We start from the raw sequence: 72,089 nt of genomic DNA, 5'->3' as shown, positions 1-72,089 counted from the left end.
TTGCAGACCTAGACACTTGCCGCCTAAAAATGATTTTTGCTTGTTCACATGGGTGCATACCTTATGTATGAATGCCTTGATTCATTTATAAACCTTACACGAATCGCGGCCGTGAAATTTGCCTCATTTTTTTTTTCGTCTGGCTTTACTCAGATTAGCCAATGTCAAGTTTGTATTTATTTTCAAGTTAGTGAAACTATACAAGTATGGACTCCGTCTGCGCCGGCACCCGCCGACATACGCGTGGCGCCCCTTTAGAGCGCTTCCCACTCAGTTCCACCACCAAAAAACACCAACTAACACAAAATCCAACCACTCTTAACAAAAACAACACTCTAAAAAGGCACAACACGCGCGCCAGCAAACGCCAACACAGACGAAGTCCGCCTCATTATTTAAGCTGAACTAAATAGACATGCCTAAATCCTATCTATCCTTTTCTGCATTTCTGCTGGGAGTATTATGAATTGTGGTGGTATAAGAAAAAGTTATTGATAAAATGATCATTTTGACTACTTTTAGTTGCACCCTGTATCCTGTGCTTTTTCTAATAGAAATAAAATGGAATGCGTAATTTTCTTTAACAACAATTTTATAAGAAGTTACCATGATCGCCCACCGCAGCCTGTTCCCCCGTGCCAACTAAAACTTCAACGCTTCCTTCGTCGAGATGTATGGCTCTCAAGGCATGGTTGTTGGTGTCACACACCACTAGCACTGTACTTGTCAACCAGCAGATACCTTGCGGCGAATTGAATTGCGCCTCGTTTACTTCTGCAATAGAAATAGCCTTTTATCTGGTGTCATATTATAATTGGCATTCATTCAAAAAAGCCGTGAGGTGTCGTGGGGGCACTCGACAGAAGCGTAAGAGTACTGTTCTCTGTCTCGCTCACTCATATGGGCAACAATACACGCTGCCCAACCAATGAGATGCGTTTCATCGCCGCATTCGTTACCTTGTTACGCTTTTTTCCATTACAAGCGTCCGTTAAGATTCAAGCAACAAGCTTAGAGCAACCGCCGAGATTTTTGCTGGTTCATCTCGGTAGGAAAGGCATTTGGAACCAGTGGTAGATGCTTCTGACGATTCAAAAGAACTTCTTAGCAAACACTTAACTACTAACGGTGATAAAATGCACTTTGTTGGCTGGGCTATGCGTATTGCTGCCCTTACTTAGTACGCAAGTACAAGATTGTATATACAGCGTGTAAGAAGCTTCACTTCTGTTGGAAGGGTAAACTTACTGCCATCTTTAAATCCAGGTTCGGTGCCGCCGATGATACGCAGAACGATCCCAGAGCAATCCGTCAGCAGCACGCGATGGTGGCCCGTGTCCGATATAGCCAGAAACGGCTCCTCGCCGCGACCTCGGTAGAATGGGTTCAATGCCAACTACAAATTTAAATATTTTAAATTTTTTATGTTAGTGTTTTACCCACACTCAAGGAAACTAGCTGATACCCGCGACTTCGTTCGCGTGGATGTAGGTTTTTTAAAATTCCCGTGGGAACACTTTGATTTTCCGGGATAAAAAGTAGCCTATGTGCTAATCCAGGGTATAATCTATCTCCATTCTTTTCAGCCCAATCCGTCCAGTAGTTTTTGCGTGAAGGAGTAACAAACATACACACACACACACACATACAAACTTTCTCCTTTATAATATTAGTGCGATGAAAAATTGCGGCAACGGCAGGATTCAAACCTGCATCTTCTGGAAATCGTGCCCGATGCCTGGACCATTCGGCCACAGTCCGCTTCGCTACCGGAAAAATTGTTCACAAAAATGTTTGGATTAAAATCTATAGACCGCACGTCTTATACTTTGCTTAGACTTAGGTAAGTTTCAGTTAAGGGGCATGAGACCGGCTTACCCGCGAAATTCAAATTTAATTTGGTTTTTCGAAATTTGTAAACTAATACGACAACGTAGGCTTATGGCATTCTGATTCCGACAGTGGCAGTATCATCCTCACAGGTTTATATAAAAATCTTTACTTGAAAAGGTCCAGTTTAAGAAATTAATTAAAGTATCGACTATTCTCACAAATTAGTGTTTATGCCAGCGGTATAACAATGTCTCGTTTTAACAGAGTCTTAGGTCTGAGCAAGTAAAGTGCGCTCTATAAGCTCTCAGCCTTAATGTCACTAAATACGTTTTGTTTGTTTTGAGCTGATATAAATAATTATTAAATACATATAAAAAAAAGCGGAACCAGCAGAAACAGGCAATATCCTTAAAGTGTACGTAAAACACTAACATAAAAAAATTATAAATAGTCATTTTCATTACAAAAATTTAAGCAATAGTATAATGGATAGAATTTAATATGATGTTCTTAAAGATTCACTTAAGATTCTTCTTAAGTGTTGATTCTTTAAGATTTACTTTTAATAATACTAGTGATGTCCACGATTTCGTCTGCATGGATTTAGCTTTTAAAAAATCCTGTGGAGATTATGATTTTTCTGGGTAAAAAGTATTCTACGTCCATCTCCAATTTATAAACTATTCCTAACTAAACTTATTACAATTTAAATAATCTTTCAAAACAGTACGTATGAAACCAATTGAAAAGTATGCTGACTTAAATGGCAACTCTAATTCCAAATTAAAACAACACAAACCTTACTAGGGAAATAAAGTAGGTCTTTATCTTTAGCTTTCACATGTGTGTTGAGTGAGATGGGCAGCGGTGTAAGAGAGATGCGCGACACAAAGTAACGCATCGTCGCTCCAACGTACAAGATTAACTCGTCTTTATGCCCCTCGCCAGTTATTACGAACAGTGGCTTGTTTCCTGGACCTGAAAGTTATAGAAGACTAGATACATATTAGTCTGCGTGTTGGCGCCTAAGTTAAACAAATTCTGATACATTCTGTACATATTATGTGACTACTTACATACATATTTTCTTTAATTACTAAAATATTGCGATTTTAATCATCTTTATCTTAGTTTAAAATATTTGGTAATTGTCATTTGGCGTAAACAATTGATCGGTTGGCGATCCGGATAATTGCGAATCCAAATGACTGAGGTCCAGATAATCGAGTCTCTATGCTGTATGTGGATTGTCATCATCATGATTGACCCATTGTCAGCTCTGAGCACAGGTGTCAGTAGGGGTTGGCCTTATCTGCCAATCTATTTATTGGCAGACTGAAACCTGGATTGTACTGGACTAGACCTCGATTGTAATTGGTGGAAAAGATATTGTACCTAATATGAGTAGAGTAGGCCAACATCTAATTCTTAGTGCCTCCCACATAGCACTGTCAGCATCATTGACCACGGGGTGGTGTATACCATACCTCTGCACAGCAGACAGTATATTACCAGAATTTTTTTCATTGTTGTATTTGGCACAGTGGACACCAATCTACAACAAAATAAGTTTTAGATATTTGGATTTGAAGAATCGTTTGACTACAAAAATAATGTATAAGTAATGTGGAGAATATTTCTTTGTGCCATTAACTTGTTTTACAGAAGTTGTATTAAAAAAAACAAGCACACCCTAAGTACATGTAATAATAATTATTTTAATATATTATCACTGTTTTTTAAAGTAAATATGAAAGGGTATCTGTTGGTAGCTTAGGCCTGACTGCACCAGAGGTATAATATTTTTCACTGCAAAACTGTATAAATTTCGCAAGCTCAATGACAGCTTTCTCTGGTGCTACAAATGTGACCTGCTTGCTCACTTGCTTTTTGCTTGCTATTTGTACATAAAAAAAGCTTGCATCCTAATGGCATTAAACTCAAGATTGCTGTTCTGTTTTTCTGTTCCTTTCGCTTAAAGATAAAGTGAAATAACATACCACAACCAGTCCACCATCAGATTTATGTATCTTCTCTAAATGAGCCAAGTCCGAAAGAATATGATAACAGTTAATACAGCAGTATGTCCAAAAGTCCAACACCACAACTTTTTCAAAGCACTGCTGAACCAAAAAATAGGCTCAGAGACATTCACCCATTCCAAATCTATAAAAAGAAAATGTTATACTTTTAACAGACTTCAAAATTAGGAGGAGGTTCTTTTTTTCTGGTTTCTTGCTGGTTATTCTTGGTAGGAATGACATTCTGAACCAGTAGATGCATTTGATGAGTAAAAAGTAGTTTGTAAAAGTTTAATTGAAAAATCTGTCTAACCGTATGGCCCAGGAACGGAAATTTGGAACTCTGAAACTAGTCAATCATACTCTGATGGGGATTTGGCTGGCTTATACAAAATTTTTATACTTCAAGAGTAACTTATCAATAGTTTTATAAAAGATGAAAATATAGAAGAAAACTTGCATTTCTCAGGAGATATATGCTTTTACATGTTTAGTCCCAATAATGGGACTGGGTGTCAGTAGTGTCCCAATACTGACCCTTGCCCAGTATTGGGACACTAATAGAATGTTGTATTGTACTTATATCTAATTGTATTGAAGTGTTAGGAAAATAGTACTTTTTTTAAAGTCTTCTACTGGCGGAACCACTGCCCAAACTGTCTTTATATGATTTGTTATTAGAGTATCTCGTTCAACTTCATTGCTTACAGCTGCCATGGCTTCGGTTAAATCCATACAGGCCTTGGTCACATAATCTAAATAACTCGAATCCATTTTTGTAATCAATGTTATTCGCTGTGCTACAGACACTTTAATTCAAGTGTATGCATTACTCTCAAAATGAGACAGCTTCAATATTTGCTTTTAAAATTTAAAAAAAAAAGCAATGAAAACTGAAAACAGTGAATGACAGTGAATACATAGAGACACAGATCACTCATAGAGATAGTATCTTTTTTTTTTTCTTTAAATCTGGCTTTACTCTGATTAGCCAATGTCAAGTTTGTGATATTTTCAAGTTATTGAATTTATACAAGTATGGACTCCGTCTGCGCCGGCGCCCGCCGACATACGCACGGCGCCCCTTTGGAGCGCTTCCCAGTCAGTTCCACCACCAAAAAACACCAACTAACACAAAAACCAGCCACTCTTAACAAAAAAATAACACTCCAAACAAGCACAGCACGCGCGCCAGCAAACGCCATCACAGACATAAATAAAATATAGTTGTTGTTGTTGTTGTTGTTTATTTTAGTGGCTTTTTGTTGTGCCACACAGCACAATTCACTTCGCCAAAGACGCGTTGTTTGGAGAAAACACAAAGGAGGTTGAACGGTTTATTTACATCCAAGTCTTTTCTGGACAATCCCAGTCCGATTTGTGGTAACTGGACTAGATGGGTTATGATGTTAGTAAATAACCTACAACAACACAAAAAAAATATTATGTACATGTACTTACATAAATAATAATATATACAAAATATTTTAAACTTAATAGATTAACAAATTTACAATTTTATTTTGTTAGACTTAATATATTTACACAAAAATTTTACATAGGGACTAAACACAAACATTAAGAGACATTCAACACTTAGGGGACGAGGGATCTTAGGAGGGAGAACATCATAAAGTTTATATACAAGTCTTGGACAGGAGAAGAGGATATGGGAGGGTGACCCTTCATCCAAACCGCATTCGCACAAAGAGTGATCTCTAATTCTCAGTTTGGCCAAATGGACTGGAGTGCAAGAGTGCCCAATACGTAACCGGGTGATAGTTGAAGCAACCCAACGAACCATATTTTGATGAAAGAAGAACCACGGTCTTCGAGGAATTTCAGATTGCAAAGAAGCATAATATTTACCTTTAACCGATTTTGATTCAATCCACAATGTGTTCCAAGAATTAATAAGGTCAGTTTTTGCAAGAGCACGCAGATCCTGGGAGTGATTCTTAAAATATGTTAGAGAACCTGATTCAGTGGCGAGCTTTGCATAGGAGTCTGCACTCTCATTACCTTTTATACCAGAGTGACCTGGGATCCATGCCAATGTAACAGAGAGACCTTTTTGATGACAGGAGTATAGAGTTTCTTTGATTTTAAAGATGATGGAGATCAGAGCTTTACTACGGAAGGGATTTCCTTTAAGTGCTTGCAGGCAACTTAAAGAGTCGGTCAGTATAATTGACTGTTGTACGTTATGGGACTCTATAAAAGGGTAGCTTCTAATATAGCAATAGACTCTCCTGTAAATACCGATGTTTCAGGGGGGCATTTGTATTGAAGGACTATCTTGTATTTTGAAATCCAGCAGGCAGCACCAACACAACCATTGTTGGATAACTTGGAGGCATCTGTATATATTGCTAAGGAATCGGACCAGTTGTTTTGAAGTATTTCATTAAATTTTGCATTTGCCTCACTTGTGTCTTTATGAAGACCTAGACTGGCAATCGGTGGGTTATATGTTAACCCTGCAAATGAGGAGGAGAACAAGGGGAGTTTGGGAGAAGAGTAGAGTGGATGTGGCAGTTGAGTATATTTGACAAAACTTTTTAAAAGGCATGGACGGGTATGATTTGGCCTTAAGACGGAGGAAAGCTTATGAAGCTTGTCCAATAAAGGATGGGAAGAGAGTTGTAATACTTTACAGATAAAGCGATCACTGAGATATTGAGCCCGTAGAAGTCTAGGAGGGTCAACACATTCAACTTGCAATACATTGGTGGGAGAAGATTTCATGGCCCCAAGAATGAGCCTTAGGCATTTATATTGAATTTTATTTAATTTTTCTGAAGCCGACTTATTTATAGGGTCTAAAATAAATAATCCATAGTCCATATGACTACGGATTATGGCGTTATATAATAACTTTTGGGTGTAAGGGTGGGCACCCCACCATACCCCTGACAAGGCTCGCAGGATATTAATATTGCTTTCACATTTACGGGTAACATAGTCAGAGTGAGCTACACCGTTCAGCCTGGAGTCTAGAACCACGCCAAGAAATTTGGTTTTGCATGCAAGAGAAATGTGTTGATCCTCAAAGATAACATTGGGTATTGGAATTTGTCTTCTTCTTGTGAAGATGACTGCCTTGCACTTATCGATTGACAGTGTAAGCCCATGATCTGACAACCACTGGCCTAGATAATACAAAGCAGAGTTCAAACAGGTAGAAATTTCGTCCATGGAGTTGGAGCTGGCGTACAGAGCTATGTCATCTGCATATTGCAGGATGTTACAAAAACTTTCAACAGACATTTCAAGATCATAGGTGTAAATATTGTAGAGCAGTGGGCTCAGAACAGAACCTTGAGGGAGACCTTTCCAGACCATTCTGGGGGGAAGATTTAGGGATTTAGTTCTCACCAGAATGGTTCTAGATGAGAGAAGATTGCATATTATTTGAGTTAATCTCGGTGGGATGCTTAGCTGTTGCAGTTTCTGCCTGAGTACCGGGAGAAGAACGTTATCATATGCTGCTGCAATATCCAGGAATACACCCACAAGGTACTCTCCTTTAGCTAGGGCTATTCGAATGTCTGTTGAAAGAACTCCAAGGCTGTCCATTGTACCAAGGCCCTTTCTAAAACCAAATTGAGACTTGGCAATTAAGCCTCTGCTTTCTCTTATCCATTCCAAGCGGTTTTTAATCAAGTGCTCCATAATTTTGGCCAAAGTTGAAGATAGGGCAATCGGGCGGTAAGCGTTTGGGTCAGAAGGATCTTTACCAGGTTTCCTAATGGGGATTATTACTTGCGTTTTCCAAGGTCCCGGGATGATTCCTGATTCTAGAAACCTGTTTATCATGTTAAGAAAGCAGTGTTTCGCTTTATTGTTAAGTTTTACAATAAAGGAATATGGGATACCATCTTCCCCTGGAGTTGAGTCTTTAAGGTCCGAGAGAACACACTGCAACTCCAAGAAACTGAATGGGGCATCCATAATGTCTGAGGAAGTAAGTGGAGTTAGATGAGGACAGGAATGTTCGCATGGAACAAATGGTGGAGCAAGTTTGTCAGCAAAAGCATCTAACCAAACAGATGCGTTATTGGAAGTTGGGTCACTAGAGGAGACAGATTACCGGTATCTTTTCATTCTATCCCATACCAAGGTAGATGGGGATCGGGGATCCAGAGACTCGCAGAAAGTAATCCAACCTCGCTTTTTCTTTTTTGATACCAATCTCTTAACTTTGGCATCAGTGCGCTGGTATTCCAAAAAGTTTTCACGGGACATTAACATCGTGTAGGAAATTTCTGCATCTTTACGTTTTTTTATTAGGTTGGTGCATTCCTCATCCCACCAGGGAGGAGATGCCATAAAATCACGTTTAGTAGTTTTGAGTGGTATATGGAGGTCGGCTGAATCTTTCAAAATTTTGACAAAGTTATCGTAGTAAAGGACTGTACTGTCTTCATCTGATAAGTTATCAATAAGAAGGTCAACTGATTCCGCAAAAGCAGACCAGTTGGCCTTGTTAAGTTTGTGTTTAAGAAGGGGATTAGGATTAAATTGTGGAATGGATTTTTGTGCTATGTTGAGTAAAATAGGGAAGTGGTCACTACCGTGGGTACTTGGGAGGGTTTTCCAGGAGGTAAGAGAAGCCAAAGAGGGAGAGCAAAGAGATAGATCGACAGCAGTTTTAGGATTTTGATAAGGATACACTCTTCTTGTTGGAGAGCCATCGTTAAGAATGCAAATATTTAATTCATCAAAAACATCCAGCAAGAGAGTGGAAAATCCGTCACAGGAATGGGAACCCCAGGACGTGTGATGGGAGTTAAAATCACCCATCACTAGTACCGGGGGGGGGAAGAGAGGAGAGAATAGATTTTAATTCAGGGATAAGAGAGGAATGAGGATGTGGAATATAGAGTGAAAGAAAGGAGACATCAAGGGCTCTCACAGCAACAGCATTGAGCTGATGAGAGTGAGGCGGGAGGGAAATAGAAGTGTATGCAAGGGAGCGCCTAACAAGAATAGCACTACCTGCATATCCGTCATCCCTGTCATCCCTCAGGCAGGCAAAGCCTGACACCCTGAAACGAGAGTCCGGCAGGAGCCATGTCTCAGAGATGGCAGCGACAGCGGGCTTATGTTTATTAAGAAGATGAATGAGTTCATGTTTTTTTCGTCGTATACTTTGGCTATTCCATTGGAGTATCTCCAGGGAGGCCATTATTTAAGACAGAAGCGATTTTGATGATAATTTCAGCGACGTTGGACGGTGGGGGGTTTTGGTTTATCTTTTCAAGAATATTGGTGAGGGATTTGGTGAGGAGAGATATATTATTATCATTGGGCGGTTGAGCATAAGAGTGATCACGTTCTGCATTCAGAGCGCAACCATTAGGTGTGGAAGAAGGAAAGTTGTGGATGATGTCCTGATGGGCTTGCCTATCGTACCCCTTTGCAGGTTGGGGTCTGGGGCGAGGGGAGCGGATGACAGTTTGTTTGTAAGATTTGGACGGGGCTTGTGTAGGACGAGGTCTGACAGGATTAAAAATGGGAGAGTATGCAGGAGCGGTAAACATTTCTTTAGCCATATCGGCATATGAGCGGCGAACGGGAGGGAAGCGGGAGGAAGCATCTTGATAGGATAAATTTTCATCGGACATGACAAGTTTTATAGATTGCTGCCGAGAGTGTTCAGGGCAGCTCTTATTTGTAGCCATGTGTTTACCACCGCAGAGTAAGCAAGTTGCATTCTCAATAAGTACTTCACAAGTTTCACCTGAATGAGGCTGGGAGCATTTAAAGCAACGAGGTTTTGATCTGCATTGAGTTTTTATGTGACCAAACCGGCAGCAATTTATACATTGGATGGTGGGGAGACGGTAGGTTTCCACGGGAAGAGATGTATGATAGGAGAAAATTCTAGGAGGGAGAGTTTGTCCTCTAAATGTTAAAACAACGGATTGGGTTGGAACCCAGGTCATAACATTGTCTAATATGTTCTTGCGATTTAAGCGTCGGGCTTTAAGGATCTCCCCGCAGCCTACAGGGAGCTCCACAGATTCAATAAACTCGTCCAGATGCCAGTCTACAGGTACACCTCGGACTAATCCCATGCGAGTGATGTTAAATGTGGGTATATATGCAATGTGCTTGGATATGGTAAGTATAGGGTTTTCTAAGAATTCATTAGCCGCTTGACCATTTGCAAATTCAACTGAAACTTTGTTTCTACCAACATTCTTCACGCCGTCGTTAAGAACTGACCTTATTTTGTTCTTGTGAAGGAACTGGCCGAATTTGATCGCTCTCATAGAAGCGCCGGCTGAAGGGTCGGACACTTCACGGGATACGTACACTACGAAAGGACCTTTATCATCTTTTGTATATTTTTTTGGGGAGTCTGAGAGTGAAGGATGGAGGTAAACGGATTGCATTGAAGGGGCTGTCGAGCTTGGCTCTATTACAGTTTTTTTAGTGGACGATGGAACTTGATCGTTATCAATTATCGGGATTGGTCGTTTAGTACCACGATGGGTTGATTCTGAGTCCATAGATATGGACTGCGGGCTCTCAATGGGGTCTGACATGACGGTTACATTTTCACCCGGATCAGGAGGTTTAGGCGGAGGATCGACCTCCATACTCGGTTTTCTCCCTTCACCAACACTTAATCTAAATACTCACGTCCAGACACCAACTAATAAATTGACACAACAGTTAAAAATAAGCAAAACCTCACTAACACGTGTTTTCAACAACACAAACGCGAGCAAAGTCCTAAAATATAGTTTCCCTAACTTGTAAATAACTACAAACTTGACATTGGCTATTATGTGTAAAGCGAGACGTGAGAGAATAAAAAAAAAAAAAAACTATGAAGTCTGTGGTCGTAGTCGTGGTCTTCTTTGTTGTTCTTTGTTGACAACTTGACATGTTTACAAAACAATTTTAAATTTGTTACGCACAGGGCCGGCTATCCTATGGTATTTCAAATATGCTTAGGTACATTGCAAGTACATGTCTTCTATCTCACATAATTAGTATGGTTAGACATTAAGCTTCTCGCTTCACTACCACAGCTATATTTTACGCACACGATTGAAATTTTTTATTACTATATGTATTATAGTTATATGGAATGGTCGCACGAGGAGTGTGACCAGCTAAGGGTTTTACCCTAAAGTTGGAAGAAAAACGAGCTTAGATTTTTATAGAGAAAAGTATATTTTATTGGAGTTGGAGTCAGTCAGTGCCTAGTTTTCATTCGAACCGACCGTGTTTTACCGCAATAACAGCGAAAACTGCTGACGCCGCGATCCGACCGCGCCCGCGCCGCCCGCGCCGGTCGTACGTGAGGCACAATGACCTAGTTCCGCGTTTCGTCGCGTCAGGTTTATTGTAATAGCAAATAATATAATCAACGCTATACTACTCGGTTCCTCCAACTATGGCCGATACAAAAATAGAATTAAGAACGGAAACTGAGCATTTGCTTTTTAAAGCATTTTCAGAAAAAAAAGCAGAAAATGAGAAACTTCAAATTACAATTAAAAAAATGGAGCAGCAAATTTTGGAGCTTCAAAAACAAATAAAGCTTTTATCTAATAAGAATAACGACCCGATGGATACTACCGAAAACAAGGAAAGTTCTGATCCATCCGTTCAATATCATACGGACGAAGAAGAACTTGCGCAAGAAACAGAATGGATAAGAGTAAAGAGTAGGAAAAAGAGGAAACTAAGCACGTCACCCATTCTGTCGCAGAGTAGAGAATTCGAAACATCAAATACAGAAACGCGTAAAAATGAAAAGAAGAAAACTAAGAAAGTACCACTACCCCCACCTATAATGGTGTCCGGCGTGGAAAACTATCAAACCTTTTTTGATTTACTCTCTGGAAATCTTCCCGAAGCCTCATCAGATTTTACATTAAAAATGATGAACGCAAAGAATGTCAAAATAAACGCTAAAAATGAGGATGCCTACCGAAACTTAACAAAAGTTTTATCTCAAAATCAGTTTTCGTGGCATTCCTATGAGAATAAACAAGAAAGACCTATTCGTGTCATGGCTAAAAAATTGCCTGCCTCATGCCAACCCAAAAGAATAATTGAAGACCTCCAAAGCAAAGGGTACAAAATAGAAAATGCAGTTAACAAACTAAGATGGCAGAATAAAGAGCCGCTTAATATGTTTACTCTAACATTTAATAATGTAGAAGATATAAATAAAATTTACGACATCAAATACATCCTAGGGTGTAAAGTTGAAATTCATCCTATAAAAACATCAAAACTGGTACCACAGTGCAAAAAATGTCAAGCCTATGGCCACACGCAGAAATACTGCGCCAGGGAGGCTAGGTGTGTAAAATGTACAGGAAAACATCTGACACGAGACTGCTCCAAGCCAGCAGAAGAAAAACCAAAATGCTTACACTGCGGTGAAGCGCACCCCGCTAACTATCGAGGTTGTATGGTTGCCAAAGAAATGCAGATTCTAAAAAATAAGAATCTTAAAAAATCATCTACATCTTATCCTCAGCGTTCATCGAAACCTGAGAAATCTACTGATACTCATGTAAATAAGACTAAGGAAGACACGAACAAAAGTGAACACCAAACTTATGCCCAAAAAGTTTCTAAAAATTTGCCAAGCAATCAACTGCCCCAAATAAAAGTTGAAAGCAAACTGGATGAAATTCTTAAATACATGTCCTCATTCGACGAGCGATTGAAAAAACTTGAGTGTGGTGCTAATAAGGCTACCAATAAGCTGAAAAAATGAATAATATGCTTAAAATATTTGCATGGAACTCAAACGGACTACTACAACATCAACAAGAGCTACAAGTAGTCCTAGATACACAAAAGATTGATATCTGTCTAATATCTGAGACACATTTTACCAAGCAATCATTTATTAAATTTAACGGTTATAAAGTGTACCACGCCATACACCCAAATAACACAGCAAGAGGCGGCAGTGCCGTCATAATTAAAGAAAATTTGTTTCATTATCAAGAATACAAATTTGAGGAGCAAGAAATTCAGGCAGTAACTGTAAAGGTCAAAACTGCAAGATACGAATTTTCTGTAGTAGCCATATATAGCCCTCCAAGGCATTCAATATCAAAAGAATATTATGTCAGCTTCCTCGAGAAAATTGGAAATAGATTTATTATTGGAGGCGACTTTAATGCGAAAAATACTTATTGGGGTTCTAGATTGACTACTACAAAAGGTAGAGAACTCTTAAGTGCTATTAAAGATCAAAAATGCGACGTAATAAGTACAGGTAAGCCTACTTACTGGCCAACAGATGCGATGAAAATTCCAGACCTAATTGATTTCTTTATTTATAAAAACATATCATCAAAATACCTAGACATTGATGAAATGTTCGACATGAATTCAGACCATTCTCCTATCCTCTTAACGCTAAGTGATATAATCATATATAAAGAACCATATCCTGTACTTGTAAACAAAAATACAGACTGGGACAGCTTCAAAATAGATCTGACTAATAATATTAACTTAAATGTGCCGCTTAAAAACTCGGAACAACTAAACGAAGAAGTAAGAAAGTTTGTGTTAGATATTCAGCTGACTGCTTGGAATAATACACCAAAGCTTAGAAAAAAGCCCCAAGGACTGGTTGCTTATCCCAAAAATATCCTTGAACTCATCATTAAAAAGAGAAAACAGAGAAAAAAGTGGCACCATTCGAGATCTCCCCTTGATAAAAGGGTGTTGAATAACTTGACTAAGGCTCTAAAGAAACAAATAGTAGCGTTTTACCTGAAAATAAAACGCATATTAAAATACTTACCTCACTGGAAGCTTTATATTGAGAGTAGCATTTCCGTTTCTGTCGATTTCACGCCAGTTTTCGTACTTTTATTGATGTCATATCCGGTTTTGTGGCGCCACCTGGCGGGGTCGCGCTCAAAGTTTTCGTAAATTGCTCAGCGCGGCCATGGCTTCATTGGCTCAATATCACCAGGCAGGAATTACTGAAAGCTTCCAGTGAGGTAAGTATTTTAATATGCGTTTTATTTTCAGGTAAAACGCTACTATTAAATAACTTGACCGTAACTGGAAGCTTTATATTGAGACCCTGTTTGTTTTCGCCTGGTGACGCCACATAAAAGATATTAGAATTCTACGCCAATGTGATAACATTTGTACCATAATGAGTACTTATATGATATTATGTTCTTTTTCATAAACAAAATTTTGTTTATTTGAATACAAAATCAATAAAGAAAAGAATTTTAACTATCAGTCATAGAACTGAAGAATAGTTAGTTGAGCGATACCACCTGGACTAAGTACATTGCCTTCAATCACTTTACATTTAGAAAAATTTTGAATTGTATTAGCTGATTGCTAATTTTCATGGGCCATCTCATCATAAGAATGATTTTCCCTGAGTTGAGTGTATGCTACTAAAAGTAGCAGATATGCTTGCTTCTTTCAAAAAGGTTTTTACCCAGTCTGCTATACCTACTGTACGAGAGGCACGTTTAATCCGTTAACCATTATAAAATATAGAGCATTATATTTTGTAGCATATCATACTCTGTCGTTCAATAATTAATTACCAATTACACATATAAATCCAAAAAGAGGGTAAAGATACCCGTTATGACTATTCCTATTACAAGCAATTTCTGATTGGTTGTCTATTTCAGATTTTGAGCCGAATTTAGGGCAAATGTCAGATTTTAATTTTATAATCATCAATTTTTATTAAATACACATCATTCGTTCTAAGGCACGATTTTGATGCAATATGAAGTTATCTGAATAGTAAGCAGTAATAAAAACGCAGATATTACAAATGATTAGTTAAGTAATAAGTTATTATTAGCACCCCAAACGGGTGGATTTCAAATCTCTCTGAAGAAATCGATTTTAAAACATGCTTGGACATGAATACATAATTGAGTAAATTTGATTTTATCTATACTAATAAGTAAAATTGGAGTGTCTGTCTGTAATTTCGAAATAACTACCTCATATTAAGCTCATATGGTTATTTGAACGATACCATAACTGAATCACACGTTTTTAAAATTTTTGTCTGTCTGTCTGTCTGTCTGTTTGAAAAGGCTAATCTTTGGAACGGCTGAACCAATTTTGACGGGACTTTCACAGGAAAGTAGAGGATTGACCAGGGCGTAAAATAGGCTATTTTTTTAACCGACTTTCAAAAAGGGAGTTGTGTTTTTCTACCTATGTACACCGAAATCTCCGAGATTTCTGAACCGATTTGCGTCATTTCTTTTTTAATCGATAGAGGAACTTTGCGACATTGTTTCATAAAAAATTTGGAGTCCAACTCCTCAATCCTGATGCTGCAGGGGATCTGACCAATCCACGCGGGCGAAGCTGCGGGCATCAGCTAGTTCATTAATATAGCACATATAAAACGCGCATTAACAAACATTACTTGACTTTTATTTCATACATCCAATAACAGATCCAATTACAGATTCGTGTAAGAGGAATGAAAATTCTAAATTTTGTCATTTATATTATGTGCCAAAACTGGTGCTAATTGTGATACTTTAGGTTCGTATCAATATTTTTCTTTAAAGACCATGATGATCAACGTTTTCAAGCTTATTCAATAGTATCAAGATAGATTTCCGCTTGAAATTAAGCAGTGATTTACTGCTTAGGTTTTATGTGTCTAATGTATAGGACCACTCATTATTTCTAGACTTCTTAAGACAATGACAGACCCATTGCGAGTCAATGAGGCTGTGTTTTATATAAACGGTCGAGGCCCGCCAAACACTTTCGATCGGAGTAAATTATATAACTAAATCAACTATTCAAAAATATTCCTTTTGACCAATTGAGATGGGTCAAGAGTCAAGACGAAGGATTGAAAATAATGGCGTAAACCAACTATGCCAATGGAAACTTTCATGAGATACAGCATCGTGAAACAGGACTTGATGGTCCATCAAATCTAAGAGTGCATAGTTGTGTACTTCGAATGCTTTCTCCGAGGTGAATAGATCGACCTCCAGGATTACCCACTTTGCAAATATTATTTCCACACAAGCTCGTATTGCCACTCTGGGAGGTTGGCTATGACATTAGATACAAATTATTTACATGATTACTATACATACCGGATATAATATTGTATGCTATGGTGTATTTGTCAAGCCATAATTCCAGTATCTGGAATGTTTTATTCAATAAGGATAGATGAAGATTGTTTTTTAATGCTCCCAAGCCTGATCCAAAGCATCCGTTACTAGAACATGAACTAGTGGAGGTAGCTAATATTTCTCCTTTAGCCCTTATAATTTATTTATCGCATCTGCCAGCTTGGAGTGCAGCGTGGAGATCGCCACTTGATGGATAGACGACATTTAACGAGTCGTAGGGATCCGCTGGATTCATGCAGTGTAATCACGTGGCATGTGGTAGTCTCTTTATGAGACCTATGTCCAGCTGTGGACGTCTAACGAATGATAATAGTGATCTACCAGTATTGGATAGATCTTGGATTATCCAGCGGTCATTGGTTTGTTAACTAGCGTTTCTCTAACTGTTCTTACATCCAACAGCCCTCTTTGGAGGCATTTTCTAGGGTCTCCAATAGTTAGACTCACTCTTTCGTGGTCAAAGAACCAATTCTCAAATTTTATATACCAAAAACAGTAAGTTCGACTGTAGTAGATATTAACTTAATGCATGTAAAAAATGTACATGTATTAAGTCTCTTGTACATTTAGCATGTACTTGCCTTAACTTGCTATGACAAGTCGATTAAGTAAAATAGGACTCATATTTCCCATTCTCTTAATATCACCCATAGACACCGTGGTTAGTCCGAACGGCAGGTAGTTTATCATCTAGTCTATCTAACTTTCCCGTATGGCCTCAATAAGAAGCACTGACACAAGACTGTTTCACTACATGAAAACAGACTTTGCATGTTTATCAAAATGAAATGTTCTGCCATAACATACATAGTTGTTTCGTACTCTAAGACGTGATCTTGGTCGGGATGACACTTCGGAGTTCGGTACCAGAAACAAGGTGAAAAGGAAGCTTGGCGTGCGGTGCAAGCTTCATGATTCATTTTACGCACTATTGCATACAGTTCCTTGGGAAAAGCAATAGGTGGCTTTTTAAATGTTGGTATGCGATACCATTGAAATAACCTTTGTATAACCTCTGGTGCCTCTATTTTCTTTCATTGCGAAAGACAGTGCACTAAATAACCTGCTTGGAACGAGGTCGGTTTAGTTTCTCTGATTTGTCTTGGAGAATTCGGGTGCAAATAATCATGCTGTGGCTTACTTACCTTTTTGGACCTCCAGTCCTGATTGAGGAACGATAAGAACTTTTTAGATGACCTTTGTAGATATTACCAGTATGTTCGTTTCCACCCCGCGAGGGTGTATGATATAGATCATGTTGGCATCCACCCCGCGAGGGTGGATGATATTGATCATACTGGTATTCACACCGTGAGGGTGTATGAGATTGCTCAAACTAGCATCCACCCCGCGAGGGTGGATGATATTGAGCATACTGGTATCCACCCCGCGAGGGTGTTATAATATTGCTCATGTTAGGATCAACCCTGCGAAGGTTAAATGATATTGATCATACTGGTATCCAACCCACGAGAGTGGATAATATTGATCATTGAATAGGCTCAATGCACGGCAAAGGTAGTCATGGCAGCTCTATGTATTGAAATGGTAACATTTGAAATGCATTGCCCCTACGAGGGGCGGGTGACCATTTTTCAGAAAAGCAATGTGCATGTCGAGTAGTTCCACGCGATGGAACGGCAACAATTATAATTTTCTGTGCTTGTGAAGCGGCGAACGCGTTCAATGTGTTTTCTATTTATTGCTGGGTCAAATAAATTTATCTTATCTTTATTCAAATACACTTTTGAAATTGCTTTTGAATCATCAAAATAATTTACCTTAGTGTATGCAAAATAGTTCCACGCGATGGAACGGTAACATTTTCAATGCCTTGCCCCCGCGAGAGGCAGCGGACTAATAATAATTGCTTAGCTTTTGACTGAATAAATGTGTTCTTTTCGACCCAAAAAATATTAACAAACTCCACTCGTTTTTTCCCATATGGATGTAACCAAAAGACCCACCTGGCTCGTGATAATTTCGCAGCGCATCGCAATACCTTCTATGCTGTAGCTACCCACTAATTGTGGAAAGACCCGACGAAGTCTGATTATTGATTTTAGTCAATATTTTAGTTAATTTAATATTATTATTTAAGTTTCAGTTAAATAGTAAAAATTCTTTTCAGTTAATTTATATACGAATAAAAATAAAGTCAAGAAAGCACAATTTTTAGGAAAACCTAGGCTTATTTTTGTTTATGCAGTATGTGATAGCTGCCATAAGCTTTATCTGCTAGAAATTGCAAGGTATCATACTTTTTTACCTCTTTGTTTGTTACTAGGTCTATGAACCTTGAGTTTTATCAAAGACTTTTTAATGTACTGTGTAGGTACACGTAAAAACCAAGCTGCGCTAGCTAAACTTGAAAAACCTGGAAACTGGTTAATTAATGGTTAGAACCTGTTGAAAGTAAAATCTAAACACGAACTTTGTTATTTGATTTCATCCTGATGATCGTCAGGTGTGATATTTTTATTTTTATAAAGGTTACCTGTAATTTCACTACTATTCGATGTAACAATTTGAATTAACAATAACAATAACTAGAAAAGACATATCATAATCTTAAAAGAATTTCTCGTATAAATCCGAGAGGATTCATTTCAAAATGCAATCGGGGTCATAACTATCGTCATGTACCCTCTCAATAAAATGAGCATATTGTAACAGACTTAAAAGGTAAATTTAAGCTAATAATATTAATTTCAAATATTTGAAATTCATTTCTAATAATCGGTTTCTAATTGTTACATCGTCTCAAGTACGAAAAGTTTTTAATAACTACCTTCTGGCAAATAAATATAAAGTACTGTGATCCGAACGGACAAACCGTTAAAAATATTGATCACGTACATATTACTATATTTTACATTTTACATAATGTAATATAAATTAAAAATAAGTACTTACTGCGAATTATTCACCAAATTCACTTTATAAAGTACCACACAATAAAATAAAATAAAATATCTTGCAACGTTTCGTGTTGACTGATTGCAAGTTGCTTCGACGGCAAACAAAACGCCAATGAAGCCATGGCCGCGCTGAGCAATTTACGAAAACTTTGAGCGCGACCCCGCCAGGTGGCGCCACAAAACCGGATATGACATCAATAAAAGTACGAAAACTGGCATGAAATCGACGGAAACGGAAATGCTACTCTCAATATAAAGCTTCCAGTTACGGTCAAGTTATTTAATAAAAACTTTAACAATTCGTCAACCTACAGTTATCTTCAAAGCCTTACAAGCGAACGGAGCACCGACTATTCACTTTGGAAAGCCACTAGGAATTTAAAAAGACCATGTTTGCATATTCCTCCAATCAAGGAAGAAAATGGAATGTGGGCAAGAAATAGTGAGCAAAAAGCTAAAAGATTTGCAGAATATCTAGAAAAAATATTTCAACCAAACGAAGGAGAACACACTGACTTTACTACAATCGAAACAAGTCAAGAAAACACTCCCATTAAACTAGTCACACCTAAAGAAATACTTAATATAATTAATAAACTGAACCTGAAAAAAGCTCCAGGATATGATCTAATTACTACAGAAATCTTGCGAAACCTTCCAAAAAAAGGAATCGTTAAATTAACGACGCTGATTAATGCAGCGTTTAGAATGAAGCACGTCCCTGACTTGTGGAAAGTTGCAGAAGTAATTATGATCGCCAAACCAGGAAAACCACCAAATGAGGTTACATCATACAGACCAATTTCTCTGCTACCAATTATCTCTAAACTTTTTGAAAAGCTACTACTCAGCAGATTAAAACCTATATTAGATGAAAAAAATCTGATTCCCGACCACCAGTTCGGATTCAGGGAAAAGCACTCGACAATCGATCAAGTTCACAAAACAACGAATATAATTGAAAGAACACTAGAAGAAAAGAAAGTTTGTTCATCCGTATTTCTCGATGTAGCACAAGCCTTTGATAAAGTCTGGCATGAAGGTCTTGTTCACAAACTTAAAGTATTACTCCCTCAACCATTCGCAAACATACTTGAATCTTATATATCTGATAGAGTATTTAGAGTGAGGCAAGAGGAAGCCTACTCCAAACTCAAGGAGATCAAAGCTGGAGTACCCCAAGGAAGCGTTCTAGGACCTGTCCTGTATCTCCTGTATACCTGTGATCTTCCACAACCTGATCATAATACCATCGCTACTTTTGCCGATGACACTGCCATCATAGCTGTGGGTAATACTCACCAGGAGGCGGCGGGAAAAGTACAATCAGCATTAAATGAACTCCACAAATGGACGAAAAAATGGCGAATAAAATTGAACGATTCCAAGTCTACCCATATCGATTTTACAAATAAAAAATCGAACTATCACCCTATCTATATTGACCAACAAAAGATACCTTATGCTAATACGGCAAAATATCTTGGAATGACTCTTGACAGCAAGCTACGCTGGAAAGCTCATGTCAAGAAGAAAAAAGAAAACCTAGAGATAAGGTACAAAAAATTGTACTGGCTCATAGGTAGAAACTCTTCACTATCAACACAAAATAAGAAACTCTTGTATAAACAGGTCCTAATGCCAGTGTGGACTTATGGTATCCAGTTGTGGGGCTGTACCAGAAAAAGCAACATTCAAATAATACAGCGATTCCAAAATAAAGTACTCAGGGGTATCATCAATGCACCCTGGTACGTCAGAAATGAAGACATTCATCGCGATCTTCAAATGGACTTCGTGGACTCGGTTATTAGCAAACATGCTAAATCCCACGAACGCAGGCTCCATCAACATGTGAACGTCGAGGCTATCCAGCTCCTCGACAACACAGACCTAAAGCGTAGACTTAAAAGGACTAAGCCTTTTGAGCTAGTGCAGTTACAGTGTTAGTGCAGTTTAAAGAACACAAGAAAGAACAAAGTGAAAATTTAGTGCTAGTGCAATATAATGAACACAAGAACAAAGTGTCATAAAATAATAACTAACGATAAACTAAGAAATATGTCAATGGACTGACTCTTAGATATAAGTACTTTTATAAGCTTAGGTTAACATAATATTACTTATTAGCTTTACTCGTAGGCTAGATTGTAATTCTAATAAAGTACTGCTGTCAGTACTTTATGGTTATATAAAAAAAAAAAAAAAATTGGAGTTAACTTTAAATTTCATGTTGCCAAAATTAAAGGATTTTAAGAATCATAGAGCAAATTTAAGTAAAATAATATATTTAGGTTTGAAATTACAGTGATATAACATGATAACCATTTTTTGAATAAAGTAATATAAAACAGAGTAGCAGTAACATACAAAATATAAAAATGTTCAATGTCGTTCATTGGATTTCTCATTTCAATAGGTACGATTAAAAATCAGAATTTGGGGGAAATAAAATCAAATGTCGACAACACTGTTAATAAAACAAAAATGGCGTAACGTAGAAATAAAATACGAAAACTTTTTGGCCAATTTAAATCACTGTTTCATATGTTTTTCTTAGAAATTTATCGTCTTTTTTTCTTAAATTGAGTATACTTGTTTTGTATACTAGTGTAAAGAATCAGTGAGCGCTAATAACCATAACCGCGATTGAGAAATGTATTCCTTGGTTTGGACTTGCATTTTGCGTTTTCACGAAGATCAAAGGAAAGGTGGCCCACATCTAGCGAATGCCGAAGATGCACCAAACATCTTCTGGGGGTTCTGGGGACTTCTGGGGGTGTTCTTACTGTGAAGGCGATAAGAGCATGTAAAACAACCTCCAAGTGCAAGCTGCTGGAAAAACTACCTCAGGAGAGTGGCTGGACGAGAACGACTGGATGGAAAAGGCTAAAGGGACTCTCATACATGCATGCAGTATCATAACTATATAAGACTGCAATTACGGAGGTGGAAAGCATAGTTTTGTTATCACAGAGTAAGTATTACTAGATGATGCCCGCGACTTTGTTCGCGTGACTTAGATTTTTTAAATCCCATGGGAACTCTTTCATTTTCTGGGATAAAATTAGTATCCTATGTCTCCTCCAGGATGCAAGCTATTTCAGTGCCAAATAGATGATGCCTGTGATTTCATCCACGTGGAATTAGATTTTTAAGAACTCTTTCATTTCATGGAACAAGAAATAGCCTGCATCCATCTCCAAGATGCAAGCTATCACCACAAAATTTCGTCAAAATTGGTTAAATGGATAGGCTGTGAAAAGTTACAGTTACACTTTCACGTTCATAATATTGGTATGGATTAATTTCAGATGAATTTCTTCATTAAACATGCCAAATCCAAATATATCCACTATACCAAATAAACAGGGATATTCTCACTGATGAGTGGCTAAAAATGTTCATTATGTTGTGCATTGTGAAGTGTGAACTCTTTAATACATTTCAAAGCTTCCTATAAAATAAACACTTTGATACTCATGACTTTGTTTCGGTTTTTCAAAATTCCTATCTATGAGATGGATACTCTTTAATTTTCTAGGATAAAAAGCATGGCTCTTAAAATGCCTATCTGTGTCTCCAGATGCAAGCTGTTTCTCTGTGGGATTTCTCCAAAACTGGTTCTTTTGTTGAGCTAAAAAAAGAAAATTTACTCTATTAATGAATGATAATATAATTTACCATTTACTTTATGTTTCTGCCTTAACTTTCCAGAATAAGGAGTTGATCATCTGAATTGGTGTTTACACTGGGAACACAGTGAAATCCTGCACCTGAGGTGCTGTGTGAGAAGCAACAAAACTGATAAAGAAACATGTTGGAACTATACCACGCATTCCTATGAACAAATTGAGGCAAGTAAAACAGTGGTTTATTAAATATCATACCATATATCTATACATATAAAAATCACTGACTGACTGATTTACCAATGCACAGCTCAAACTACTTGACGGATGGGGCTGAAATTTGGTATGCAAATAGTCATTATGGTAGACGTAGCTAAGAAGGGATTTTTGAAAATTCAACCCATAAGGGGGTAAAATAGGGGTTTGAAATTTGTATAGTCCACACGGAAGGTGGAGAACCGTGTTTGGTGGCCCACTCTTGGAAAGGCCTATGTCCAGCAGTGAACGCATACAGGCTGATGGAATTGAATGTCATAGACTAAGGATTAAATACACAAACTTGACTGATTTCTGTTTTTATACAATGTGCAGACTATTATAATAATAATAATAATAATAATCCTTTATTTGCATAATGTGTGTTACAAGATGTTGGTAATTATTACATAGTTCAAACACATTAGCCGTATCGGCGTACAAATATTTTGAATGTTAATTATAAATGAAGTGATAAAATCATTATTTCATAAATGTAGATTTGCATGCAGTTTATATGACATGCATTAATTTATTATTATTAGATACACTTGGATACAAATTGAACTAGATTTTAACAAAAAAAATAAAACAAATCAGATCAGATATTAAAGTTAAAACAGATAAGTAAACACATAATGAAGATAGTGTCAAATAATTAAAATGCCCGATTAAAAAATGAAAAAGCCAGTCATGAACATGGATCAATGTCATGAACTCATTAATAAATAAAATGTCGTAAAGATGTCAATCAAATCAAAATTGTTTTTTATCATGTTGGAAATATTCTTCTAAAGAATAGAAATTTTTTCCTTGCAGCCATTTTTTCAACTTTTGCGTAAATTGTTTTATTGGAAGTGATTTTATGTTTGATGGCAATTTATTAAAGATTTTAACTGCCATGTCGTAGCAGTTTTTGTTAAATAATATTGTCTTTGGTGCTCTTGTAAGAATTAGTTTATTAGGATATCTTAAAGATCGAGTTTGAGTTGTTTCGCACATGGTCTTGAAAATATGTTTGTTCAATTTGACAAATTTTGAAATTTCTAAAATGTACAAGCATGGCAGTGGCAATACTTTGAGCTTTAAAAATACCGGTTTGCATGAATCGTAGGGTGCCATGCTTAGAATTGCTCTAAGGCATTTTTTTTGGACAATGAATACCTTATTAACGTTTGGTGAATTTCCCCAAATAATAAGTCCATAGAAACATAACCATAAACAAAACATAAACACAACCAACAAAACAACAAACAAACAAAGAAAGAAACATATCCATGGTACGCTGTAAGAGCTGTTTGAATACTAGCTGTAAGACTTAATCTGCGTAGTACATACACGAATCTGTTTAATCTATTACATATGTTACTGACATGGCTTTTCCAAGAGCAATGTTGGTCAATTTGTATACCTAGAAATTTGCATTCTTCTACTTCATTGATCTTTTCCCCTTTGTAGTTAATATTAAGATTAGCACGTTTTTTATTATAATTCCTAAATTGAATGAAGTTTGTTTTATTAATATTGATATGTAAATTATTGCTTTCTAACCATTCTATTATTAATTTTATAGTATTGTTAATGTCAGATTCAAATGTACAAATGTCATTATTATTGCATGTCAAAATTATAGATATATCGTCAGCGAAAAGTGTCATATTATGATTGGTAATGTCAGGTAAATCGTTAATATAAAACAGGAAGAGTAAAGGCCCTAGTACCGTACCTTGTGGTACTCCGTATTTATTAGTTTCGAAAGTCGATTTAATATTAACTAAGTCATTATTTTCATTTATATTTTCAATTGCAACACATTGTTTCCTGTCTGTTAAGAATGATTCAATCCATTTTAATGCTGGCCCTCTGATTCCAAAATTATCAAGTTTGTGTAATAGGATTTTGTGTGAGACGAAATCGAAAGCCTTAGTCATATCAATAAAAATGGCAACCGTAAGTTTCTTTGCGTCTATATTTTTAATTATTTGGTCAACTAAGTTAAAGCATGCTTGAGTTGTCGATTTTTTAGATTGAAAGCTGTATTGTTCTGTTCTAAAAATTTCTAATTTATTTGCAAACTCTGTTACGCGTTTGTACATGGCTTTTTCAAATATTTTAGACATAACTGACACCAGTGTTATGGGGCGATAGTTGCATATTTGGTCTCTATCACCTTTTTTATACAGTGGTTTAACAATAGATAGTTTTAACAAATTTGGAAAAGACCCTTGATAAAATGATTGATTTATTAGGTGTGTAAGTATTGGTGCTAGTTCCTGTTTGCAATATTTCAGTATTTTTGTTTTTATATCATCTGGCCCTACGGCATTAGTATTGTTTAGTGACGCTATGATTTGTTCAACTTCTTTCACCGCATAAGGCTTTAGAAATATGGTGCTGAGTATAGTTTTTTTGTTAGTATTGTTACATTTCGGATTTTCCTTGTTCGTAAGGTTTATATAGTAAGTATTGAAAATTTGAGCCATGTCGCGTGGATTAGTTATATTTTGCCCGTTAATAGTTATCTCTTTAATGTGATCTTTGGTTATATTTTTATTGGCACACTCTGCAATGATGTCCCATGATGCTTTACACTTGTTTTTAGCATTTGTTATATGTTTATAGTTATTATTTTTTTCAGCCAATCTAAAACATCGTCTTAACATTTGTGAGTAATGTGAGTAACCGTCCCTAGTAGTCTTGGTTTTATTTTTGTAATATTTGTTCTGTAATATCCTTTTTGTTTTGCAGCTAATTTCAAGTCCTTTGGTTATCCATTTTGGACCAGATGATTCATTTGATATTTTTATTCGCATCACTGGGAAACATAAATAATATAGTAATGTAAACATACTATAGAAGTCATCAAAACCCGCGTTAAAGTTATCGTTGCTATATACTTCTGAAAAGGATATGCTTTGCAAATATTTGCGGAATTTTTCAATGTTATCCTTACTGTAATCCCTATTATATAAAAAGTAATGTTTTATAGAGTTTTCTTTATTATTTACTGGTACAGTAAGCATCTGTGCAGTGTCGTGATCAGATAGCCCTAAATGTAATAGTTCACCAAAGGCATTAGGTAAATTGCTTATTATGTTATCGATGCATGTATTTTTTCGCGTAGGTTTGTCAATGTGGACTGTTAGATTATAATTTTTTGTTATGTCAAGTAAGCGACTCGTATCCTTATTATTATTTAAGATATTTATGTTCAGGTCACCTGTAAGATTTATTTTCTTGTTCTTAATTTTTGTTACTAAAGTATGCAAGGCATTATCTAGAATATCTAAGAATGAGAAGACATTAGAGTTAGGTGTTCTGTACAAACAAATAATAGTCACGTTATAGCTAGGGAGATCGATACCGCAACATTCAAAAATTCCATCCGAAATATAATCTTTCAATATGTTTAATGGCTTAAAATGTATGCCTTTTTTTTGTCAAAATGCAGACACCGCCACGTTTTTGTTTTTTTGCTCTACAATATATAGACGCTAGGTTGTATTCACTTATACTTATGTTTAATTCGCTTCCTACCTCAACAAAAGTTTCGCTCAAACAAATTATATCAGGTTGTTTACTATCTTCCCGTAATTGAGTAATCGCAACTTCTAGAGCATTTTTTTTGCTACAAATACTTGCAATATTTTGATGAAAAACTCTAAAGTATTTGTTTTTTTTAGTCTCGAAAAAATTTTTTACCATTACCTGCATTGAGCTTTGAACTTGAAGGAGTGGAAGAAATATGTTTGTGTTGAATTTTAGGTTTATTTGTTTTGGCATCATTGCTCACAGTATTTTTTTTAACTATGGGGAAGTAATATGGTATTGTGCCAATTTTAGGGCCTAACTCCCGTTTTGACTGCGTTTCATAATTATTATTGCCATTAATTTTTTTTTGTCTAATCGTATGTGGGGATTGTTTCATGAAACTTAAGTATTTTGAGTCATAGTAGATCTGATCAAGAACAGAACTGACTTTTTTACATAATTGGTATACATTATTCTGAAACTGTTCATTGTAATCCACAAAATAACTCGTTTAAATAAATATTACTATATACACTTAGAATTATAATAGGACACTTAAATTGAGCAGATTTGAGAAAAGCAGACAACTCCGTCATTATTTTTATAGGGTTAGAATCATGTTGCCCGACACATAAGATTATTTTATCCTCCTGTGTAACTGGAAAAAGATTCAATGTTTTTATGATTTCTTCAGTGCTCGCACCTGGCTTAATAAATGAATTGATTTGAATTTGTTCATAGGTGTTATTTACTCTAATTTTCCTGAGTGCCTCCGACATACCTATGCATTGACTGCCACCCACAATATATGCAGTTTTTTTGGAGGGTACATTATAGTTCTCCTGATGAATAGTTGGCTCAATTTTGTCAATATTTGGGGTTTCTAACGGGTTTTGCAACTGTATATTCTCACATGCATTAGATTGGTAACTTTCTGCTTGTGCTTCCCTCTCCATAAAGCTAGATTTTTTATTTGATGAGTGCTGAGTACAAGATTTCACCTTCTTATGCTTCTTACCGCTAAGAGGAGTTTTTAGTTGCGGGGAAATTGGACTCTTACATAATGATTTTAGGCAGTTTACTTGTAGACATAAGTCAGAAATTTGTTTTTTTAAGTCCCCGTTTTCCAAAATTACATTTTCTAGTTCAGTTTGCGTACTTTCTAGCAATGATGATAAGTTAATAACTTTTTCCGTCATTTCTTGAATTTTGTTTGATTCCATAGTCGATAGATCCAGACTTTTATGTCCATAATCAGACAGGAGTGAACAGTAAGATATATTAGTAGTTTCGCTGTCTAAAGATTCACATGATCGTGACTTAAAAAGTTTTTTTGGTCTCATAGTAACGTTATTTATCTCATCCATGGTTGAACAGAATAAAATTACAAAATATATTCAAAACAAACAAAAACGAAAAGTCATTCAGATCAGGTAAGGCATTGCCATCTCTTGCAGAATTCCTGAACTACTTCGTGTAGTATATGTATCAGGGATAATAATATAATATTATGTATTTTATATTAAAAATTACTGGCGATATTTCAATATTCAATGCAGGTCACTTCTTTTAAGAGAAAATTTCGATCTGAGTACGATTTATTTACTTCAGTACTGACGAAACTATTATGATCAATAGTACAATAGCGCCATCTCTTGTAGATGTATAGCTTTATTGACATCCAACGGTCACTTTATAATATGTTATTTTATTTCCACATTAAATAACTTTAACAGGTAATATGTCGTATATCATTTACATAAATTATCACAAGCGATATGATTTTAATGTTTTTAAATCACTTCCGTCAAGAAATTATGTATTATGTATTCGTTTTTCACCGTCAAAATTTACGTCACTTTTTTAGTGATATCTCAATAATCACTTATTAGTTTCTTTTAATAACACTCACACTGTTGATTTATAGTAATATGAATAGTTTCCGCGTATTTTTTTATATAAATTATAATGTTTTACTTTTTTTTGAAAAATCCGCTCTCGATCAATGTATACTTCGGTGCGCCATCTAGCGCGATCCATTGTCATACACCTCATATTAAGAATCTGTACTACTTATTTTACATTCACTATACAAGCTTACACCCATCATTTTGTCTGTAGTAAAACAATAATGGCTTTATTTAGACTTTATTTAATTTTCCAGTATATATAGTATGGTATCCATCTTCAGGATGCAAGCTATCTTTCTGATAAACATCTAAATTGGTTTTATTGTTAAGCTATGAAAAAGTGACATGCACAGGTAGCTAATTAAATAACTTGACCGTAACTGGAAGCTTTATATTGAGAGTAGCATTTCCGTTTCCGTCGATTTCATGCCAGTTTTCGTACTTTTATTGATGTCATATCCGGTTTTGTGGCGCCACCTGGCGGGGTCGCGCTTAAAGTTTTCGTAAATTGCTCAGCGCGGCCATGGCTTCATTGGCGTTTTGTTTGCCGTCGAAGCAACTTGCAATCAGTCAACGCGAAACGTTGCAAGATATTTTATTTTATTTTGTTGTGTGTGTGTATACTTTATAAAGTGAATTTGGTGAATAATTCGCAGTAAGTACTTATTTTTAATTTATATTACATTATGTAAAATGTAAAATATAATAATATGTACGTGATCAATATTTTTAACGGTTTGTCCGTTCGGATCACAGTACTTTATATTTATTTGCCAGAAGGTAGTTATTAAAAACTTTTCGTACTTGAGACGATGTAACAATTAGAAACCGATTATTAGGAATGAATTTCAAATATTTGAAATTAATATTATAGTTAAAATTTACCTTTTAAGTCTGTTACAATATGCTCATTTTATTGAGAGGGTACATGACGATAGTTATGACCCCGATTGCATTTTGAAATGAATCCTCTCGGATTTATACGAGAAATTCTTTTAAGATTATGATATGTCTTTTCTAGTTATTGTTATTGTTAATTCAAATTGTTACATCGAATAGTAATGAAATTACAGGTAACCTTTATAAAAATAAAAATATCACACCTGACGATCATCAGGATGAAATCGAATAACAAAGTTCGTGTTTAGATTTTACTTTCAACAGGTTCTAACCATTAATTAACCAGGTTCCAGGTTTTTCAGGTTTAGCTAGCGCATCTTGGTTTTTACGTGTACCTACACAGTGCATTAAAAAGTCTTTGATAAAACTCAAGGTTCATAGACCTAGAAACAAACAAAGAGGTAAAAAAGTATGATACCTTGCAATTTCTAGCAGATAAAGCTTATGCAGCTATCACATACTGCGTAAACAAAAATAAGCCTAGGTTTTCCTAAAAATTGTGCTTTCTTGACTTTATTTTTATTCGTATATAAATTAACTGAAAATCAATATTAACTTAAATAATAATATTAAATTAACTAAAATATTGACTGAAATCAATAATCAGACTTCGTCGGGTCTTTCCACAATTAGTGGGTAGCTACAGCATAGAAGGTATTGCGATGCGCTGCGAAATTATCACGAGCCAGGTGGGTCTTTTGGTTACATCCATATGGGAAAAAACAAGTGGAGTTTGTTAATATTTTTTGGGTCGAAAAGAACACATTTATTCAGTCAAAAGCTAAGCAATTATTATTAGTCCGCTGCCTCTCGCGGGGGCAAGGCATTGAAAATGTTACCGTTCCATCGCGTGGAACTATTTTGCATACACTATGGTAAATTATTTTGACGATTCAAAAGCAATTGCAAAAGTGTATTTGAATAAAGATAAGATAAATTTATTTGACCCAGCAATAAATAGAAAACACATTGAACGCGTTCGCCGCTTCACAAGCACAGAAAATTATAATTGTTGCCGTTCCATCGCGTGGAACTACTCGACATGCACATTGCTTTTCTGAAAAATGGTCACCCGCCCCTCGTAGGGGCCATGCATTTCAAATGTTACCATTTCAATACATAGAGCTGCCATGACTACCTTTGCCGTGCATTGAGCCTATTCAATGATCAATATTATCCACTCTCGTGGGTTGGATACCAGTATGATCAATATCATTCAACCTTCGCAGGGTTGATCCTAACATGAGCAATATTATAACACCCTCGCGGGGTGGATACCAGTATGCTCAATATCATCCACCCTCGCGGGGTGGATGCTAGTTTGAGCAATCTCATACACCCTCACGGTGTGAATACCAGTATGATCAATATCATCCACCCTCGCGGGGTGGATGCGAACATGATCTATATCATACACCCTCGCGGGGTGGAAACGAACATACCGGTAATATCTACAAAGGTCATCCAAAAAGTTCTTATCGTTCCTCAATCAGGACTGTAGGTCCAATAAGGTAAGTAAGCCACAGCATGATTATTTGCACCCGAATTCTCCAAGACAAATCAGAGAAACTAAACCGACCTCGTTCCAAGCAGGTTATTTAGTGCACTGTCTTTCGCAATGAAAGAAAATAGAGGCACCAGAGGTTATACAAAGGTTATTTCAATGGTATCGCATACCAACATTTAAAAAGCCACCTATTGCTTTTCCCAAGGAACTGTATGCAATAGTGCGTAAAATGAATCATGAAGCTTGCACCGCACGCCAAGCTTCCTTTTCACCTTGTTTCTGGTACCGAACTCCGAAGTGTCATCCCGACCAAGATCACGTCTTAGAGTACGAAACAACTATGTATGTTATGGCAGAACATTTCATTTTGATAAACATGCAAAGTCTGTTTTCATGTAGTGAAACAGTCTTGTGTCAGTGCTTCTTATTGAGGCCATACGGGAAAGTTAGATAGACTAGATGATAACCTACCTGCCGTTCGGACTAACCACGGTGTCTATGGGTGATATTAAGAGAATGGTGAAACCCACCAAAAACATTTCATGTAAAATGTTGCCAAGACTCACAAGTTCATAATGCTTTCACTGTTAAAAAGTTATGAGATCTCTAGTAGAGCCAAGCCCCTAGCTGAGCTTAGAATTGTGCTGGCCATGGGACCTATCCCAAGTCCAAAGTATACAGCTCTTAAATGCTCTTGAGTATATCTCATTTATAACAATAAAGAACAAATAACTCTACTTACAAGCTCTGATTTTACAAACCCTAAATCTTGGTTAAAAAAGGACGGCTTGGCCGTTTAATGTTCGTGGTACTTTTATCTGATATGACATTTAAGCCCGGAATAGCTTGTGCGACAATCATGAAGTATAATAAAAATTAGTAATTGTCGAACAAACTATTCCTTATGACCTTAATATAATATGTTATGTCATGTAATAGTTTCACGAACATTAAACGGCCAAGCCGTACTTTTTTAACCAAGATTTAGGGTATGTAAAATCAGAACTTGTAAGTAGAGTTATTTGTTCTTTATTGTTATAAATGAGATATACTCAAGAGCATTTAAGAGCTGTATACTTTGGACTTGGGATAGGTCCCATGGCCAGCACAATTCTAAGCTCAGCTAGGGGCTTGGCTCTACTAGAGATCTCATAACTTTTTAACAGTGAAAGCATTATGAACTTGTGAGTCTTGGCAACATTTTACATGAAATGTTTTTGGTGGGATTTCATTTCTTTTTGGCAGGTGCCCTAGATTTTTTTTTTGGATCTATTTTTTGTAGGTACCTACATCATTTTCATGGCCCCCTCTCTATTGTTACCTCTTTTTTTAAAAGCTTTTATTCCACTTGCAATGTATGTAACTATGTTTTTTTGGGTGGAATCTTGCAACTCAATTTTAAAGCAGATACATATATCAGATTTCAGTCTTTTAGGACTTCAGGAAACACATTTTTTAAATGTACAGACTGGGAAAAGTTTATTTTCCTGTTGTTTGAATGAAATCCCTAGCCTACATACCAAATTTCAGTCTTCTAGGACTTAGGGAAGTACTTTAGAACTTTTGACTAGAGGGGTTTTGAATGGCAATAAATCTGAAACCATAACAGGTAGACAATTGATACTTGGTACGTTTGATAAGTCTGTCAAGGACATATTATTCTGAAAATATCAGCATTCTAGCGATAGACTTTACAAATAATTTGCTTCCCCCATACGTGGGAGTGGAGGGGGAAAATTTCGAATTTCTTAATTTTTCTGTAGTTTGTATGCAATTTCTAGTGTACACACCAAATTTCAGTCTTTTAGGACTTCGGGAAGTACCCTAGAATTACAGACTAGAAGTTTTGACTGTCAATAAATCTGAAACTATAAAGGCTAGACAATTGATACTCAATGCGTTTAATAAATCTGCCCAGGACATCTTATCCTGAAAATATCAGCATTCTAGCGACAGAATTTACTGATTTGCTTCACCCATAAGAGGCGTAGAGGGGGGGCATTTCCAATTTCTTAATTTTCCTGTAGTTTGTAGTCAATTTCTAGTCTACATACCAAATTTCAGTCTTCTAGGACTTCGGGAAGTACCTTAGAGGTTTTGAGTAGAGGTTTTGATGATCATCAGTGAGGGACGAAATCGGCGTATTTTAGGTATCAATAAATCTGTAACCATAAAAGCTAGATATTTGATACTTGGTATATTTGGTAAATTTGCTGAGGACACCTTATACTGAAAATTTCAGCTTTCTAGCGTCTTCCAGACCGAAGTTATGACGGGTCGAAAATACGGCGAAACACTTCGAGAAAAAGGTACGTAGCGCCCCGGCCGCCGTTTGGCTCGTCTTGGCGGGGGCACTGCCGTGCCCCCTGATATGAGTCCTATTTTACTTAATCAACTTGTCATAGCAAGTTAAGGCAAGTACATGCTAAATGTACAAGAGACTTAATACATGTACATTTTTTACATGCATTAAGTTAATATCTACTACAGTCGAACTTACTGTTTTTGGTATATAAAATTTGAGAATTGGTTCTTTGACCACGAAAGAGTGAGTCTAACTATTTAGAAATACTATGGAGACCCTAAAAAATGCCTCCAAAGAGGGCTGTTGGATGTAAGAACAGTTAGAAACGCTAGTTAACAAACCAATGACCGCTGGATAATCCAAGATCTATCCAATACTGGTAGATCACTATTATCATTCGTTAGACGTCCACAGTTGGACATAGGTCTCATAAAGAGACTACCACATGCCACGTGATTACACTGCATGAATCCAGCGGATCCCTACGACTCGTTAAATGTCGTCTATCCATCAAGTGGCGATCTCCACGCTGCACTCCAAGCTGGCAGATGCGATAAATAAATTATAAGGGCTAAAGGAGAAATATTAGCTACCTCCACTAGTTCATGTTCTAGTAACGGATGCTTTGGATTAGGCTTGGGAGCATTAATAAACAATCTTCATCTATCATGCTCTTTGACAGGAAAGGAACAAATGCTTTACTCTTATCAAAATGATAGTCTAATTTACCCTTCAGAAGCTTCAAGAAGGCTCACTTCTTACGCCTTAGTTCAAGTCTCATTCAAAGTAACGACGAGACGTTACTCTCTCATTTACTAAGAAAAAGAGGAATGATGTTCATTCTTTCATTCATTCATTTGTTAATAAAGCATATTTGCAAGGTTTAAGGATGTTGTTATCCTTATTGAATAAAACATTCCAGATACTGGAATTATGGCTTGACAAATACACCATAGCATACAATATTATATCCGGTATGTATAGTAATCATGTAAATAATTTGTATCTAATGTCATAGCCAACCTCCCAGAGTGGCAATACGAGCTTGTGTGGAAATAATATTTGCAAAGTGGGTAATCCTGGAGGTCGATCTATTCACCTCGGAGAAAGCATTCGAAGTACACAACTATGCACTCTTAGATTTGATGGACCATCAAGTCCTGTTTCACGATGCTGTATCTCATGAAAGTTTCCATTGGCATAGTTGGTTTACGCCATTATTTTCAATCCTTCGTCTTGACTCTTGACCCATCTCAATTGGTCAAAAGGAATATTTTTGAATAGTTGATTTAGTTATATAATTTACTCCGATCGAAAGTGTTTGGCGGGCCTCGACCGTTTATATAAAACACAGCCTCATTGACTCGCAATGGGTCTGTCATTGTCTTAAGAAGTCTAGAAATAATGAGTGGTCCTATACATTAGACACATAAAACCTAAGCAGTAAATCACTGCTTAATTTCAAGCGGAAATCTATCTTGATACTATTGAATAAGCTTGAAAACGTTGATCATCATGGTCTTTAAAGAAAAATATTGATACGAACCTAAAGTATCACAATTAGCACCAGTTTTGGCACATAATATAAATGACAAAATTTAGAATTTTCATTCCTCTTACACGAATCTGTAATTGGATCTGTTATTGGATGTATGAAATAAAAGTCAAGTAATGTTTGTTAATGCGCGTTTTATATGTGCTATATTAATGAATAAAATCAAATTCACTCAATTATGTATTCATGTCCAAGCATGTTTTAAAATCGATTTCTTCAGAGATTTGAAATCCACCCGTTTGGGGTGCTAATAATAACTTATTACTTAACTAATCATTTGTAATATCTGCGTTTTTATTACTGCTTACTATTCAGATAACTTCATATTGCATCAAAATCGTACCTTAGAGCGAATGATGTGTATTTAATAAAATTTGATGATTATAAAATTAAAATCTGACATTTGCCCTAAATTCGGCTCAAAATCTGAAATAGACAACCAATCAGAAATTGCTTGTAATAGGAATAGTCATAACGGGTATCTTTACCCTCTTTTTGGATTTATATGTGTAATTGGTAATTAATTATTGAACGACAGAGTATGATATGCTACAAAATATAATGCTCTATATTTTATAATGGTTAACGCATTAAACGTGCCTCTCGTACAGTAGGTATAGCAGACTGGGTAAAAACCTTTTTGAAAGAAGCAAGCATATCTGCTACTTCTAGTAGCATACACTCAACTCAGGGAAAATCATTCTTATGATGAGATGGCCCATGAAAATTAGCAATCAGCTAATACAATTCAAAATTTTTCTAAATGTAAAGTGATTGAAGGCAATGTACTTAGTCCAGGTGGTATCGCTCAACTAACTATTCTTCAGTTCTATGACTGATAGTTAAAATTCTTTTCTTTATTGATTTTGTATTCAAATAAACAAAATTTTGTTTATGAAAAAGAACATAATATCATATAAGTACTCATTATGGTACAAATGTTATCACATTGGCGTAGAATTCTAATATCTTTTATATGGCATCACCAGGCGAAAACAAACAGGGTCTCAATATAAAGCTTCCAGTTACGGTCAAGTTATTTAATAGTAGCGTTTTACCTGAAAATAAAACGCATATTAAAATACTTACCTCACTGGAAGCTTTCAGTAATTCCTGCCTGGTGATATTGAGCCAATGAAGCCATGGCCGCGCTGAGCAATTTACGAAAACTTTGAGCACGACCCCGCCAGGTGGCGCCACAAAACCGGATATGACATCAATAAAAGTACGAAAACTGGCATGAAATCGACGGAAACGGAAATGCTACTCTCAATATAAAGCTTCCAGTGAGGTAAGTATTTTAATATGCGTTTTATTTTCAGGTAAAACGCTACTAATAAAATGCCTCGAAAAGGAGCACCATGTATTTTTTTTATTTAAAAAAGAAATCATTCATTAATTGAATTCATTCAAATTGAACTACATTCACTTAAATAAAATATAAATACTTAAAGTATTTTAAACTAAACTGTCCATATTTTATGGACAGTAAAGAAACATAACTCACTTTACGGTTTTAGACTATGCTCTGACTTCATAATTTCTTATTTATTAGTCAGGACGCGGCCTACAAAAGCAACCAAGCGGAAATTTTGGAAGCAAATTTTTATACTACTAATAAATAAGTAATAATATAATTAATTTGCTAATGCTTAATAATAGCGAAAAGAAAGTTTAGATTCTTTCTTTTCTATTTCATTACTCATAACAATAACTGTCAATATACTATCATATTCAAATTCAAATTCAATGATTTATTCAATAAAATGTAGGTACAATATGTTGCAATAAAATCTGATGAGCCTTATACATTTTACCATACCACTATAACTGGTGTTTGAATATTACCTTAAATTATATTAAATTAAATACAAAATGTATACGATTCCACGTATTTTGCAATCTTTTGACAGTTTTTTTCAACAATATTGCATGATGTGGTTCTTGTATTATTTTGTGCATATTATATTGTGGCCTATGTAGTAAAAAATCTATACTAATAAATAACATTGAAGTGTCGTGTCTGTTTGAACGGGCTAATGGAACGGGCTCCGGAAAGGCTAAACTTATTTTGACGGGATTTTCACAGACAAGTAGAAGATTAACCAAAGAGTAACATAGGTTACTTTTTTAACCGATTTTGGTTAAAATGGAGTTTTGTTTTTCTACCTATGTACACTGATATCTCCGAGATTTCTGAACCGATTTGCGTATATTTTTATTCGCTAAGGGAACTTTGCGACATTGTTCCATAAAAAAATTGGATTCCAACTCCTCAATCCTGATGCTGCAGGGGATCTGACCAATCCACGCGGGCGAGGCTGCGGGCATCATCTAGTTAGCAATATGTTTGAATGCGTTCGTGTTTCCTGCCAAGCATAAAATAAATACCTACCCACAAAGCAAGAGCGATTAATCATGTTCTACGCAAACGCGCTATAACCAAGCCCTCATCATTGCTTTTTATCAAGCATATTATTAAGTCGTCAAGCGTAAATAAAATAGTGAAATAATAAATCTGATGAACAAGACGAAATAAAAATAAATTCTAAAACACAGCAATCATTAAAAATCTTTCACTTCGATGTTCACATTTATTCCACAAATGTTTTCTCATTAAAAATCTACGACATAGCATTAACAGAGGACTCTCCGTCACTCGCTTCATACCAACGTAGTTTAATTCTCATTTGAATAGTAAGCAACAAAAATCAATAAAAGTAGACACGTTTTAGAAAATAATATCCGTCTGCCTGTGGTTTACCGATTTTCGTAAAAATGTCTTGTTTTATATTTACACGGGTTTAAAAATTTATATGTACTTAAATCCTTGGGCCCGTATAACTTTAAAACATAATATATTCTGGAAATCTGGAAAATCACAGACACAGATTGTAGTTCCAAGAAAGAATCTACAAAATTTAATTGAGTTTCATAATCATAATTTATTCATTGCAAATGCACGTTTTACAATAGATACAGTTATACTTGTAATAGGTACAGTTAATTTTTAATACAGTTTTCAAGTCACAGTATAATGGTGTGCAATTTTATAGGTAGGTAGCATTTACAATTACCAGTTTGATTGGTTAATATTAAAATAAGGGCCAAACTACGTTTGTTTGGAGCTCAATACGAATGAACCTCTCGATGGTAACTCAATTATCACGATAGAAAAATAAAAAATGATTTTATTTTACTTAATTCGAGTCGCCCACGCACTCTTAAGTTACTTTGACAACCTATTATTTTATTGCCTTTAATACGTATACAATTAATATTTACTCAAATCTAGTTTAAATGAATACATTTAGATCTAATTTTTGTGTAGCATTTTTTACATTACAATGTGTAATCTTTTCTGTAAAAAAGATTCCGACGAATTGAGAACCTTCTCCTTTTTTGGAAGTCGGTTAAAAATGAATAGGTACACTCAGTCAGGATTTTACTATAATTTGATTCCAATAAGAAAAATAAATGAATTCGAAATATATACGAAATAGTTATGAATAATATCATGAGCCGCACTTGGAGCCGCATTGTTTTAAAAATATTTCATTCATAATATTATAAGTACAGAATTTTGTATTCATGCATTATTCAATTAAAAATATAAATTCAATATTACGTATGCTTAATAAGAAAGTTCTTACAGTTCGTTAAACTGTATATAACTAGATATCATAATATCTATAAAAATCTGTATATTTTTTTCTAAAAATATTTTTTTTTAACCTATATTCAGGTTCAGGTATTATTAGGTCTATAGTTCCTGTATGAATGGATACATTTATTAAATACATTTTTGTATTCTCCTACAGAATTTTACGATTTAAGTTTTAACGTTTTTGCATAAAGTATTTTAGTTATTAAAGGCAATGTTGTTTGTATAATCTATAAGATTGAAACTGGAACTACCCGTGAAATGTACTTTGTGATGTCAAAATTGACACTGACATAACAAAATACCCTCATACATGTACTGTCTGTGTTGATGTTAGCCGCCAGGGCGCGTTTTGCTTTTTTGGAGTGTTTTTTGTTAAAACTGACTGGAAAGCGCTCTAAGGGGGTGCCGTGCGTATGTCGGCGAGCGCCGGCACAGACGGGGTCCATATTTGTATAATTTCCCTAACTTGTTACCAAATAACTACAAACTTGACATTGACTAATCTTTGTAAAGCCAGACGAGAGACCAAAAAAAAAAATACCAATGTCCTCTACCTGTCAACTGTGATTTGAAAATTGCAATTTGCACGGAAAATACTTTGCATACATATAAGAATGCTTTTCTACATTATTTAACAATGTCTAAGTCCTACAAAATGTATTAAAAATATATTGAATCTAACAATATCTAGCTAATACTTCACAACATGGCGGAAATTCATTCCTATTCTTAGTTTGAACGCATTGTACAGTAACAATTTGAATGTCATAGCGAATAAAACTGATCGCACATTACAGCATGTCAACACCTTAGGGTTACTCGGAGGGTGCCAATGGGACCTTATTACTAAGCTACCCGTCCGTCTGTCTGTCTGTCAGCGGGCTGTATCTCATGAACCGTTATAGGTTGGAGTTAAGATTTTCAAAGTATGTATTTCTATTGCCGCTGTAACAACAAATAATAAAAAATTAAGATTGCAAATTTCAAAATGGCCGACATGAAAATTAAGTACACATTAGATATAAATATATTTTACGATGGTATGGAAGGAACCCTTCGTTTGCGAGTCCTACTCGCACTTGACCGGTTTTATTTGTGCTGTTCATCATCATAATGTGCGTTCAGTAGGTTTAGTATAACATTTTAAATCTCACAGACGTTGATAGAATTCGAGCGTCGAAAGGCGTCAGTGTTTAAGTAAAATGTACCTTCATTCCCTTGTTTTAAAGTTTAATTTCGTCCATACATCTACAGACAGCGCTAAAAACGGGCACCTTACGAAATTAAAATCAGTTGTACTGAATTTAGGACTTTAAACAAAGAAACTTTAAGTCTATTTTACTCTAACCTGAGGCTGTCAATTTTTTTAAAGCTAGAGTTTGTCAATACTCAATACATCTATAATCTAGCGTTGCAAGTGGACACTCTTATGGTACTAGATTTTTAATTTTAAGTCAATGACATTTGGGTTCAATTTACTCTGACGTTTATTTCTCGAATTCTATCATAGTAACATGTAAAATCTCGTACAGTACCCGGCGGGAAATATTGTACATCGATCTTTAAAAAGAGATAGCGGTTTCGTAGAGCGTTGAGATCGATAAAACGTCACATAGGTATGAGTGACAGAGACAACGCTCTACAATGCCTACATCTCTTTCTAAAGGTCGATGTACGGTCGACATCAGAATTCGAGTAGCAATTCTGCGAAACTATTGCATCAATAACCTATCGCACTTATAACCTTTTTCTATAAACAAGCCACATACATAACGCAGGTAGGAAGGTACCTGCCCTGTGACACAGGGGCACGACCTTGCCACGCGAATAGAATGAGACATGATGAGAATAAACAACAAAATGAGAATATACATACATTAAATTTGAAAATGTATAATCTGACAAAATATTATAGCGAAGCTATTTCTTACTTTGATATTAATAGTTTTACTAATAAGTTTAGATTGACCGGTGACAGTATGCATCTTCCAAAGAGATGCAAGATGCATATTGCTTCACTATTAGCATATAATTTAAATGATTCAGTTACAAGTGTTGTAACAAAGTCTCTTGACTCTTATACAAACCGTACGTCTAGTACTAATATTTTCTGTATTGACTCGAGTACTTCCAGTACTAATATTTCAATTATTGACTCAAGCAATGGTTTATGTACTATTAGGAACCCTATTGCTTGTTTAAACTAGATAGTAAGACAACGGAGGAGCTCTGTAAAATGAATACTGTACATCAAAACATACAGAGCCTCACCGGCAAGGATGGTAAATTTTTTAAATTAAGTAGTAACACAACAGACAAGCAATGTATGATTAATCTTGTACACCAAAATATACAGGGCTTGTCTGGCAAAGAATATGAAATTGAACTTTTTATTAAAAAATTAGATATTGATATTCTATGCCTTACTGAGCATTGGCTCAATAGTTATCAATTAATTGTCAATCTTGGGAATTATTCATTGTCAAGTGCGTTCACAAGAAAGAAGGCTATTCGCGGAGGATCTATGATAATAACCCGCAACAACATTAATTACAAGGAACGAAAAGACATTCTTAATCTTTCGGTTGAACGCACTATTGAGCTGTCCTGTGTTGAGCTGGAGCGATATATTATAGTTTGCGCATACCGACCTCCTTCAGGTGACTTTTCTCTGTTTGAGGACGTCATGGAGGAGGCACTGAGGCGGATATGTAGGTCATCAAAAAAAATATTGATTTGTGGAGACTTTAATATTGATATTTTACTTCACACCTCCTTTACAGACAGATTACTTAACTTATTTAAAAGTTTTAATTTAGAAAACATTTTTGTTGAGCCCACACGTGTAACTGCAACTTCAGCTACTTGTATTGATAAAATTTTTGGTGATTGTAAAATTGTTAAAAAATCCATTATCACCACTCTTAGATCCGACCACTGTGGACAAATGATATCTGTTCCCAGCTCTCAACAAAATATAACAAAAGTTATAAAGTATAGGCCAGTCACCACCAAAAAAGTAAGGCAATTCAAACTCAATATTTTATCTACTTTACCTACAATTGACCTTACACAGGGTGGTCCGGATGAACTCTATAAAGCTTTTTTTAGCTGTATAAACTCCCAATTTAATTGTATTTTTAAAGTCATAGAAAAAAGATTGTTTAAAAATCTTAAATTTAGTGAGTGGGCTACTGCTGGCATTTATAAAAGTAGGAACAAGCTGTTTGACTTGTATGCAGAAAAGCAATATAATTATACTCCAACATTTGTTCGTATGTAAGAAATTATTATTTTTTTTTTTTTTTATTTTTTTTTATTTATTTATGTACCGCCCACAGAGTTACACATTTAGATTAAATACATGTTGTTCCTTAAATTCTAGGGCTCTTATGCAACTCCACTTACGGGCAGTCACAGCATACATTAACATAAACATAAGTCGTACAGTAAAATATAAAATATAATATAATTGCTAACCTAAGGAATATGAAAAAATACCTAAGTTATAAATTTTAAAAGAATATAATAAGATGGAAATTAAATTAAAGTAAAGTTAAGTTAAACTAAGCTAAATTATCTAAATCATCTAAAATACAATATACTTACGGCTAGAGACTGACACTAATTATCGTTATCCTATTGAGGAATCGAATGATTTGAACAACTTGGCTTTAAATTTAGCCAGGTTATCGCAAAACAGATCCGTGGTAATGTCCTTGTCCAAAAATTCCTTATATGTACTACTAAACCTTGGTATTAACGAATGACGACCTAGATTGGTTCTACTGATTCGGTGAGTGAACAGAGGAATAGGATACCGCGGTATACGGGAGGGAACTTTGAAGGATATTTGGCTCAACAGTTCCGAGTTATCCATGGTTCCGTTTGCAAGTTTGTGGAAGAATACCATGTCATGAACTTTGCGTCTGTCCGATAATGAATTTAATTTAAAAAGTTTAAGCCGAGAGATATAGGATAGTCTTTTGTCTTGTCCAATAGAATAAAACTTGGTGAATCGTCTTTGTATGCTTTCTAGACGGTCCTTGTGTACTTGGTAGCTAGGGTTCCATACCACCGAGCCGTATTCTAGTTTGCTTCTAACAAGCGTAGCGAAAAGTATTTTTTTAGTTTTAAGGCTTTTAAATGGCTTAGCATTTCTAAACAAGAAGCCCAACATTTTACGAGCCGATCTACAAATGTTTTCGATGTGTACATTGAATCGTAATTTGGCGTCAATGGTAATTCCCAGATCGCGGACGGCTTCGAGTTTTTGAAGCGAGCAATTGTTGATCGTATATTTGCCTTCAATTAGAGTACGACGACGCTACGAGTAGTTTAGAAATGTTTGCATACAAGCTAAGTCAATTCACATAAAACAGAAAATTATTAATTCTGATAATAAAATCAAAGCAGCTTGGGATATCATCACAGATGAAACTGGGAAACGTAAAGTGGAAAATAATAAATTGGAACTTAAAATTAACAACCATATTACTGACTCCGACTTAGAAATAGCAAACGTATTTGAGGACTTTTTTCGAAACATTCCAGTTACCACTACCAGTTCCCTTAACTCGTCGCCAACGGAAGCCTACACTCTTCTAAGGAGCAATGTTTCTGAGTGCAGTGTATTATTTAAATTTGAACACGTTACCCCATATGATATTGTTAAAGTATTCAAATCGCTACAGTACAAAAAAACCGGAGACCTATGGGGAATTTCAGTAAAAGTAATCAGCAATATTATTGATATTGTTGCTCCATATCTTGCTCTAATCTTTAATGAGTCCGTAGATTCAGGATCCTTTCCAGATCTTATGAAATACAGTAAATTAATTCCTCTTTTTAAATCGGGTAGTAAAACTGACCCAAATAATTACAGGCCAATTTCAATTTTACCGACTTTTAGCAAGATATTTGAAAAAATTATGCTCAACCAACTGCTCCAGCACTTTAATCTGAATAAATTACTTCATTCGGAGCAGTATGGTTTTACTAAAGGTCGATCAACAATCGATGCGGGCGCAATGCTTTTAAAGCATATATTCGATGCATGGGAGAACTCACAGAATGCTATTGGAATTTTCTGTGATTTGTCTAAAGCATTCGATTGCGTTTCGCATGAGACTCTCTTGGCTAAATTGAACCACTATGGAATCAAAGACTCTGCGCTTAGTCTCATTGCGGCCTACCTCAGTGATCGTATACAAACTGTATGTGTAAATTATGTGAAGTCATCCGGATCAGCCTCACTAATGGGTGTTCCACAAGGCTCTATCTTAGGTCCCTTCATGTTTTTGGTATATATAAACGATTTACCATACGATATAGTACAATATCGCAATCATTTTGGACGAAATCGTCCAAAATGATTGCGATATTGTACTATTTGCTGATGATACGTCTTTGATTTTTAAAGTCGATAGAAATTATAATAATTTTGACGATGTAAATAGAACCATATCGCAGGTTACTCATTGGTTTACTGTTAATAATTTGCTTTTAAATGCAAAGAAAACTAAGTGTGTCGAATTCGCATTGCCCAATACTAAGACGGCAAATGATTTTAATTTAATGGTAAATAATGATATGTTGAAAGTAGAAGAAACTACCGTGTTCCTAGGGATAACTTTAGATGCAAAGCTTCAATGGAACGCCCATATATCAACACTTGCTGGTAAACTCAGCTCTGCTGCTTACGCTGTTAGAAAGATTCGACAGATAACTGATGTGGAAACTGCAAAAATTGTATATTTTGCCTATTTTCACAGTATTATGTCTTACGGAATCTTACTATGGGGTAAAGCGGCAGATATTGGAAAAATTTTCGTATTACAAAAAAGGGCAATACGCGCAATCTATAATTTAAAACCGCGCGATTCCCTACGAGAGAAATTTAAGGAAATAGGTATTCTTACAGTAGCTTCTCAATATATTTACGCTAATATAATTTTTGTACGACAAAACATTCATAGTTACAAAAAAATCGGTGATTTCCACGACCGGCAAACTAGAAACCGTAATAGGCTCGCATATCCTACGCTCCGCCTCAGGAAAGTGGGAAAATCGTTTGTGGGAATGAGTGTAATATTTTATAATAAAATTCCACAATCAATTTTAGACTTGCCTTTACACAAGTTTAAAAAATCTATTAAAAGTATGCTCCTGAAAAAAGCTTATTATACAATCGAAGATTATGTAAATGACAAAAAAGCTTGGATTTGATTCGCTCCAGCAATATACGGCGCTGCAATTGCTTGTATACAGTATGGCATATTATTGTAAATTGTACATTTGAAAAGAGCAACCGCCGAGTTTCTTGCTGGTTCTTCTCGGTAGGAACAGCATTCCGAACCAGTGGTAGATTATTTTGACGATTCAAAAGCACTTGTAAAAGTTTAATTGAATAAAAATAATTTGAATTTGAATTTGAATTTGAATCATTAAGGTGCTAAACGACTTACGGCGTTTGACTGTACAATATTTCCTGCCAGCTACTGTACTAATTTAGGAACTCTGTTTGAAGATTACAAACCATAGTCGATTTTATTCACTATAGCCGCCGGTTTTTCGCCATGCTAGGCCCCTAGGTCCATGTCAAAGCAGGGCCTGGGATGGGTGTGAGGTGAGTGCGGCGCGTGAGTGGACCCCAGTAGTAGGGGCAGGCTTTCCCCTAAACCTCCTAGACCTCCTAACCCGCCTAGGCCGAGCGACATGCCGCCTTCTGACATTAGTGATGAACCTGGTGAGAAAAAATAAACATTAAAAAAAATCTACAATATTACCTATAGGTACAAACAGCGATAAAGCTAGGTTTGCACTACCAGTGTAAGCGACTATGGACGGGTGCAAATCTAACTTTGTCGACCCTACATAATTTATACGGTTTGGAAATTTTTTAGTTGTCTTAGAAAAGCAGGGAGATTTATGTGCAGCATGGCGGCACAGGATTGGTTCACTGCCTCCGCTACGGCCATACTGAGTCCAAAGTGTGACGTGGGAGACGCACAGAGCATGGGGTCCCCTGAAATATTCAATGATGGTGATCTTACCAGGCGCATGTGAGGAGAGATCTATGTGCAGCATGGCGGCACAGGATTGGTCCGCCGCCTCCGCCACGGCCGCACTGAGCCCGAGGTGTGACGTGGGAGACGAACAGAGCATGGGGTCCCCTGAAATATTCAATAGTTTAATTTACTAATTTTAGACGTTCAAAAAATGGTAACTACTTACTTTCAATGAAATATTTGATTTTGACCTTGACTAAAAATAACTTTTTCGCCACCCAAAAATAATATTTGAAGTAATTAACTCTTTACAGAATTTAATAGTGAGTACGTATACCTACATTTTCCGTAACAGTAAAATTTTTGACCAACAAAAATACAGCAATTAATTATTAAAATGTGTGTGTAACGTATGTGTGTGTGCGTGTGTGGTGCAAAAGACGTACCTGACGTGACAGGGTTATGTGAATCGTCATCCATAAGGTCTTCTATCTGCGCGAGGTTGAGCACCGCGTCGTTGTCATCGCTGCCTAGCATCCCTGGGGTCGGTGATAACCTCATTTGCTGCAAAAACATAATATTTTTAGAATCAAAGAGTTTTTTATTTTTAAACAATATATTTTTACTGCTTTTTATCGCATTCAAGTCATCATCAAAATGACACTACGGAAAAGAACCAGCAAGAAACTCGTTGGCTGCTCTTTTCTAAAAATTGAACGAAATACATGAAAAAAGTCCTGACTAATTAACTGATCCATCAAACCCTTGGATATAGAAAGCTGAAATTTCATACAGAGTTTTATATTGTAGATAAAGGGTACACACCAGGATTATTTGGTTTTAACTGCCGATATTTTCGTACCGAGGCTCCTCTTATGATTATAGACTAGGACATAATAGACAAAAGCGTGTTACTTATTATGTGGACTTACCTTAATGTCTTTGTGGGTGAAGAGATGGTCGGTGACGGGTTCGAGGCAGAGGTCGGGCTCCAAACAGCCCAAGGACAGGCCCTCTTCCCGGCTGAGTGGCGAACACGAACCTAGTTTTAGACCATCTGTAAAAAAAAACTGCTATTGTAATATTATAAATGCGGAAGTGTGTGTGTCTGTCTGTCTGCTAGCTTTTTACAACTCAACGACGAAGTTTTTACGACGAAGTTTTACCGATTTTGATGGGCAGAGTTAGCTCACATCCCTATTCTATTGCAAATCTCGGAAAATCACCCAAGTAGCACATTAGCGATGAATTACGTTATTAGCAAGCTACATTACAGGCTATTGCTTTTATGCAGATGTACTAAAGGATAGAATGAGTCTTTAGGCTGTACTAAGGAAAGATTATACACTATTGAACAGCATAGCTGACTAATGACTTTATAATGGCGAAAAATTATACTAAAGTCATTTAAGTAGAATTTTAAAATGATCTTGTCCAGCTATTGGCTGCATATGATACTACTAGCTGATCTAGAAGGCCAAAGCTTGTTAACGACTGGTTAATACGACAAATTCACCACTCTTGTAATGCGGCGGGCTGCATTGAAGCATCCACTGGTTTTAAATTGGTGTACACTAATTCAATTATAATTCTACTTCAACGAGCTTGTTAATGGCTGATTAAAAGTGCATATGTAATCTCTAAAAATGCCGTGAGTTGTAAATTGGAGTAGCTGTACTCCTTTCTAATTACAATGCATAGAGTATAGCTGGCAGCCAACATAATGCTATAAGCTAGTAAATAGACTTTGGTAACACCACTGCACATTAAAAAACTTTTTAAAAGCATTTATGGAGAATTTGTGCTGGTTAACAAATGGACACCATTTTAGCAGTGCAAAAACGATTTGTTAATAAAAAATATCCAAACACATAGATATATCAAAATGATTTATCTCATATATTTCGGGGTTCTTGATAGCTTTTAATTCAAACTATATATTTTCCACTTATTTCCTAATAGAATACAATGAGTTAGAAAGCTAATCGTTTGAGTGATAAATTTATTTAGTATTTGTATACAATTTATCTTGAGAAATATTTTCGTTAACGCGATATTATTTAGATGGCGCATGAAATATTTGATGTAATTATCTATACACATTTACAGTAAAATGGTACTCGCAACTCAATTTACTTACAATGACACTCAAAACCTAACTGTGAAAAAATATTATGATCTTATAAATAAGTAATGTCCGCCATGCATACTCTAAACAAAAAAGAAATGTAGCTGTCACATATTACACAATTTATATATAAAAAACTTTTTTTTTTTTTTTTTGGTTATTTACATCTTAATAAAAGCTATTACGAAGCGTCAAAACATCTAAAAGCTGTTGAAGAGAGTTAAAGTAGCTGAATCTTATGCTGCAATCTGTTGTATACCTGTATAAGCTATTGTACAGGCCCTGTTCAGCTATTTCAATGATTATGCTGCCGTTAACCAGCCACTGTAATGCTCGGAGCTGGTTAATTTGGGGCCCAAATTAGCATTATAAGGTCTGGGTAGCTAGCTACACAGGCCTTATGCAGGAAACTAAAACAGCCTTAAGTAGTCACAAATTCTATAATCAAGTCACTGTGCGGCTGTCATGTGCTACTTGGGCAAGAGTTCTCTCGGGATTTCCAAATACTAAATCCACGCGGACAAAGTCGCGGATACCAGCTAGTATTTAATAAAAAACGGTCAAGTGCGAGTCAGACTCGCACACAAACGGTTCCGTGCCATAGTAAAAAAATAATTTTTTAATTTATGTAAGCAAAAATTCACGGTTTTCGTATTTTTTCCTTTACTTGTGCTATAAAACCTACCAACCTACTCGCTGCTAAATTTCATAAGTCTAGATCAACGGAAAGTATCTTCAAAGCTAGAATGAATAGGCATCTTTTTGGCAGGCGCACTCCAACCTAGACATCATCGCTTTTTTAGGCATGATTGTTGTCAAGCGCAAGCCTGTCACTAAGTATCACATAACGTAATATTCTTCTCTACTAACCAAGTGCATCCAAAGCCTGTAGCGCCTCACCGGACGGCGTGTCCCTCAATAAGTCTGGCGGGGGATCCCCCAGCTCCATCAGTGATGCGGGCTCCGATTTCGGCAGCACCACCTCCTGGAATAAAAGGAGAAACTACCTTAAGAAACTGCTGAACATACCATGTTTCTAGCCTCAACATACCTTCGAGGCAAGAGTGAATCCTGAACAGAGAGTTTTTTGAAGTGAAGCTTAAGAAACTGACGCTTGAAATCGAGACACAAAAGCATAGAAACTATCTTTTTGTCTAAGGTCGTGTGATGGTTATTATACTAGTGTAAATTAAAAATTTATAACACCCCTGACAAGCGAAGGTTACAGTAATTAGAAAAGAGCTGATAACTTTCAAACGGCTGAACCGATTTTCTTGGATTATAGCTAAGAACACTCTCAATCAAGCCACCTTTCAAAAAAAAAACTAAATTAAAATCGGTTCATTAGTTTAGGAGATACGATGCCACAGACAGATACACAGATACATAGATACACAGATACACACGTCAAACTTATAACACCTCTCTTTTTGGGTCGGGGGTTAAAAATAAATATTAAAAAGGAGTAAATATAAATAAACATTTACCGGTAGAGATTTGGGGGGTTCAGAGAAGTTCTCTGACGGGGTTGTTTCCACCCCCGAGTCGGAGTGGTGCGACGGTGACGACCAGCCATCTGAAGACACGGGTAGACCGTGCAATCGCGCTAGCCTTTCTAATTCCTGGAAACAATTTTTTTTTATTTTTATTCACTATAGGTAAGCGCTACCAGGATTAGCATTGTAGAGTCAGTTTTTTTTTTTAAATTTAAGCGTAGCTCCTCAAAAGACTTTGGGATTGGGATAAAAATCAAGTTTCAGGTGTCTGGTGATATAGGCGGAATAAAATAGTGTCTTTTCTAAAATGATCAAGAAATATGTAAGAAATAAGAATCCTTGCGGACGAATTGTGCACAAAAACACGAAGATTTTTCTAGATCTTCAGTTCGTAACTTGGTTTAGAATTAATTTCAACTACGACGTAAATATGATGGTTTTTAGGGTAAAAGGAAAAACGGAACCCTTATAGGATCACTTTGTATTCTGTCAAGAAAACCTATAGGGTACTTCCCGTTGATCTAGAATCATGAAATTTGGCGGATAGGTAGGTCTTATAGCACAAGTAACGAACTAACACCGAAAACCGTGAATTGTGTTTACATCATTTTTAAAAAAAATTGTTAAAATTTTCAGTAGTAAAATAACTATATCAAGTGGGGTATCATATAAAAGGGATACCTGTTCATCCTAAAACAGATTTTTATTTATTTTTATGCATAATAGTTTTTGATTTATCGTGCAAAATGTCGGTAAAAATACCCGAGTACGGAACCCTCGGTGCGCGAGTCCGACTCGCACTTGGCCGGTTTTTTTGTACTGACCTGTATCCTTAAGGTTAGTTTTCGATTGTGTAGTTCTATTTGCTTCCTCCTCTGCCCGCTGTGCTTGAGTCTGTTGACCTCGTCCCTGAGGCACTTGATATAGTCCATACTACTTTTGAGGATGGTACCCATATTGGTACAACCTCATACAATCTATCAGCTTTCTTCATTAACTGATCTACCATTACGTTTTTTATTAATTATTGGATGTATGTCAACGTACCAAGTGGTCAGAAACGTAGGGCTTGACCCTACGTTTCTACGTCCTGTCTGGTGATATAAGCAGAAAACAATTGTCTTTTCTTAGGGTCAAGAAATATATCAGAAATAAGACTCTATGTGCACGAAAACACGAAGATTTTGCTAGACCTTCATTTCGTAACCTGGCTTAGAAGTAATTTAAATATTATGATGGATTTTTTTCTGCTAACCTGTATCCTTAAGGTTAGTTTCCTATTGTGTAGTTCTATCTGCTTCCTTCTCTGCTCGCTGTGCTTGAGTCTGTTGACCTCGTCCCTGAGGCACTTGATATAGTCCACGCTACTCTTGAGGATGGTGCCCTTGTTCGGCCGCACGTCCCTTATGACGTCATAGAAAGGGTCGTTGGTCTTGGGCAGGAGGGTACCGAGCTCTTTTATTCGATCGTTGATGTTGAATCGGCGTCGACGTTCAACTGGAAATAAAAAGTGGCTGTAACATACGGATGGGCAGACAGACAGACAGACAGACATGACGAAGGGTTCCGTTTTTTGCCATTTGGCTACGGAACCCTAAAAAGCGATGAAATTAATTCTATAAAATCTATGTAGTCTTGAAGTAATTCGCCTGCAATAAAGTTCTTTAGGGATTGATTTTTGGAAGAATACGTCGTACATGCAGCAAAGATCTGAGTTACCATAGTGGTCTAATGGCCAAAGGTATGATTGCATAGATATCTACTTTTTTATTACAAAATGGTTTGCGCTTGATGACAATCATGCCCTATGGAAAACAACGATGAGGTCAAAAAATAGCAACGTCGCATCGGAAGGATGTTCCAAACCATAGCGATACAAACACGTTTCATGCAAGTACGTCAACCACATAAGAATACAAACTCTTGCTCTTTTCCACTCTTCTGTGATTGATTGTCACTTAGAACCGAAACCCAATGCGATCACGGAACGGTATAAGTTTGGCCAGAGATGTCAAATGCCGGGTGAATCGGTAAATAGCTATGTGGCTGAATTAAAGAAGCTGTCCTTATATTGTAATTATGGGGAAAGCTTAACAGAGCAAATAAGAGATAAATTCATTGCGGGGCTAAGTAATGAGAAAATTAAACAAAAGTTGCTCAATGAAAGTGAAGTTTCGTTGGAGAGAGCATACAACATTGCTGTGCAGATGGAGAAAACTGACCAAGACTTGGAAGTGATGACAACCAAGGTGCACAAGATAGGAGTGGCAGGAAAGGATCAACAAGGACAACAGAATGATACCCGAGGTCATCCGAGGCATGTTAGAAGTGATAACCAGTACAATAAGTTGTGCAAGTGCTGTGGAAAGGGGAAGCATACAAAGGAGTTTTGTTGGTTTAAGGATAGGAAGTGCAGAATTTGTGGAAAATTAGGACATTTAATGGCAGTTTGTAGACTTAAAAGGGGTAAAAAGCCTTGTAATTATATAGAAAACTAGTTTTTGCTCGGTGCGCGAGCTGCTAAAGCAGCTCACGTGACGTGGTAAGGTTAACTTTATTATATAAAACCAAATTGATTTATTAAGATACATAATTCACCCCGAAAAACCCCATAAAATGACAGGCATTTCTATTTTTTGTAGAAAATGTAAGTCCGCCATCTTGGATTTGAAAATAAATGTCATTATCAAAATCAGCACCCTGAAAAACCCTGAAAACGATATCCATATTATTTTTTGTAAATTAGGATAATAATTTAGTAGAGTGCGTGGGTGCGCGGACCACTAAAGTGGTCCGCGAGCATGCAGAGTTTGTTTCACCGAGTAGACCTTCGGATCCTGATCATCTTTTGCCATCAAACCACTCTTCCATCTTTTATAGCCTCCGAGATAGACACCGACGAAATTTGTACGGCGGCCATCTTGTTTTTCCAAAAAATTCCACTTTTTCTATCAATCGTTTACTACTTTCTTCAAAGATTGTGAGTTTCAACGAAATCGGTTGGAAAACAAAAGAGTTGCAAAAATCACGTCGGTCGCCATCTTGTTTTTCTGAAATGTCATAATTTTTCCCTACTTGCTTCCACCAGCCAAACACATCTGTCCTACATTATCGTATCGTTTTCCGTCTCTTTCTAGGAGAATGAGACATTCAATATTCGCCATACATTTTCTATGGGGAAAAAAAATCCGCCATTTTGAATTTTTTTTCTATTCATCGAGTAGACCTTCGGACCCTGATCATCTCTTGCCAAGAAACCACACTTCCATCTTTTATACCCTCCGAGCTGGACACCAGCAAAATTTGTATGGCGGCCATCTTTTCTTCGCCATTTTGAATTTTTTTTCAGCTTTTTGGCAATTGGATGACGTCGTGAATGACATTTGCTCGAGCACCCCCTACCTATCTTCAATACCTTAAGCGGGCCCTTCACCCGTCTCCGATATCCTCAATTATCAGCTCTCTCCATAATTTTGGCTTACTAAGTTTTTGTTTTCTATATAACACCATCAGTGAAAAAAAAAATTTTCATACAAAATTTTACAGGAGTTTCTTAGTTGAAAATCTCGAAAATCTCCCCAAAAGTGGCAACACTGGTTGCATATCTCCATATTGCCAGCCGAGATACACAATCGATTCGTACATATTGACTTTCCAAAATGTTGCCAACTGCCTCAAAAACGTGATCAAAATTTCGAAAAATTCAAAAAATTACAAAATGGCCGCCAACTCGTTTTGCAGAAATAAATTACATCGTTGTACAACTTTCCCATTAACTACAGGATATACCGCTCCCGTCATCGTTTCAATCTTTCATCTCGCTCGCACCCACGCGAAATGATCGTCCCTGAAAAAAGACAATGTCGAAAATCACTTTTGCTTCGATAAATTCCAGTGTTGCCAGTCCTCGGCGACGAAAATACCTAAATGTCATTTGCACGAGCAAAACACGTAATCGCTCATACTCGAATTTTGCTAAAAGTGCGTATTTCGATTTTTTATAATTTCCCGAAAATCTTGAAATTTCCCCAAAAAATGGGGTAATTTTTTTCCTTCAATCTATACCTCGAAACTATACGTACAATCGCTTCATAGAAGCCGAATTGCTCCGATGTTGCCAACTTTGAGATATTTAACTTTTAAAATTGCGTTTTTTCGTACCTCTAACATAATGGCCGCCACAACAGCCGCCATCTTGAATTTTTAAAAACCACTCCCATTCCGTCAAAATTCAGGATAATCGTAGACAAAACCAAAAAAAAATTATTAGTTTCAATTTCCCGTTTTGGATCTGTGGCGCCGCGGTTCGGGGTCGAAAAATCGAAATTTTCAAAACGCTACGGCTCGGCCGCCATCTTGTTTTTCCAATTTTTTCCACATTTCCCATTAATCGTTTACTATTTTTTTCAAAGATTGCAAAATTCAACGAAATCGGTTGGAAAACAACGGAGCTGCAAAAATCACCTCGGCCGCCATCTTGTTTTTCCGAAATGTCATAATTTTTCCCCAGAGGGTTCCCGAAACCGAACACAACTCCCCCACATCATTATATCATTTTCCGTCTCCTTCTAGGAGAACAATTATGTCAATGAGTGAGTGAGTCAGTCAGTGGTAATCGAGCTATATATAGTATAACTAGTGTTTTGCTCGGTGCGCGAGCTGCTAAAGCAGCTCGCGTGACGTGGTTATGTTAATTTTTTTGTATTAAACCGAATTTATTTATTGAGATAGACAATCCACCCCGAAAAACCCATGAAACGACACCCATGTAAATTTTTTCTTAAAAAGTGCATGTCCACCACCTTGGATCTAAAAATGAATGTCATTATCAAAATCAGCACCCTGGAAAACCCTGAAAACGATATCCATATTATTTTTTGTAAATTAGGATAATAATTTAGTAGGGTGCGTGGGTGCGCGGACCACTAAAGTGGTCCGCGAGCATGCAGAGTTTGTTTCACCGAGTAGACCTTCGGACCCTGATCATCTTTTGCCAAGAAACCACTCGTCCATCTTTTATAGCCTCCGAGATAGACACCGACGAAATTTGTACGGCGGCCATCTTGTTTTTCCAAAATTTTCCACTTTTTCTATTAATCGCTTGCTACATTCTTTAAAGATTGCGAGTTTCAACGAAATCGGTTGGAAAACAAAAGAGTTGCAAAAATCACGTCGGACGCCATCTTGTTTTTCTGAAATGTCATAATTATTCCCTACTCGCCTCCCCCACCCGAACACATCTCCCCTACATTATCGTATCGTTTTCCGTCTCTTTCTAGGAGAATGAGACATTCAATATTCGCCATACAAAATGTATGGGAAAATAAATTCCGCCATTTTAAATTTTTTTTCTATTCATCGAGTAGACCTTTGGATCCTGATCCTCATTTGCCAATAAACCGCACCTCCATCTTTTATACCCTCCGAGCTGGACGCCGGCGAAATTTGTATGGCGGCCATCTTTTCTTCGCCATTTTGAATTTTTTTTCAGCTTTTTGGCAATTGGATGATGTCATGAATGACATTTGGTCGAGCACCCCCCACCTATCTTCAATACCTTGAGCGGACCCTTCACCCGTCTCCGACATCCTCGATCATCAGCTATTTCCAAATTTTTCCTCGATTTTTTTTTTGTTTTCTATACGAAACCATCAGTGAAAAAAAAAATTCATACAAAATTTTACAGGAGGAGTTTTTGGGGAAAATCTCGAAAATCTCCCCAAATGTGGCAACACTGTTTACATATTTCGATACTGCTGGTCGAGTCACACAATCGATTGATACATGTCGACTTTCCAAAATGTTGCCAACTGCCTCAAAAACGTGATCAAAATTTCGGAAAATTTAAGGAAAATACAAAATGGCCACCAACTCTTTTTGCAGAAGCAAATTAGATAATTTTACAACTTTCCCATTAACTAAAGGATATACCGCTCCCGATACCGTTTCAATCTCTCATCTCGCTCGCACCCACGCGAACCTATCGTCCCTGAAAAAAGACCATGTCGAAAATCACTTTTTCTTTGATGAATTCCAGTGTTGCCAGTCTCCGGCGACAAAAATACCCAAATGTCATTTGTACAAGCAAAACACATAATCGCTCATACTCGGATTTTGCACAAAGTCCTTATTTCGATTTTTTACAATTTCCCGAAAATCTTGAAATTTCCCTAAAAATGGGGTAATTTTTTCCCACCGATCTATACCTCGAGTCTATACGTACAACCGCTTCATAGAAACCAAAACGGTCCGACGTCGTCGACTGGGAGAAATTTTAATTTTAAAATTGCGATTTTTCGTACCTCTAACTTAACGGCCGCCATGACAGCCGCCATCTTGAATTTTTAAAAACCACTCCTGTTTTGTCAAAATACAGGATGATCGTGGGCGAAACACGAAAAAATAATTATCCTCGACTTCTCCGTCTTGGATCAGTGGCGCCGCGGTTAGGGATCGAAAAATGAAAATTTTGAAAACTCTCCAGCTCGGCCGCCATCTTGTTTTTTCAATTTTTTCGACATTTCCCATTAATCGTTTACTATTTTCTTCAAAGATTGCAAAATTCAACGAAATCGGTTGGAAAACAACGGAGCTGCAAAAATCACGTCGGCCGCCATCTTGTTTTTCCGAAAAGTCATAATTTTTCCCCAGAGGGTTCCCGAATCCAAACATATCTTCCCTACATCACTATATCATTTTCCTTCTCTTTCTAGGAGAACAATTATGTCAATGAGTGAGTCAGTGAGTGGTAATCGAGCTATATATAGTATAAAACTAGTATTTTGCTCGGTGCGCGAGCTGCTAAAGCAGCTCGCGTGACGTGGTTAGGTTTATGAGTTGCATTAAACCGATTTTTTTATTAAGATACACAAATTACCCCGAAAACCCCATAAAACGACACTTATATCAATTTTTTTCTTAAAAAGTGCACGCCCGCCATCTTGGATTTAAAAATAAATGTCGTTATCAAAATCAGCACCCTGGAAAACTCTGAAAACAACATCCATATCATTTTTTGTAAAAACGGGGTAGTTGAGGTTAATAAAGTAGGGTGCGTGGGTGCGCGGACCACTAAAGTGGTCCGCGAGCATGCAGAGTTTGTTTCACCGAGTAGACCTTCGGACCCTGATCATCTTTTGCCAAGAAACCACTCTTCCATCTTTTATAGCCTCCGAGATAGACACCGACGAAATTTGTACGGCGGCCATCTTGTTTTTCCAAAATTTTCCACTTTTTCTATTAATCGTTTACTACATTCTTCAAAGATTGCGAGTTTCAACGAAATCGGTTGGAAAACAAAAGAGTCGCAAAAATCATACAGGCCGCCATCTTGTTTTTCTGAAATGTCATAATTTTTGCCCTACTCGCCTCCCCCACCCTAACACATCTCCCCTACATTATTGTATCGTTTTCCGTCTCTTTCTAGGAGAATGAGACATTCAATATTCGCCATACAAAATGTATGTAAAAATAAATTCCGCCATTTTGAATTTTTTTTCTATTAATCGAGTAGACCTTCGGACCCTGATCATCTCTTGCCAAGAAACCACACTTCCATCTTTTATACCCTCCGAGCTGGACGCCGGCAAAATTTGTATGGCGGCCATCTTTTTTTCGCCATTTTGAATTTTTTTTCAGCTTTTTGGCAATTGGATGACGTCATAAATGACATTTGGTCGAGCACCCCCCACCTATCTTCAATACCTTGAGCGGACCCATCACCCGTCTCCGACATCCTCGATCATCAGCTATTTCCAAATTTTTCCTCGATTTTTTTTTTGTTTTCTATACGAAACCATCAGTGGGAAAAAAAATTTCATACAAAATTTTACAGGAGGAGTTTTTGGGGAGAATCTCGAAAATCTCCCCAAATGTGGCAACACTGTTTACATATTTCGATACTGCTGGTTGAGTCACACAATCGATTTATACATGTCGACTTTCCAAAATGTTGCCAACTGCCTCAAAAACGTGATCAAAATTTCGAAAAATTAAAAAAAATACAAAATGGCCGCCAACTCGTTTCACAGAAAGATTTTACACGGTTTCATAATTTTCCTATTAACTACAGGATATACCGCGCCCGATGACGTTTCAATCTTTCCTCTCGCTCGCACCCACGCGAAAGGGGATACCGTGAAAAAGACCGTGTCGAAAATCACTTTTACTTTGATAAATTCCAGTGTTGCCAGCCTCCGGCAGTAAAAATACCCAAATGTCATTTGTACGAGCAAAACACGTAATCGCTCATACTTGAGTTTTGCTAAAAGTGCGTGTTTCGATTTTTTACAATTTCCCGAAAATCTTGAAATTTCCCTAAAAATGGGGTAATTTTTTCCCACCGATCTATACCTCGAATCTATACGTACAACCGCTTCATAGAAGTCGAATCGCTCCGATGTTGCCAACTTTGAGATATATAACTTTTAAAATTGCATTTTTTCGTACCTCGAACAAAACGGCCGCCATGACAGCCGCCATCTTGAATTTTTTAAAACCACTCCCGTTCTGTCAAAATACAGGATAAACGTGGGCGAAACACGAAAAAATAGTTATCCTCGACTACCCCGTCTTGGATCTGTGGCGCCGCGGTTCGGGGTCGAAAATTCAAAATTTTCAAAACGCTACGGTTCGGCCGCCATCTTGTTTTTCCAATTTTTTTCACATTTTCTATTAACCGTTTACTACTTTCTTCAAAGATTGCAAAATTCAACGAAATCGGTTGGAAAACAACGGAGCTGCAAAAATCACGTCGGCCGCCATCTTGTTTTTCCGAAATGTCATAATTTTTCCCCAGAGGGTTCCCGAAACCGAACACAACTCCCCTACATCATTATATCATTTTCCGTCTCTTTCTAGGAGAACAATTATGTCAATGAGTCAGTCAGTGAGTGGTAATCGAGCTATATATAGTATAATAACTAGTGTTTTGCTCGGTGCGCGAGCTGCTAAAGCAGCTCGCGTGACGTAGTTAGGTTTATAAGTTGTATTAAACCGATTTTTTTAATTAAGATACACAAATTACCCCGAAAACCCCATAAAACGACACCTATATCAATTTTTTTTTTAAAGTGCACGCCCGCCATCTTGGATTTCAAAATAAATGACGTTATCAAAATGAGCACCCTGGAAAACTCTGAAAACGACATCCATATCATTTTTTGTAAAAACGGGGTAGTTGAGGTTAATAAAGTAGGGTGCGTGGGTGCGCGGACCACTAAAGTGGTCCGCGAGCATGCAGAGTTTGTTCCACCGAGTAGACTTTCGGACCCTGATCATCTTTTGCCACGAAACCACTCTTCCATCTTTTATAGCCTCCGAGATAGACACCGACGAAATTTGTATGGCGGCCATCTTGTTTTTTCAAAATTTTCCACTTTTTCTATTAATCGTTTACTACATTCTTCAAAGATTGCGAGTTTCAACGAAATCGGTTGGAAAACAAAAGAGTTGCAAAAATCACGTCGGTCGCCATCTTGTTTTTCTGAAATGTCATAATTTTTCCCTACTCGCCTCCCCCCCCCGAACACATCTTGTTTCGTCCGCGGTTCGCGGAGCTCCCCAGAAACCCCAAAATTCCTAATCAATCGCTGTATAGTGAGTAGGGCATGCAGGTACCTCGTGCAGTGCTCTTCGTTGCCGGCGAATATCGGGCCCGATTCTTCTTGCTTCTTGCTTGATGCACTTTAGTGTGTTTAGTGGGTGTGGTGGAATGTGGTATTGAACTCTAACCGAAATTAAATTAACAATTATGCCGAGAGAAGGCGGCGAGTCGCGGCCGCTCCAACCGAAAACCGATGAATGAATTTGACAGTGACACTGTCACCTGTCAGACGACAAACGACAGCTGGAGTTGCCGCTTAAAGAATAATTACCAAACATTCCCCCGCCCAAGCAGTCTTCAACTGCTTCCGAAAACCTTATAAAAACTAACAACTATTTAAACCTAAACCAAACCGAAAATAAACCTAATTAAAGCTAATCTAAGGGCAAACGAGACAACTTGGAGATTGCCCGTTTCAAAACTGTACCCTGCGCTACCCGTACATCTGCGAGCCTGACCACGCCGTCCTTCCCAGGATACAACGCTACTATCCGACCGCGGCGCCATTGAAGAGGTGGCGCATTGTCCTCTTTTAGTAAAACTAAATCCCCAACTTTAGGTGGGACAGCTGGGTCAGTCCACTTCAATCGCTGTTGTAGGGTGTGAAGATATTCCAAATGCCACCGATGCCAAATTCTTTGAGATAGTTGCTGTAGCAACTGAAAGCGAGATAATTTATACGTCTTTTCATCCTGAAAGGGGTACTCTGGAAGCGCTGTTAGCGGTTGTCCGATAAGAAAATGACCTGGGGTCAGAACCTCTAGGTCATTTGGGTCCGAAGACAGAGGGCACAAAGGCCGTGAGTTCAAGACTGCTTCGATTTTGCAGAAAACCGTACTAAGTTCCTCGAAGGTCAAAGTTGTTTCCCCAATAGTACGTTTTAAATGCGTCTTGGCCGACTTTACGGCCGCCTCAAATAAACCGCCCCACGACGGGCACGCGGGAGGGTCGAAGATCCAGGTTATACCGCGCCGAGCTAAATCATGACCGATTAGTGATCGATTTTGTTCCAAAAATTGGAAAACTTCCTTTAAATATCTGTCACTGCTCTTATAATTTGACCCACAATCTGACCTAATGATCGCTGGAAAACCGCGTCGCGAGGTCATGCGAGAGAGACAGGCGATGAAGGCCTCCGAAGACAAATCCGAAACTAATTCTAAATGGACGGACTTAGTGGCCAGGCATACAAATACGCACAAATAGGCCTTGGTGACCCTTGAATTCCGCAACTTATGAGACTTTACATAAAATGGACCTGCGAAGTCGGTTCCCACGCCTTGAAAGGGTCTAGCCGCTAAAACGCGGTCTTTAGGCAGATCTCCCATCAAGGGTTGGGTTGTGAGTCCCTTTAATTTGTAGCACGAAATGCATTTGAATGTGATTTTTCTTACCGCTCTTCTGGCCGAGAGAATCCAATAGTCCCGTTGTAATATGGCTAAAAGAGCGTTTGGGCCTACATGTGAATTTTTCAAATGCGAATCCGAAATTAACAGATCAATAAAATGTCCCGATTTAGGAAGCAACAATGGATGTCTGGCTTCATAAGGTAAGTCCGAATGTTGAAGGCGTCCTCCAACACGAAGGAGTCCGTCCGAGTCAATGAAGGGGTTGAGACGTCTCAAATGCCCCTTCAAGGTTTGGCCTTTCCGAACTTTCTCAATCTCTGCACCGAAACTATCCCTCTGCACTAGAGAGATCCACATTAGCAACGCGTCCTTCCTATCCCGTGTTGTTAAATAAGGCGTAGTATTCCGATTATTCTTCCAACGGCAATTAAAAATGAATCTCCGAATCCACGCGGTAACCGAAATAAGCCGATCTAAGGAGCTATAACGCTCCACGAGGAAACCGAAATCTGGGAGTGGTTCTGAATTTGTAGCAACCGAACACCGAATCCCAGGTAAATCCGCAGGTGATACCTGATTAGCCTTTGATGCAGGCCAAACCGATTCCGAATAAGTTAGCCATCGCGGACCCCACCACAATGGATGAGATACCAGACCCGAAGCTGTTAGGCCCCGTGAAGCACAGTCGGCAGGGTTCAATTCGCCCGGAATATGTCGCCACGTGATTGGTACTGTAGAATTTTGTATCTGTGAAACTCGATTAGCCTCAAATACTTGAAGAGTATGAGGTGAAGTTTTAAGCCAAGCTAAAACTATAGAACTATCAGTCCAACCGAATACCTCGTGAACATCGATGGTCCTTTGCAAACAAAGGCAAACATGATGCAGAAGCTTAAGTAGAAGCACGGCTCCGCACAACTCCAATTTAGGAATCGTCAGACGTGTTCTGATTGGGGCGACCTTACTTTTGGCCATTACTAAATGAACCGAAACATTATCTGTGTCATCCACGGCGCGTAAATATACAACAGCTGCGTAACCAGCCTCCGAGGCATCTGAAAAACCGTGCATAGTAATATTTTTTACCGCTGGTGGGAGCATACATCGCGAAATCCGAACATCTTTAATCCGAGCGAGGTCAATTTTAAAATGAATCCAATCTCGTTCTAAATCCCCAGTAATAGGTTCATCCCAAGAAAAACCCGAAAGCCACAGACGTTGCAAAAAACATTTAGCCCGAAATAAAACAGGGGTGATCCACCCGCTTGGATCATACATGCGAGCAATGGTCGACAGTATTTTCCGTTTAGTAACCGAATGTCCATGAGTTAAATCCGTCCGAAAAGAAAAAACATCCTCTACAGGATTGTATTGTACCCCCAAAACCGAAGTTAAACTTTGCATGTCTGGGTTATCAAACAGATGAGGCACCTGTTGATGATCGTCAGGCAAGTCCCGAAGTAAAACAGGATCGTTCGAGATCCATTTCCGTAATTCATATCCTCCTGATTGCATGAGCCGAATTAACTCTTGTTGCAGTTCAAGAGCTTCCGATTGTGAGCGGCATCCCGACAGAATATCATCGACATAAATGTCGTTCTCTAAAACCGAAGCCGCCCGAGGATACCGATCACGTTCCCGATCAGCCAACTCTAAAAGCGTCCGAATCGCAATGTAAGGACTAGATTTTAACCCGTATGTGTTGGTTCCAAGTTCATAGGTAAGAAGGGGCTCATCTGGAGACTCTCTCCAAAATATGAGCTGGTACCTTCTGTCCAATTTATCAATAAGCGTCTGCCGAAACATCATCCTAATATCCGTCACAAAGACAACTTGATGGCGTCTGAAGTTCATCAAAAGCTCCGAAATATCCCTTTGTAATTTAGGGCCCGAATGTAAACACTGGTTTAAAGAAACCCCCGAATTTGTGACGCAACTACCGTCAAAAACAACGCGTACTTTCGCATTTTCGTCCGAATCCTTAAAAACCGCATGATGTGGTATAACAAAATATTCTTGTCCGCCTTTAAAATCAAAATCCGAAACCGACATGTGACCGAGATCCAAATATTCACGCATAAAATTAATATACTTCTCTCGTAAGACCGAATTTTTCATAAGTTTCCGTTCCAAAGCCAAAAATCTTTTTTTCGCAATAGTTTTCGAGTCACCTAACAAGGGTCACCCAAGGTAACCACCCAGTACTATCAAACTCTATACAGTCAACAATACCAAGAAAATGAAACCGAATCAGAAGCAAATGTCAATGAAGACCCAGTACCACTGTTTATGGAAAGCGAGATAGAGCTATCGATTAGTAAATTAAAGCAAGACAAGAGTCCAGGGCCAGATGGTATCAGCAACGAGTGTATTATCGCTGGAAAGGACATTCTTGTGAAACCACTTACGAAACTCTTTAACATGATTCTCAAGACAAAAAAGCTACCATGGCAATGGGCATATTCGGAAATAACACTTATTTATAAGAAAGGTGACCCGAAGCAAATATGTAACTATAGACCTATCAGTCTTACATCATGTCTATACAAGGTATTCTCTACCTCGTTGCTACGGCGCATCACAAAAGCTATAGATGAAAGCCAAGGAATAGAACAGGCAGGCTTCATTCAGGGTTTTTCAACAATCGACCATATACATACATTAAAGAATATAATAGAGAAGTACAAGGAATATGGAAAACCCTTATATATCGGATATATTGACTATTCCAAAGCTTTTGACTCTATATCACACAAGGATATCTGGAGAGCTCTGGCTGAACAAGGTGTCAATAAAGGATACATAGACATCATAAAAGAACTCTACCGGAAAAGCACGTCCAGTATACGTTTAGACAGAGTTGGTAAACCATTTAGATTGGAACGAGGTGTCAGACAGGGTGACCCGCTTTCTTCGAAGCTGTTTATTGCTGTACTGGAAAGCATATTTAGAGAATTAAGCTGGGAGAGCACCGGAATAAAAATACATGGCAAATATCTATCACACCTCAGATTTGCGGATGATATTGTGCTGCTCTCCGAAACTGCGGATGATCTACAGAATATGCTGATAGCACTCAATTCACAAAGTGTTAAAGTGGGACTCCGAATAAACCGTGAAAAAACAAAAGTGATGACCAACTCAGAAAGAAAATGCATACAGATAGAGAAGGTCGAAATAGAGTATGTCGACGAGTACATATATCTTGGACAACTTATTTCTCTCGAAAACTCCTCCATCGATAGAGAGATCGAAAGACGTGTCACAAATACGTGGAAGAAATATTGGAGTATGAAGGAGATTTTCAAGGGAAACCTTCCAACAAAAATTAAAACTAAAGCTTTAGAGACTTGTTTACTTCCATGTCTTACTTACGCATGCCAGTCTTGGCCTCTCTCCATCAAAACGATTAAAAAAATAAGAACATGTCAGAGAGGATTAGAGCGAAGCTTAGTTGGTTTAAAACTGAAGGACCGTGTGAAATGCTCTGAAATAAGGCGACAAACTAGAGCAAGAGATGCCATCAAACAAATTCTAAGACTTAAATGGAGATGGGCAGGCCATATTCAAAGGTGCCAGGATGAAAAGTGGACGAAAACCGTGACTAACTGGTATCCTTTGAATTGGAAACGAAGGCCTGGAAGGCCAATAAAAAGATGGGATGATGACATCGCAAAAATTGCGGGAAGGACATGGAGTACTTTAGCTAGAGATAGATGCACATGGAAAGAAATGGAGGAGGCTTACACCGCTACAGGCGGTCCTTACATGTAAAAATAAAGAGCAAGCATGTTTATTAATAGAAATAAATGTAAATATCATAGGATTAACTAGGTTTAGAAAAATAAATGTAAGAAAAAAATAATACTTTTTAAACATAGTTATAATAGTTTTATAGAGTTAAGAAATAATTAATGTAAGGAATCAAATAAAGCTTTTATTATTATTATTATTATTTAACAAGGGTCTGTTAGGTAAAAATGGCAACTTCGTGACAAACCGACCATTTTCCAACCGATACGTATTATCTTTATAAAACTGTTCACACTCTAGATCAAGTGGAGCAGACCGAGAGGATGTTTCTGGAGGTTCCTCAACCTTCCAGAATCTTTGAAGAGTGTCCGAAACCGAAATACCGACGACTTCCGAATCATCAATCAACTCAGATTGTTTAGTGAGTTCTACAGGACCAAGTAGAACATAACCGAAAATAGTGCTATAAGCCGTAAGACCGATAGAATTTAAAATTATTTTATCTCCTCCCATAAGAGATCCTAAAACATCCGAACCGAGCAGCAGTTCCACTGGCGATGACTGGTGGAAGTGGGGATCTGCTAAACTTAAGCCGGTGGCTAGGTCTTTCACCGAATCATCCAAGGTCACCGTAGGTAATTTTCCTATAACCTTTTGCATACACAAAACAGGAGTAGTAATTTTAGGAAATCTTTTATTTATCGGAGAAAATGTCACCGAAGACCGACCGATTATAGTTGAGGTTGTTTCAATACCTCCAACACCCATGATCCGTTCGCTGCACGGATCTAAACATATGCCCAACCTGCCCACTAAATCTGTACTAATTAAAGACCCCTGAGATCCACTGTCAAGTAAGGCTCTGGTCGAAACCCCCATTTCCGAATTTATTTCTGAATTAAAATAGACTTTGACTATAACAGTGGGTAAGAGTACAGTTAGTAAAGGGCAAGTGGGCGCCGAATCCTAGCGTCTGGTAGGTGAATAGAGGAGAGCACGATCGTCATCTCGCCTACCACTCTCATTCCGCTCGTCAGAACGCCCGTACCGAGGCTTATCACTACGATTTACATTAGGTGGGTCATCTCGCTGCTCCTCACGTCGTCGTGGAGGAGATGAGGTACGTTGAACGGGTGAAAGATCGCGAGGTGACTTGACCCTTCCGACGTTAGATTGCTGCCGAAAGCCCCCGCCCGTGCGAGGGGCTGACCGCTCGGCCGAGCTCCGATTATTATTATTATGTCGCTGTTGCACCCCCGACCGATTAAAACATAGCATCGGGTGATGCTTAGTGCTTCCACAGCTGCAATGAAGCTCCCGGCGGCAATCGCGGTAGCTGTGGTTCCCCAGACAGTGGAAACATAGACGTTCCTTGTCAACAAAATCTTTCCGTGCAAAAGGCGACATGGATTTAAACTCCGGACAAATTGTTAAGCTCGAATGTTTTGAATCCCCACAGCATATACACGGCTGCTTTACTTCAGCAGCGGCATAATGAACCGATCTGCGAGCGGGCTTCGCTTGCCTCGAATTATTATAGTCATACTGATTTGTTGATTCCAAATTCGCGCACTCGATTAAGCGGCATTCCGTTTCTAAAAATTCAACTAAGTCCGAATATTTAGGTATGGTATCCGATTCGCAACCAAATTTTTGTTCAAAACGAGATTTAAGTGACGCTGGTAATTTTGATAGACATATGTGTAAAAGTATAAACGACCATTCCGAAACAGGAAAACCGAGACGCTCTAATTGATTAACCGCCATAATCAGTGGATTTAAAAATTGTGACCGAAGACCGCTAAGCCGACCCGAAATAGTAGGTAATTTTAAAATTTGGTCAACGTGTACGTCACCTAAACGCCGAGTGTTCTGATACCGTTTCATTAAAAGATCACGGGCAATACTATATCCTTCATCCGCAATCTTGAGGTGTTGGACCAATCCACGGGGTTCACCGGATAAACACGACATCAAGTATGCCAGTTTCTGTGCCGGTGACAAATCTGAACGTTTATCGACCAGACTATCAAATAGATTGTTAAACCCCACCCATTGGTCCATCTCCCCAGCAAAGGACGGAAGCCGAAGGGCTGGCAAACGTGACAGCAGCGCGTCCAGATCGGCGACCTCCGATCTAGCATTTACCGTAGAACTGCTAGAATTCGCAGGAGCCTCTTCTAACTTAATCGACATTAGTCTATCAAAAGCTTCTAAAGCACGTGCATAATCTGCGCGGGCTCCCAGAACTATTTCCCTCTCAGCTGGAACACCCTCATCCACCAACTCAAGGATGCGCTGATATGAGTTTTCCAAATTCATGAACTCCGAATTCACAGTCAGAAGTCGTACTGATAAGCGCCTTGAATGGTCAGGCCTATCTATAAGGTCCGCGCTGTCCAACAACCATTGTAGCTTAACCCTAAACTGGGACCAATTCGCTCTGACAGACATCTTTAATGCATAAAAGAATCCAAGAAAAACCGAAAATCCGTAAAATACCGAAATAATTAAAAAATTACCGAAATAATAAAATACCGAAATAATGAAATACGTAAAACACCGAAATAATTAAAACATAACCGAATTAATAAAATACCACATTCAAATCATTTACGATTTCCAAAAATCACCAAGAACCCATGTGTCGGCCTCAACAAAATCAGTACGTGAGTAGCCGCCTTACAATATAGGTACGTGAGGTGCCACCTTAACGTGTCTTCGTAACCAACCCGCGATAATTTTATTTTTACCGAGAGGTAGGTAGATAGAAAAACTTTTGAAACTCGTATTATAACCAAAAAATATCGTGTTTTAATCACGAAAAAGACCGAAAACCACGCTCTGCTACCAAATGTTTCGTCCGCGGTTCGCGGAGCTCCCCAGAAACCCCAAAATTCCTAATCAATCGCTGTATAGTGAGTAGGGCATGCAGGTACCTCGTGCAGTGCTCTTCGTTGCCGGCGAATATCGGGCCCGATTCTTCTTGCTTCTTGCTTGATGCACTTTAGTGTGTTTAGTGGGTGTGGTGGAATGTGGTATTGAACTCTAACCGAAATTAAATTAACAATTATGCCGAGAGAAGGCGGCGAGTCGCGGCCGCTCCAACCGAAAACCGATGAATGAATTTGACAGTGACACTGTCACCTGTCAGACGACAAACGACAGCTGGAGTTGCCGCTTAAAGAATAATTACCAAACACATCTCCCCTACATTATCGTATCGTTTTCCGTCTCTTTCTAGGAGAATGAGACATTCAATATTCGCCATACAAAATGTATGGGAAAAAAATTCCGCCATTTTGATTTTTTTTTTCTATTCATCGAGTAGACCTTCGGACCCTGATCATCTCTTGCCAAGAAACCACACTTCCATCTTTTATACCCTCCGAGCTGGACACCGGCGAAATTTGTATGGCGGCCATCTTTTCTTCGCCATTTTGAATTTTTTTTCAGCTTTTTGGCAATTGGATGACGTCATAAATGACATTTGGTCGAGCACCCCCCACCTATCTTCAATACCTTGAGCGGACCCTTCACCCGTCTCCGACATCCTCGATCATCAGCTATTTCCAAATTTTTCCTCGATTTTTTTTTTGTTTTCTATACGAAACCATCAGTGAAAAAAAATATTTTCATACAAAATTTTACAGGAGGAGTTTTTGGGGAGAATCTCGAAAATCTCCCCAAATGTGGCAACACTGTTTACATATTTCGATACTGCTGGTTGAGTCACACAATCGATTGATACATGTCGACTTTCCAAAATGTTGCCAACTGCCTCAAAAACGTGATCAAAATTTCGGAAAATTTGAAGAAAATACAAAATGGCCACCAACTCTTTTTGCAGAAGCAAATTAGGTAATTTTAAAAACTTTCCTATTAACTACAGGATATACCGCTCCCGATGACGTTTCAATCTCTCCTCTCGCTCGCACCCACGCGAAATGATCGTCCCTGAAAAAAGACCATGTCGAAAATCACTTTTTCTTTGATAAATTCCAGTGTTGCCAGTCTTCGGCGACAAAAATACCCAAATGTCATTTGTACGAGCAAAACACGTAATCGCTCATACTCGGATTTTGCTAAAAGTGCGTATTTCGATTTTTTATAATTTCCCGAAAATCTTGAAATTTCCCGAAAAATGGGGTAATTTTTTCCCACCGATCTATACCTCGAGTCCATACGTACAATCGCTTCATAGGAACTGAATCACTCCGATGTTGCCAACTTTGAGATATTTAACTTTTAAAATTGCGTTTTTTCGTACCTCGAACAAAACGGCCGCCATGACAGCCGCCATCTTGAATTTTGAAAAACCACTCTCGTTCTGTCAAAATACAGGATAGTCGGGGGCGAAACCAGAAAAAATAATTATCCACGACTACCCCGTTTGGGATCTGTGGCGCCGCGGTTCGGGGTCGAAAAATGAAAATTTTGAAAACGCTCCGGCTCGGCCGCCATCTTGTTTTCCCAATTTTTTCCCCATTTTCTGTTAACCGTTTACAACTTTCTTCAAAGTTTGCAAAACTCAACGAAATCGGTTGGAATACAAAAAAGCTGCAAAAATCACCTCGGCCGCCATCTTGTTTTTCTGAAATGTCATAATTTTTCCCCAGAGGGTTCCCGAAACCGAACACAACTCTCCTACATCACTATATCATTTTCCTTCTCTTTCTAGGAGAACAATTATGTCAATGAGTCAGTGAGTGAGTGAGTGGTAATCGAGCTATATATAGTATAACTAGTGTTTTGCTCGGTGCGCGAGCTGCTAAAGCAGCTCGCGTGACGTGGTTAGGTTGATAAGTATTAAAACGAATTTATTTATTAAGATACACAATTCACCACAAAAACCCACAAAACGACATCCATATCAATTTTTTCTTAAAAAGTGCATGTCCGCCATCTTGGATTTCAAAATAAATGTCGTTATCAAAATCAGCACCCTGGAAAACTCTGAAAACGACATTCATATCTTTTTTGTAAAAACGGGGTAGTTGAGGTTAATAAAGTAGGGTGCGTGCGTGCGCGGACCACTAAAGTGGTCCGCGAGCATGCAGAGTTTGTTCCACCGAGTAGACCTTCGGACCCTGATCATCTTTTGCCAAGAAACCACTCTTCCATCTTTTATAGCCTCCGAGATAGACACCGACGAAATTTGTACGGCGGCCATCTTGTTTTTCCAAAATTTTCCACTTTTTCTATTAATCGTTTAGTACATTCTTCAAAGATTGCGAGTTTCAACGAAATCGGTTGGAAAACAAAAGAGTTGCAAAAATCACGTCGGTCGCCATCTTGTTTTTCTGAAATTTCATAATTTTCCCCTACTCATATCGCGCATCCGAACATATCTCCCATACATCAATGTATCGTTTTCCGTCTCTTTCTAGGAGAATGAGACATTCATAATCGCCATACAAAATGTATGGAAAAATAAATTTCGCCATTTTGAATTTTTTTTCTATTCATCGAGTAGACCTTGGGATCCTGATTCTCTTTTGCCACGAAACCACACCTTCATCTTTTATACCCTCCGAGCTGGACACCGGCGAAATTTGTATGGCGGCCATCTTTTCTTCGCCATTTTGAAATTTTTTTCAGCTTTTTGGCAATTGGATGATGTCATGAATGACATTTGCTCGAGCACCCCCCACCTATCCTCAATACCTTAAGCGGGCCCTCCACCCGTCTCCGATATCCTCAATCATCAGCTCTCTCCATAATTTTGGCTTACTAAGTTTTTGTTTTCTATACGACACCATCAGTGAAAAAAAAATTTTTCATACAAAATTTTACAGGAGTTTCTTAGTTGAAAATCTCGAAAATCTCCCCAAAAGTGGCAACACCGGTTGCATATCTTCATACTGCCAGCCGAGATACACAATCGATTCATACATTCTGACTTTCCAAAATGTTGCCAACTGCCTCAAAAACGTGATCAAAATTTCGAAAAGTAAAGAAAAATACAAAATGGCCGCCAACTCGTTTCACAGAAAGATTTTACACGGTTTCATAATTTTCCTATTAACTACAGGATATACCGCTTCCGATGACGTTTCAATCTTTCCTCTCGCTCGCACCCACGCGAAAGGGGATACCGTGAAAAAGACCGTGTCGAAAATCACTTTTACTTTGATAAATTCCAGTGTTGCCAGTCTCCGGCGACAAAAATACCCAAATGTCATTTGTACGAGCAAAACACATAATCGCTCATACTCGTATTTTGCGAAAAGTCCGTATTTCGATTTTTTACAATTTCCCGAAAATCTTGAAATTTCCCTAAAAATGGGGTAATTTTTTCCCACCGATCTATACCCCGAGCCTACACGTACAATCGCTTCATAGAAGCCGAATCACTCCGATGTTGCCAACTTTGAGATATTTAACTTTTAAAATTGCGTTTTTTCGTACCTCTAACATAATGGCCGCCACGACAGCCGCCATCTTGAATTTTTAAAAATCACTCCCATTTTGTCAAAATAGAGGATAATCGTCGGCGAAACCAAAAAAAAAATATTATCCTCGATTACCCCGTCTCGGATCTGTGGCGCCGCGGTTCGGGGTCGAAAAATCAAAATTTTCAAAACGCTGCGGCTCGGCCGCCATCTTGTTTTTCCAATTTTTTCTACATTTTCTATTAACCGTTTACTACTTTCTTTAAAGATTGCAAAACTCAACGAAATCGGTTGGAAAACAACGGAGCTGCAAAAATCACCTCGGCCGCCATCTTGTTTTTCTGAAATGTCATAATTTTTCCCCAGAGGGTTCCCCAAACCGAACACAATTCCCCTACATCATTATATCATTTTCCGTCTCTTTCTAGGAGAACAATTATGTCAATGAGTCAGTCAGTGAGTCAGTGGTAATCGAGCTATATATAGTATAACTAGTGTTTTGCTCGGTGCGCGAGCTGCTAAAGCAGCTCGCGTGACGTGGTTATGTTGACTTTATTATATTTAACCAAATTTATTTATTAAGATACACAATTCACCACAAAAACACATAAAACCCACACCCATATCAATTTTTTCTTAAAAAGTGCATGTCCACCAGCTTGGATCTAAAAATGAATGTCATTATCAAAATCAGCACCCTGGAAAACTCTGAAAACGACATCCATATCATTTTTTGTAAAAACGGGGTAGTTGAGGTTAATAAAGTAGGGTGCGTGGGTGCGCGGACCACTAAAGTGGTCCGCGAGCATGTAGAGTTTGTTTCACTGAGTAGACCTCCGGATCCTGATCATATTTTGCCAAGAAACCACTCTTCCATCTTTTATAGCCTCCGAGATAGACACCGACGAAATTTGTACGGCGGCCATCTTGTTTTTCCAAAATTTTCCACTTTTTCTATTAATCATTTACTACTTTCTTCAAAGATTGCGAGTTTGAACGAAATCGGTTGGAAAACAAAAGAGTTGCAAAAATCATATAGGCCGCCATCTTGTTTTTCTGAAATGTCATAATTTTTCCCTACTCATATCGCGCACCAAAACATATCTCCCGAATATCATTGTATCGTTTTCTCTCTCTTTCTACGAGAATGAGACATTCAATATTCGCCATACAAAATGTATGGGAAAATAAATTCCGCCATTTTGAATTTTTTTTCTATTCATCGAGTAGACCTTTGGATCCTGATCCTCTTTTGCCAAGAAACCGCACCTCCATCTTTTATACCCTCCGAGCTGGACGCCGGCGAAATTTGTATGGCGGCCATCTTTTCTTCGCCATTTTGAATTTTTTTTCAGCTTTTTGGCAATTGGATGATGTCATGAATGACATTTGGTGGAGCACCCCCCACCTATCTTCAATACCTTGAGCGGACCCTTCACCCGTCTCCGACATCCTCGATCATCAGCTATTTCCAAATTTTTCCTCGATTTTTTTTTTATTTTCTATACGAAACCATCAGTGGAAAAAAAATTTTCATACAAAATTTTACAGGAGGAGTTTTTGGGGAAAATTTCGAAAAACTCCCCAAATGTGGCAACACCGTTTACATATTTCGATACTGCTGGTTGAGTCACACAATCGATTGATACATGTCGACTTTCCAAAATGTTGCCAACTGCTTCAAAAACGTGGTCAAAATTTCGAAAAATTAAAAAAAATACAAAATGGCCGCCAACTCGTTTCACAGAAAGATTTTACACTGTTTCATAATTTTCCTATTAACTACAGGATATACCGCGCCCGATGACGTTTCAATCTCTCATCTCGCTCGCACCCACGCGAAAGGGGATACCGTGAAAAAGACCGTGTCGAAAATCACTTTTTCTTTGATAAATTCCAGTGTTGCCAGTCTCCGGCGACAAAAATACCGAAATGTCATTTGTATGATCAAAACACATAATCGCTCATACTCGGATTTTGCGAAAAGTCCGTATTTCGATTTTTTTCAATTTCCCGAAAATCTTGAAATTTCCCCAAAAAATGGGGTAATTTTTTTCCTCCAATCTATACCTCGAGCCTATACGTACAATCGCTTCATAGAAGCCGAATCGCTCCGATGTTGTCAACCGTGGGATATTTAACTTTTAAAA

General features: G+C 37.6%; 1 protein-coding gene and 1 pseudogene across 1 annotated transcript; both read right to left on the bottom strand.

The window, feature by feature from the left end:
- LOC123879914 overlaps positions 1-4,628 on the bottom strand; it is a 9,139-nt pseudogene extending 4,511 nt beyond the window's left edge.
- Positions 4,629-44,655: 40,027 nt separating this feature from the next.
- Positions 44,656-65,740, bottom strand: LOC123879831. The gene is made up of 8 exons (XM_045927724.1): positions 65,503-65,740; positions 50,094-50,335; positions 48,830-48,964; positions 48,213-48,327; positions 46,147-46,271; positions 45,661-45,778; positions 45,260-45,379; positions 44,656-44,949 (listed from the first exon to the last, which is right to left on the bottom strand). Exons 1-8 carry the CDS (start codon positions 65,738-65,740, stop codon positions 44,786-44,788), a joined length of 1,257 nt encoding a protein of 418 aa, XP_045783680.1. The 3' UTR covers positions 44,656-44,785.
- Between the last annotated feature and the right edge of the window lie 6,349 nt (positions 65,741-72,089).

Source organism: Maniola jurtina, chromosome W (genome assembly GCF_905333055.1).
Source record: "Maniola jurtina chromosome W, ilManJurt1.1, whole genome shotgun sequence".
NCBI classification, from domain to species: domain Eukaryota; kingdom Metazoa; phylum Arthropoda; class Insecta; order Lepidoptera; family Nymphalidae; genus Maniola; species Maniola jurtina.
The sequence above is the reverse complement of the archived record's forward strand: the minus strand, read 5'-3'. Positions and strand labels throughout refer to the sequence as shown.

Bases quoted from the DNA above. Each gene is read 5' to 3' on its own strand.
- LOC123879831 (XM_045927724.1), bottom strand. From the start codon at position 65,740: ATGTCGATTAAGTTAGAAGAGGCTCCTGCGAATTCTAGCAGTTCTACG. The intron at 45,779-46,146 runs GTAAGTCCACAT...ATGTTTTTGCAG, and splicing joins TCACCCACAAAGACATTAAG to CAAATGAGGTTATCACCGAC. The intron at 45,380-45,660 runs GTACGTCTTTTG...TGAATATTTCAG, and splicing joins ACATAACCCTGTCACGTCAG to GGGACCCCATGCTCTGTTCG.